Source organism: Lepisosteus oculatus, chromosome 2 (assembly GCF_040954835.1).
Source record: "Lepisosteus oculatus isolate fLepOcu1 chromosome 2, fLepOcu1.hap2, whole genome shotgun sequence".
Taxonomy (NCBI): domain Eukaryota; kingdom Metazoa; phylum Chordata; class Actinopteri; order Semionotiformes; family Lepisosteidae; genus Lepisosteus; species Lepisosteus oculatus.
In genome coordinates, this window is record NC_090697.1 from 8835463 (window position 1) to 8907551 (window position 72089).

General features: G+C 39.3%; 3 protein-coding genes and 1 long non-coding RNA gene across 5 annotated transcripts in view; 1 reads left to right on the forward strand and 3 right to left on the reverse strand.

Moving 5' to 3' along the window:
- Positions 1-4569: 4569 nt before the first annotated feature.
- mei4 (meiosis-specific, MEI4 homolog (S. cerevisiae)) lies at positions 4570-36754 on the reverse strand. The gene is made up of 5 exons (XM_069186150.1): positions 36594-36754; positions 33513-33755; positions 29875-30416; positions 14903-15034; positions 4570-4814 (listed from the first exon to the last, which is right to left on the reverse strand). The coding sequence occupies exons 1-5, from the start codon at positions 36649-36651 to the stop codon at positions 4623-4625; spliced, it is 1167 nt and encodes a 388-aa protein (XP_069042251.1). The 5' UTR covers positions 36652-36754; the 3' UTR covers positions 4570-4622.
- A 4882-nt stretch (positions 36755-41636) lies between these two features.
- On the reverse strand, positions 41637-42616 carry LOC138225512 (cleavage and polyadenylation specificity factor subunit 6-like). The gene is made up of 2 exons (XM_069185820.1): positions 42272-42616; positions 41637-42140 (listed from the first exon to the last, which is right to left on the reverse strand). Exons 1-2 carry the CDS (start codon positions 42614-42616, stop codon positions 41637-41639), a joined length of 849 nt encoding a protein of 282 aa, XP_069041921.1.
- Positions 42617-60870: 18254 nt separating this feature from the next.
- LOC107078074 (uncharacterized) lies at positions 60871-69822 on the reverse strand. 2 transcript variants are annotated; one of them, XR_001479066.2, is made up of 4 exons: positions 69758-69822; positions 69329-69414; positions 64451-64593; positions 60871-64349 (listed from the first exon to the last, which is right to left on the reverse strand). It is a non-coding gene; the product is annotated as an uncharacterized lncRNA (long non-coding RNA). The 2 variants fall into 2 exon arrangements; XR_001479065.2 differs by having other exon boundaries at positions 69324-69414.
- Positions 69823-70733: 911 nt separating this feature from the next.
- htr1b (5-hydroxytryptamine (serotonin) receptor 1B) overlaps positions 70734-72089 on the forward strand; it is a 6449-nt gene continuing 5093 nt past the window's right edge. The window contains exon 1 of the mRNA XM_015353131.2: positions 70734-72089. This exon is cut by the window's right edge and continues 5093 nt beyond it. Within this exon, the coding sequence (XP_015208617.2) occupies positions 71353-72089 (737 nt within the window). The 5' untranslated portion in view covers positions 70734-71352.

Here is a 72089-nt window from a genome sequence, read left to right on the forward strand (position 1 = left end):
GTACCACAATGGGCTTCTTAATTAATTGCAGGACACTGACAGAACTTCCTCTGATTAATCTTAGTTTTATGAATGTACTGGGTAAGGGCATTGAAGGAGTGTATACTTAATCACAACACCCAGCACCCATAAATTTTCATTATGCATGCTAAGCTATCCTCAGTGATACCTGATTTCCATTTTACCTGAACATATTGTTTTAAATATTGAAAGCACGAGCTGAGATCTGTGAAATCCAGAGTCCTCTTTCCCCATCTTTAAAAAACTGCCTTATGTTATACAGAATAGTGTTTTTTGTCTAAACACATCAAGTTATATTGTACAGTATGTCCTTGCTGAGTTTTATTTTTGTCTTGGACGTAGTAGTCAGTAAGAGTGAACATTTAAATATCGTTCCAGTCAAAAAAAAATGTTAAATGTCTTAAAAACAAAGGAACTGGTTATTGATTTTAGGAAAAATACCACACCCCCTCAACTTACTATAATTGATGGTCAGCCTGTTGAAATTGTTGATGACTATAAGTACTTGGGACTGGTCATTGATAAAAACTTAAAATGGCACAAATGTTGTGACACTATAAAAAAGGCCAACAGAGACTCTTCTTTCTTAGAAAACTCAGCTTCTTTAAGGTAGATACCACCATTCTTACACTTTTCTACAAATCATTAATTGAAAGAGTCTTAACATACTGCTTCACTTGTTGGTTTGGCAACATAAGTACCGGTAATTGTAATAGCCTGGGTAAATTAGTAAATATAAGTGGCAAAATAATCGGGAATAATCAAATCAACTTTAGCATCCTTTACAAACAGAGGGTGACTAAGAAAGCCAAAAGCACCAGGGAGTGTGATTCTCACCTCCTCCATCCAAGAATTCACACTTCTTGAACTTGAACTTGAACTTGAACTTTATTGCCATATGTAACCGGTACTGGGAAAATGGAATTCTTACTTACAGAAAGTCTCTCGATTGTAAAACAAGTGTAAAAAACAAAACAAAGTGCAAACAGTGCATCAAGACAATATACAAACAAACAGTAGACAATGTGCAAGTAAACATGTAGACAGTTTGAATGTAAACAATACAGACGTGTAAACAATGACTGGACATGTGCAAGAGATAAGAAATCATAAAGAGGTAGATGGCGATGGTGTAGGTGTGGTCCGAGGGGGATGGCTAAATGTGTTCGCCAGTCTCACTGCTTGTGGATAGAAGCTATTGAAGAATCTAGTGGTAAGTGTCCGTATGCTCTTATATCTCTTGCCTGAGGGCAGTGGGGTGAAGAGCTCCTGTGCCCCCAGGTGTAAAACCAACAGACTCGGGAAATCTTTAATTCCCACTGCAATCACACTCTAAAACAAAGCAATGTAACTACCTTGTCTCGCTTCTTTTCTCCTGTAACACTACTGTATTCTCTTCCCTTTTGATGATGTTTATTTGTCATTGTGTTGTGTTTGACTATGCCGAAAAAAAACTTCCTCTAGGGGACTTAAAAAAATAAAGCTTGAATTGAATTGAATTGAAAAGGAACAGACATTACATTAAAACTTAGAACAGTCTGGGTGTGACTGAAAGCACACAGAAGTCTTCCACACTGTTATGTGTTGGGTATGAGCACGTCAGCTGGTTATTTTCACTTGTCTGTCATGGCATCAGTGTTATATGAATTCTTGGAGAAAGGGGGTAAAAGATGTTGACAATTTCTTTACAGTTCAGGTTCACTAATCTATGGGTGAGCCCACAAACGAGTGACAAACTAGATGGTTGACAACTTTTGGAACCCTGACCCTAACCAGCCAAGCTCACGCGAGCAACCAAGTACTTAAAAAAGCAGACAACGAAAAAGAAAAAAAAAGAGAATCAGCAGAGAAACAGAAAAGGAGTCTTTTTCACGATTTGAGCTCACGTCTGAGTGTACCCCTGTTTCTTCAGTGTGAAGAGCTTAATGGGAAAGACTTGCTACAGTGTTGGTGGCTCTAGAATTCACTGTACAGTAAAATATTACTGTGTTAAAAATTTTGTGTTTGTATCATCATAAATTACTCTTCAGCTATTGCCTGATTCCCAACTACCACATCTTCATGAAAAATTAAAGGAGGCTCGTGACCTCACTCAGTATTCCCTGACACGTGGCAGTGCTTTATTAAGGCTGTTAACTTTGACAATTTTGCCCATTCTCAAACTAGTGTCAGAACTGTATGATATTTGACTATCGTCTGACATCTACTACGACCAGAGCATTTCAACATGAATACAATATACTGTGCATAGGGCACTAGTAGAATACAATCAGAACCACTGAAACATCAAATAATTGTCCTGTTTCAAAAGAACAAGTAAAGGCTTATTCCAGGCTGAAAACAGAAGAAAATGTATGTATGTAATAATAAAGGGTGTGATTCGGCCTGGTATCAACTTCTGCATAGCTCCTTGGTCTAGGCTCTGCCCTTTTGGGTCTGCTCTCGACTTATGGGCTTTGAACTTGCTCAGTTTTACGTCTCATCTGAAGAACGGCACCTTTTTACAGGATAGTGTTCCCGTCACAGACCGCAGGATGAGCGCCCCTTGCTGGCCCCCCCTAACACCTCTTCCAGCAGCAACCTTAGTTTTTGCCAGGAGGTCTCCCATCCAGGTACTGGCCAGGCTCACACCTCCTGAACTTCAGTCAGTAGCCAGTTGTGTGTTACAGGGTGATATTGCCATTTGCAACAGTTATAAATGAATGATAACAGACTCAATTTTTTTACCACACTCAATAGCAGCCCATACCATTGTCACTCATGACACCACGATCACCATGTTTCACTACAAACATTTTGATCTGCCTTTCTCCAAGCCCATAAACATATGGCTTTTACACAAAGGTTAAAAGGACAAGATTCTGCCCGAAGCATCCCACACACACATGCTTGACAGCTCTGAGATCCAGCCATAAAACAGGCCATGCATGACACTGACCACAGATGGAGGCAGAAAGGCGTAACCTTTGCCACTTTGGGAAGAGTATTACTGCACTGGAAGACCAAATATAATGCTGGTACTGTAACAACAGCTACAAAATTACCACTAATTGCAATAAGCTAGCTTTTCAATTGGCTTTAATAAAGCCTTGCACCGATAGCACTGATAGCAGTCCTTGTGCAGAAGCAACGCCTTAATCAATTCTTCTTAGGCTGCTCCATGCTATTGACTGGGTCTGGTTGACCACATGTTCTTTATGTCTATTGGCAGCACTCTCAAGGCTTGTGATGATGGATCGATATTCACTAAACACTCACGAAACGTCAGACTTCATTACCGACAATACTTCCAGGGCACGTACAGGTAGGCTCTTACTGCACTGCTGTTTTTTGGTTGCTTATGCAAGGGGGCTAATACTTCTGTGTTGTACTGGGCATCTGTTTACTTTCATGAAGGACATACACGGTCTGCACAGAAGGCAAGGTTCATTCATATTCCGGATGTGTCCAACAGCAATGACAACTGGCCACTTTGGCATTTGTGTTTTTATGCTGAACTTTACCTTGGGTACTAATAATATATTACTTCTTGAATGCCATCATTTGAGAACTCAAGGGCATCCTCTCCTTGCTCTTTCACTTGCATGACTGCTTTCCACACTTTCAATTCACTCACCCTAAATTTACAAGTGATTATTGCTCTATATTTCTTCAGCTTATTCCTTATAATGGGATACAGATTAATGCTTTCAATGATAACTTCCTTCTTTTCAACAACTATAATAACCTTCCCATTAATTAATGTAATATTTGTTCCCTGAAGATGGGGAGTTACTTCTCCACGCAGTTTGTTCCCCTTAGTAATTCTTCTCAAAGATTAAAAACTCTTATACGGATTTTTAAAACATCACACTATAAAGAAGAAAGAAAACTCCTTTTTCTCCATGGCTGAGGAAACAAGTGTCTAAAAATTAATTACATCCAACAGCACACAGCAGGCAATATCATACAGACATGGAGTTACGTCATCGGACATCCTGTTAGATTTTTTATCAGATTCTGACAAAATCTAAGAAGTAGTGATAATAAACAATTCCTACCCACACCTCCCTAACTAGTACAAAGGTCACACAGCGCACTGGAAGTAATTGTGGAAACGGAAGAAAAAGTTTGTATATAATTCCAGTTATGAATTATAAATAGCTTATGAACAAATTAATGCAAAGAAAACAAAAACAATGTTTACAAACAAGAGAGGGCCACTTGTTTGACTTTTAGAAATAAATTATTCTATACTGCGATAAATTATAATTATCACAGTATTATACTGCCATATTTCAGGGTTAATGGTTATCAGGCAACCCTTCAGAAAGTCTCCAGCTGCCTCAAGCTCTGAATACACATGAGTAACACCGACACAGGAGTTTTAACTTTGGGGAGAATGTAACGCCTGCAGAAAGGGAAATATCATGCCAGGAGCGTAGTAATTAAAGTCTACTCCTATCGACAGACTGCAGCACATCCTCACATTTCACCCAGAGGTGTTTATTGTGAACCTCATGCTCCAGGAAGAAGACCCCAACTCTTCAGAAGTGATGTCACGTTTCCTCGGTGGAAAAGCTTGGGGTCAGAGCGCAGGGTCAGCCATTTATACAGCGCCCCTACAGCAGCTGGGGTTGAGGGCCTTGCTTAGGGGCCCCACGGAGTAGGATTCCTCTGCCAGCTGCGGGATTCGAACCGGCAACCTTCCAGCCACAGGCGCAGATCCTGAGCCACAGGGCCACCGCTCCCCCCTCGACAATCCAGCCGAGATCTTGGGACAAACCCAGCTGCAAGCCCAGGCGTGGACATTTCTTCAAGAACAAGAAGACAGTGCACAGGGTGGTCAAAACCTTTGCTGAGAAGAGGCGACAAATCAAACAGGATGATACCATTTTGTTCTAATGTGCCCTTGTATAAAAGTGAAATTTCTCGTCCTCCAGTTTTGATGGATAACCTCATTTGGAGCAGGAGAAGGCGCTGTGAAGCCCATAATGTTGTAAAAGGAGATCACATCCCTTATTAAGTGCGTTTCTCTAATTACATTCACTGCTCAATTTTTTGGACTCCTTTTTCACTTACTTCATGGTCACAACTGAAAAAGTATCCATGTGCAATAGCTCACTGACTAACCTGATTTTTGTACCATATTTTATGTTTTATTCTTTTTTTACGCTGCTGGGCTGTGCTGTAGAGAGTGCACAGCATGTTGATAACTTTTTACACATTTACTGCCACAGGCAGCCTTTTATTTATTAATTCAACTGAAGGTGTCATTTCACCCTCATCTGTGCTGCACTGCAAGGTGATGAAAAACCGTCTTTGTTCTCAGACATCATCAGCAAGCTAGGAGTCACATCCACAATTTAATTAGTATATTCTGAGATTTTCTTATCGACATTACAGGCTACTCATACCTTCAAAACATTCAGACAGTAAATCTGATTTAAAATTCAGGATCATCCTTGAATTCAACCTATGTTTTCGTTTAATTGGGAGGTCCTACCTGAGAGGGGCACCGACTAAAGATTTCTCTGACTGGAAAATGTAGAAAAACCCTAATTAAGTACATATATTGCACAGAATAATCAAGAATAATGATTAATCACACAGAATGATTATAGGCTGGAATGCAAGCACAACTGGCTCCAAAATGAGAGTCAATCTAGTGTGGTCAAAGACAAAATAAAACTCATAATTGTAAACGACAGAGCATTAAGCTGTCTGGTGATGTTGATACTGTGCTTTCATCGTGCGCCTAATCAAAACAAAACTAAAAGATTCCATTGTAGAACATGTTAACATTAATGAATCGATATGATTTTTACAAATTGTGCTTTCAATAGTCCATTCTGCACTGCAACTAGTATAATATCCTTACAATTTCTGTTAAGGTAGTTGAGACAGCAACAGCCAAAAGAAGCAAAAAATAAAAATGGAAGAACGAGCTACAAGCTCGGAGCTCGTATTAGCAGGGAAGTTAGCTTGTCTCCCATATACGCATAGAATATAGAATATATTCTATACATACAGAATATATGTATTCTTCATTTTAGCGAACGCTTGTAAATAAAGTGCCCACTTAACAAGGCATGTGTATATTCACCCCTTACTTGTATGTTCTATATTCTATTTAATATCAAATCCTCATTCCAAACACTCGTGTTTGCCCAATTACCCATAGCCTGCAAATTGAGAATTAATCTTTAATAAGTAACTTTATGTAACTCATTGAGTAACTGCCAAAGTAAAGGAAAAAACAACAAAGTCTCTTAATTAGGGGTTGGGCCACCGCAAGCTTCAGTGTCCCTGGGCATCGATTCTGCAAGCGTCTGGAACTCTATTGGAGAGATGAGATTCCATTCTTCCACATGAAATTCCAGCATTTGGTGTCCTGTCCCTGGTGGTAGAAAACACTATCTCATGCACCGATCCAGAATTTCCCATAAGTGCTCAGCTGGGCTGAGTTCTGGTGGCTGGCGTGGCCATGGAAGCTGGTATCCATTGTTTTCATGCTCGCCAGCGGTCATTCGGTGACCACTTGTGCCCTGTGGATGGGGGCATGGTCTTCCTGACGGATTCCACTCCCATCACGATAGAAATGTTTCACCACAGGATGGATCTACCTTGCCCTCAAAGGGATCGAGCGGACCTAAACCAGCCCAGAAAAACGTTCTCCTCGCCGAAATAGAGCCACAAAACAAAAGGCAATCGAGTCTGTAGGCTTCTGTTGTGATGTGCCACACATGTACTTGTCTGCTTGAAAACACGGTGAAGGTGACTCATCCGATCATACGACTGACTTGTTTCCCCACTGCTCAACAGACCACTGTCTTAGTTCTTTGCACCACTTTACTGATTTAGGTATAATAAGAGCTTTATGCTCTACAACCCAACCGCAGTGTCCCTCTCTGTGAAGCTGCCTGCTCATGCCTTAGTTTGACACGAGCAGTCAACTGATTCAGGGTTGCTCGTCGTTTTTGCCTTGCCTGTCGAGCCCACGACATCAGGGTCGAGGAGGACGCGCTGTTGTTCACAGCGCTGTCTTTCCCTCAGACGTCCAGGCCGACATCACCTCGGCCACTGGTCCTGGTGACACATCAGCACGTCGAGCCATCTTCATCACTGGAGCTCCTACCAAATGTGTCCCAGCAATCACCCCTCTCTCAAAGTCACTGATCTCCTCTTCTTGTCATCGTACCCAAAATAACGGGCAAGCGGGCCTTCCCAGCATATTTATATATGACCCCCAGCATGATGGGATGCTAATTGCTTAATTAATGAAGGTATCACACTTGTGTGGAAGCACCTGCTTTCAATATTCTTTGTATAGCTCATTTATTGCATCCCTTGAGTTTCCTTTATTTTGGCTGTTACCCATACTGTACTGCATAGCCCTTAGTGTTATTGCTTATTAAAAGAGCTCTGACATGTGGGTTAGGCAAGACCGACCTTTTCTAAACCCATGGTGATATATTGCCAAGATATTCTTTCCATATAACTGTCCATTACCTTGCACGTAAATCAGACTTATTGTCCATTATTTTTCATATTCCATTTTTTCACCCTTTTGATAGATGGGTATGTCAATTCTCAAGTCCCTGGCTGCTACCCGTTTTAAGCAACTCATTAAAAAAATAGGTCTTCAGGTTGACATGGACGAAAGAACCAGAAGACACAGGGAATACAGAATAATGGAAAACTCTCTCCCAATCTACAGAGCATTTTTCACAACATTTTACAGAAGACTACCTCAGGAAGATCTTTAAGGCAGGAAGCCCTCTATGTGGAGTATGAATGTTCTCTCCATGTTCATGTAGGTTTTCTCTGGGTGCTCCAGTTTCCTTCCAAAGTACAGAGACACACTATCAAAGTCACATGGAATTCCTAATACTTGTCTTCCACATGAACATAAGTGAAAGTACATCAAGGACCCTGCTTATTGATCACTAAAGGATGGAATATTCAGATATTCAAAATGCATCAATACATATTAAAAACGGTATGCATATCGTCAAATAAGACCACTTTTATCTACCCATCTGTCCATAAGAGTAGCTACTGTATCTCATTGTCATGTGGAACATGTAGAACTGGGGTGTTTATTTTGACATACAGCACTGTGTGCTTTGATTGATATAATCTTGTCTATGCACTCCTAATATATGCAGTAATCTTTTAGTTGTAATTAACTATAAAATGAAGCATTAACAACGTTTACACAGGGAGAACTGTCCTTTGAGATTCTGCAAGCTACACATATTAGGCTACTTTAAGTGAACCACAAGTAATTTGATCTCATAAATAGGTTTCTGTCTCTCAAACCCACTTAGCTACACTAATTACAGTGATATTTTTCGGCTAGAAAAGCACAAATAATAAAGAAAAGTGGCAAGATCTACTAAATAATTAACAGATGTCAATTCTTTCAGCACTGAAAGGTTAAACAATGCTGAAGCTTCCTGAACTTCACAGAAGAGGACTTACAAATATGCATTATACCTAAAAGCACCAGCAGATATTGCAATCATCTTATCCTAAAATAAAGATTTTAGGAATTAAGAAATAAAGAACTTCATTAAATAAAAAAAATAATTTTATTCTTTGATGTGCAACTGCAAAACCTATATGTTCTGTTCTTGAAGCTCGCCAGTAAGGCAGGGTGAAAAAAAATCAATTTTTCAAGCAAGACATTTTGGCTTGCAGGAGAAATGGACTTAAGAGCAGCAGACAAAGTTTAAAGCTCATTCTGGTCCCCGTCAATCTTTCTCATAACAAAGTTCAATTTTATTAAAGTGCTGAAATCTATTATTCATTTCTCTCCCACATCCCTAAGATAGTTCTGGCTTTATCATAGGCAATAATTCCAAAAAAGCATCAGTGCAGTCAGATAATTGTTAGTGGAGATTTCAGGTTGGCTCGATACTGAAATTGGAACTGCTGAAATACAAAAACAGAATTTAACCCTAGGAATAATACGTCTATTAAAAAAGTAACTTTGTAATCGACCTAATTTTATACCTTGTCTGGTTAAAAATTAATCATGGCTGTATAGTAATGAAGGTACTCTACCAATTAAACTGCTTACTCTAAACAAAATGATAGAAGAAAAACAGAATTGTTTGGTCTGTGAGGCAGTAATTTGGGCTAAATTGGAGACATTCTGAACACTCCTCTGACATGACTGAACAAGTCTGTTGTAAGCCTGGGCAATCTTACCCCAAGCTGTGAACTCTTAGATTTCTTCAGAGCACATTCAAGCTGAAGCGTACAATTTAGAAGAATTGATTTGACAAAACTCTGCAGCTGCACTTTGATATTCACTCGTTCCACAGGAATGGTGGTGTCAACTGTGTGCGTTCATCATGCAACACAGAGCTACACTGGAGTATTAATCTCTCATGTTGTGGAAGTCTTGGACTGACGCAGCAAATAAACTCAGATTATTTCTTATGGATTATTCCCAAGGTGTTTCAGGTTATTTCCCAGGTGCTCACACATAAAACGGTACTTCAAAACTATTGCTATATTTAAAATTCTAATGAAAATCAAAATGCAGCATAATTTTTTTTGAATTCATCTGGCCACTATAGGCATTCGGATATTTATGTATGAAGCCAAGAACACAGATGTTTCCAAGAATCTAAAACAGGAATGGAAAATGGGACCTTCAAAAGTCAGTATTCCAGAACCCAGTGCTACACCTGCAATCCAAGAATGACACTATTAACCATGAATAATAAGGAAACAGTGATCAGAACAGGAATTCTGCAATGAGTGTGTAGTAAACTTTCTTAAGCCCCGATACTATTCGTTTGTTGATAGAATTTCTTTGACTGGTAAAACGTCAAGTAGAAGCTACAAGAACAAAAGTGTTTTTAATTCACTTGATAATGGTATGTTAATGAAAGTTTCCCTTGACACTATATGCCTTATAGCCTTATCAGCATGTCTCACAAGGTTTGTTTTGCAAAATACACTCGCTTGATGGTTTTCTACACACATTTTTTTATGTCCCCTCATCAAGTAAATTCTTGTTCTGAAACATCTTGGTATACATATTTTTTGATAATATGAACTACAAGCGCCGCTGAGCAAGAACAATCAACAAACAAATGTATATGCCGGCTGTGCTATTGGTCTAAATAATATTACTTTGTTTGATTGAACAGGAAACGTTTTTTACATGTTTACACAGTTTAACGGGTTCTGTTAGCACCCTAACAACATTCTGACCTGACCATAATATGAAAATGGGGCAGTGCAGTGGCTCTGTGGCTCAGGACCTGTGCCTGTGACTGGAAGGTTGCCAATTCGAATCCCACAGCCAGCAGAGGAATCCTACTCCGTTGGGCCCCTGAGCAAGGCCCTTCACCCCAACTGCTCCAGGGGCGACCTACTGTATAAATGGCTGACCCTGCGCTCTGACTCCAAGCTTCTCTCGGTCTGTGTGTCTCATGGAGAGTAAGTTGGGGTATGTGACAAGACAAATTCCTAATACGAGAAATTGTATAGGGCCAATAAAGTGATCTTATTTTAAAAGAAAACAAGGTTTCAAAGAAACATGTAATTTTCCTTCGGGTGTTCAGGTTTCCTCCAAGAGACCCAAGACATACTGGCTTCTGTAAACCGACCCTGCTGTGAGTGTGTGTATTTGTGAGTGTGTGGTATGATTCTCCCTTTGGGTGCGAGAGGTCCTGGGTTCAGATCCCGGAAGAGCCCCCAAATGTGTTATGTCCCCAATATGGCTCAGCCTAGGGGTGAAGGGGGACTAACATATGGGCCAGGGTTTAACGGACAGAAACACACACAACTATGTGTAGGACGGAGGAAAACGCTAGGAAGTAAAAACACACAGGGGTAAGCGAATAAAAAAAACAAAACCTAACTACACTATTCTACAACCCAATTACCCACTAAACCCGTCTCCCGAGAAAGGGGTGGCAAAGCCAAAGGAAAGGCTTCCGCAAGCTGTCTTTCTGCTCTATACTACACTCTAGCGGAAAACAAAAAAAACACGGGTGCCTCAGCAATCCCGACCCTACAGCACAGCCCAGAAAACAAATCCGACGCCTCGCACGTTTCCCCGTTTCTTCTTCTGACACCCTCCCCGGACGGCCCGTACCGGCATTTAAAACCGGGCCCCTCTCTTCAACCAACCCAGAGAGAGAGAGAGAGAGAGAGAGAGAGAGAGAGAGAGAGAGAGAGAGAGAGAGAGAGAGAGAGAGAGAGAGAGAGAGAGAGAGAGAGAGAGAGAGAGAGAGAGAGAGAGAGAGAGATCCAATTTAGGGACACAGCCACCTCAATAAACGCACCCCCGCCCGGGAGGGGAGCCAAAAAAAAAACCCAGAACGTAACAGTGTCTGTGCGTGCCCTGTGGTGGACAGACGTCCCACCCAGGGTGTACCCTGCCTTGAGCTTGCTGCTTGCCGCGATAGGCTCCAACTCCGCGGCAACCCTGAATTGAATAAATTAATTCGGAAACGAATGGATAAACATGACTGGCCACACACAGCCTAACACCCAGAGATCCCTTTTCCTACCCGTGGTACACAATCCAGAGCTGCATATTCTAAGCGTGTTAGTTCAACACTTTGATTTACTCGTCAATGGAGTTTTGTGCAACGATGACAACCATGACAGATGGGAAAAAATAACTGCTGTCAAAGATTAAGCGGCTCTGGCCTGCAGCAGCTGCTGCTTTCCGTATATAAAGTTAATTTTACAGTCAAAGAGTAAGAGTACAAATGTGGACATTGCAAAGTTATATTAACTAATAGAGAATGTGCTATTGATTTGTTTCCCACTGCTGTGTCTGCTAAATGCACTGGTGGCTTAAATCAATATATTTCTCACACACCATATTTAGAGCTTGCATTCAGGACAACCTGTTTCCTTGCAGATTTTTCATGGGGATTTGTGAGCTGAGAATCAAACCTTCTGCCTTTTCTATTAAGGCTCTTGCTTTTGTTCTCATTCGCTGTAATTTGTATTCTGATTCCGCACTTGCTTGGGAAGTCTGCATTTACCGGCTTTATCCATTAGAAAGTAAATTGATGTGGATCTCCAAGGCCTTTGCCTTTCCTACATTGTGAACAAGCACCACTTCACTTAGGGTTGAAAAAATAATATCAAGCGTTTGCAAAAAGAAAACATCAAAAATATACAATAAAGACCTTAATTTATATACTCTTATATAAAATGTATTTATTCACCTTTGTCTCCAAATTAAATTATGCATTAAAATTAAGGACTGGCAATTTTCCAGACTATTTTATTCTTCCTTCACTGAGAGGACAAAACAGCCTCTTCTAACATCACCTACAAACAATCATCCAATTGCCTTCATCATCTTGCTTATCTGTCAATCAAATTACTACAACATATACGCATGAGCCTGTAGCTTGACAGCAATGTACACAGCTACAGTAGACTCAATCATGTGTCCATTTTCTTCGATAGCATTAGCAACAGACAACACGGCCCTAAGTTAAAATGATCTTGAGGTTCATTTTATACACTATGTGTCACCAGAAGAGTGTTTTCTTTTGGTTTGAAGAGAAGAAAAACAATGAAAATAAAAAAATAGTGCAGTAACAGGTTCATGCTGAATTGGCCTTAATAAAAACAGAGTAACAACAACAACAAAAAAAACAATTTGCACAGAGCACCAAATGTCAGAGTTCAGTGAAAGAAAGAATCCAGGGCCTCGTATTTTGCTGTTAAAAAGCAAGAACTTCTGGCACTCTTTTAAAGATTATTACTTTAATTTAACCAAATGAACAACCCCTTCCCAGCTCTTCAGGTGCTGGAGATTTACAGAGAGCCAGGAGACCTGCTGTGCTGCTGCCCACCCAGACTGGAACTGAGCACCATGGGTCTGAATTAATGACTTCTCTACATGGTGCCACTTACTCACGGAGATTCAACTGTACTAGTGCCACATTCGGAAACGAAAACTTGGCATTTCTTCAAAAAATGTATTTCGTTATTGCTGCCTTTATCATGTTGGGCACCAGCGCATTAACACTGAGTGATCAGTAAAACTTTGAAAGCTTTTCCTTGTTTACTTCGGAGCTCTTCCACGTTACAACCCGAATAGATTCTCAGTTCTGGATATTTTGAAAACTTCTATCTTTGAGTATTATTTTATATATTTCCATGTTGACCTGCAGTTCTCAATTATATGTTTTTTTTTCTATCCAGCATTTTCCCATTGAGATTTCTTGTTCAGTATTTCAGCATTAACATTTATTATCAAATAATTTCAACTGACTTTCTGTATTTGTATAAAAAGTGTGCATCAGTTTTCCCTGATCCACCTTTAGCTTATAAGACGGTCATCATAAACCACCTTCCTACTACGTAAGTTTCAACAGTGTCACATCACTGCTTTCTGAATCAAATCTCCTCTCTGCCACATGTCACTTGTTATAAATTCTAAGCAGATAACATAAAACAATATACGACAGATTGTGTTGAGATAAGCAGGCACCTGAAGATGTTTTTTATATTATATTCATAGGCTGTAAAATGTACGCTTGTGAAAAGAGATTACAAAATATAAGTCATGCCTTTCTATCGCCTATCAATAATAATGAAAGATATCCCATGGATTTTTGCTTACTTTTTTTTGCTGATAAAATCATGCATACCACACAAAAAGAGAACTCTGTATGTGCGTGGTGTTCAAAGCATAAACAGCACCATGTCAACAGTCAACAGGAAGCTGTTAATGTTCCTTCTGAATGTACTTCACTGTTAATATACCAGGCATTAAAGAAACTGAGAATATCACTTTTAACGGCAACAAATTCACAGAGCGATTATCAGGAAAAGGAACCTTTTTCTTGGCAGGTTCAGTGATTTTTTATAGAACAGATATGAGCTAGGTATACTCATTCTGCTTGTTAGCATTTGTCATCAACATGGCAGATCAACAGGGGGACTATTGTCAAAGCCACAAGCTCATAGTGAGTGTCTGGCCACTGTTAGAAGCAATCTCTGTACTTCTGAGATGCATACCCTGTGCCAGGTCTTGTGGGTTTCTTTCCCATCACTCTCACATATCCTGGTTGTAGACATGAGATGGGTGTATCGCTCCCCACGCCAGTGCCACCAGCACTGTCAATGCAAAACCTTGATTCATCCCTACAGAGGACTTGACTCCGTAGTTGGAGAGTCCACCTGAGGTGACTCAGTGCAGCCTTCAACACAGCAATGGTACAAAGACACTGTTCTCCTGTGGTAACATGAATATATCACACCCTGTCGTGAATGCGTATTTAATCAAAATGATGCCAAAACCACTTAATTAATAACCAAAGTCTGTAAGTTTTATTTTTCTAATCAAAAATACAAACATAGAGTGATACGTTTCTTCTGATGCTCAGTCTTTTTTTCTGTGTACTAACGTATCACTGTACTATTTTTGCACTGTTACCTAAATTACTTTTGCACTGTTTTTGTCCTGTTGTATTCTTTCTGTTTGCGTATTTGCACAGTTTTGATTACACTGTTATGTTATTACACTGTTATTGTCATTGTGTTACTGTCTATTATCTTCTGTTCTATTTATATACTACACCTGAGTGACTAACGAGAAACACTTTTCACTATACTATATTATGCACCTGTGTAAGTATAATAAATAAAGTTGAAGTGAACTGAATTTTTTTCTGAGAAAAACAATTGTGCTTATTTCTACAAGTGAATTGAAACACTGAGCCTTTGCATTTTGTACAATGACAAATCTAGATAAGAAACTTCAAGATCACAGAAGGCTAATGATACTGATTAAGGTAGAAACTGAAGGTTCTCCTATTCATTTATATCTACAAGACATATCACGGTTTCCAAGCACTTGTGTTTTCAAGCCATCAATAAAAAAAAGCAGCAATACCTGACATGCCTGCTGTACTTCATCTGCAAAGTGGCTGATTTGTGAAAGAAGGTGACAGACGAATGAAGACTTTAACAAGCTGCTTCTTCCCAGAAGGATCAGGAAGTCTGCTATGGACTCCTGCGTCTGAAACTGAAAGATCACAAGAGATTTAATAAGCTTTCAGCATGTCAAAAACGTGACTAGGCACCAGAACACATAACGTTCTGGATTGTCTGACCTGAGCAATGAGCATGCCATGCACCTGTGGCCATGTTTATTTTTGCTTCAGTCATAGATAATTTATCAAAAAGGTTATAGCATCAACGTGATTTTATTAAGGTATTAAAAGTAAATGGAATGGATTCATTTTGTGCAATTTACGCAAAAAAGGCAATTACATAACTAGCTAAAACGTCAGTGTGATCCTATGAAATAATGCAAGTGAAGTACACAGCGTGCATGGAACACAGCTTGGTTTACAGGCAGTACAGACATTGCATATTGCACTGTTTCTCTCACTGCTGCTATGAGAGAATGTGACACAGTGCACCCATGTTACTGGAAGCTATAGACCGGCCAAAAAGAGTAGTATATCATGTTAAAACACCAAGACTGGTTTTCAGACTCATTCAAAATTGCATACTGCAATGCAGTCCAGTCATGACAAGATAAATCCAAATCTGTTAAAATATTTGAGACAAGCACTCTTTTTGAATGAGATCGGAGATCATCTGGTTTAATTCTCTGCAAGCGACTAATGCAAAATAATTGTTATTAATTAGTATAAACAAAATCAAGGTGGTACCTCTTCCATCTGAAAACCCAAAGCTGCTGGAAAGAGGAAGAGGTTGCTTTATCTGAGGCTTCTCCGCATTTATCACAGTATACCCAGTGCATGATCGTCATAGTGTAATCAGTAGTTGTGACAAATGTCACAGAAATGCAGCTATAGAAAATATTTGAACACTGGAATGCAATACAAAATTTTGTTTGGTATTTATTAAGGAAGATTTCATGGATAAAACAAACTAGAAATGGCTATACGAGGCAAGAAGACGCCTTTTTCTTAATATATTATCTCTGGAAGAAAAGTCCAGCTTCTCTGCCAATGAGCTGCATGAGATGCTGTGCCCTTGAAAAAAACAACTTCACTTAAAATAAAAATTAATAAAATAAAAGGTGTCTCAACTGCAAAACCATTTTAGCAAGGTAGTCCTAGAGATCCTTCTTCGCCCTTTTCCCAGTGGCTTTAAAAGCGTCTTTAATATGCTACACACAGCATTACAGAAAGCAACTCTTCTAAATATTTCCTCTCAGTGCAGTTTTTATCACAGAGCTGGGGAATTTATTGACTTGTTTTACCAACGTAATATCCCCAATGGTTTTTGGAAAGGCCTTTCAAGTTATCTGACAAGCTTTGACAAGCAAAGACCCAGATATCACCTGACAGCTTGGTACACCTGCAGAGGCAAAAACATGTGAAACACCGAACTATATTACTGTATTATTAAGTTAAGCTCCACCCTGGACATGCAATTAAATCAATAGACAGATTACCTGACATAAATCAGCAAATCCAGAAAAAAACAGAATATATGCAGGCCATGCAGAAAGAAAATACCCACATTTTTCTTTCATTTCATTTTACATTTTAGCAAGACAGTAAAGAATTATTCCAAAATGATTATTTTAAAAAACATATAAAGATGCGTGAAACCTAAAACAAAAGGCACTCTTACGATGCTACAATATTGTCTCGAGCAAAGTAATAAAGACAGTGGGCACTTATCAAGATCACAATGTACTACACAGTAACATCATACTTAATAAAACGCATGTATTTCTCAGGACGGCTGTTACGTGCCAAGGTTCTTAACTACTCTTTTCTGGTATAATTTCCAAAGGTCTCATTGAATTTCATGTGATTGTATTTGATTATTTTTACATTATTGTATCATCACTCCACACACATCCATAACACAAAATTCAGTCCTAATAAAGAAACGTTTACACCTTAATTCAAGAAGGGTCAAGAATAGTTAGATTCTATATGTGAGCTAGTGAAATAGCGTGAAATTTTGATTCCTCTGTTCAAGGAAGTCAGGCATGACAGAACAGGTTGTGAGTCAGCACTATAGCAATAAGGACCATATACAGTAATTAGAAATTGCATGCATACATTTCCCTTTGACCCTTACCAATCATGGCCTCCTAATAATCCCCATCTCTGAACTGGCCTCATCACTCTGCTCTCCTCCCCACTGAGAGCTGGTGTGTGGGGAGAGTACTGGTGTACTATGGCTGCCGTCAAATCATTTGATGCTGATGATAACAATGCATGCATAACATGGTCTGTCCATGAAAGAGATTTCCAGTTACAAAATATCTTTAATTTTCTTTTTTCTAAGCTGTACATAATATTTAGAATCACATTCACATTTATTATAATATAATATATTAAAAACTTCTCTTGGTTCTGATACTCTCGTGTTGGGTTTTTGTACCTCCCAGTACATCATGTCCTATTAATATTCTTGGTAATATTCATCTATAAAGCAATGTCTTCAGCCTACAGCTTATGAACTGCAGTTCAAGATTATGCTGTTTGTAAGGTAATCTTTTGAAAATGGTTACATATATTATAAAAAGTACAGATGTTTACTGAAAGATTACTTGAATATTACAAATCCAATTTTAGACCAATTCATTTGCTACTGCTTGATCAATATTGTTTTTAAATCCTCAGCTACTACAGATAATCACTCGGTAGGACTCTTAAACCAAATACCACTTATTAATTGGACAAAATAAAGATATTTATTATCTGAAAAAAACATACAACATAGAAACGTAAGAACACATGGGGATCTCTTTTGGGATTTTTGCTAAATGGTGATTTTTAAGGGGGTACACTAATTATCAAGGGGTACACCAATTTACATAGCAATTAAGGTTATGGTGTTAACATTGCCACATTCTTTTGAAGTCTTTTACGAGACTTTAGACTTTTAGACTTGGAGCCCTGCAATTTCTCTTTATTCAGTGTTTTAATGCTACAGTGCTTCCCGTGCCCGGGTAAATTGATTACTTTGTGCCGTTTTCACACTGAACAACACAGTCCCAATTTGTGAGTTGTGAGAATTCCTAGTCTGCTACTATTTTCTGTCCACCACCAAAGCTAACTTTAACAATGTCTAACTGTAGACATAATCCATCTACCTTCTTTTAAAGATACTCTACTGGGTTTTATAATAAAAATATAACTGGGAAAAGAAACTACAGCTACTTCCGCTGACAGTCTAAAGAGACAATTTGATGTTTTGTTTAAAATGAAATATTTGCTACCATGTTTTGCTCAAATTTCACATTTCATGGCTTATTATAGCACACCAGTTATATTCTCCTCATTGTAAAAGAAACATACAAAGTGCTTTAAAGGGCACCTCTCACACAGAAAGAAATTATATACTTGACGTAATATATGCTTTGTTCAAACCATTATTGCAAGCTTGCTGTGAGAGAGGTAGAGCCAAGGTTCCCCATAAATGTGCCCATCAGGCTCTACTGTGCAAATATGAATGGTGTTAATTATAATGCAACAGCATGTGTCTTTTAGGTACTGGAAGTTAATAATGTGGAATAAGTGCATATTACACCCACTGTAAAAACACAGGGAGCCTTAGCAAATCTGGTTATCAGCAAACCCAGGGAGGAATATGACAAGCTACAGCAATTTCAGAAAATACAGTATCTGTCAAGGTAGTAGCACTCTATAGTTATACGTGTTTGCCACACAATCTAAAACCCAACAGACTACAGACATTAAAACGGATGATATGGTTTGTCATGACCTTTTTGCTGGTGACAGTTATGTTGTCTTGTTGCGTTGAACTCTGCTGGACAAAAAAAAACACATTTCCCCTAGTGTTTAATAATAAAGTTCAGAATTGAAACTTTTGTTGCAAGATCTCCAATAATAGGCTCTGTTTTATTAAATAAAACCTAATTCATCGTGAAATAGCATAGCAATAGTCAGGTTAAGAATCATGATATACTTAAATATTTTACAATATTATCAGGCTGCAGCACAAATACTGAACCAAGATGATCAGCTACAGTATACCTACTGTTAAACCTGAGTTATGTATATGCAGTGAAGGTTTTCATTCTGAAATAAACACTGCTGGCCACTGTTTGTCAGCCAGAGACATCTGACTAATTATGAAAAACTAGTATTGATTTTCTTCTAATTTATATTTAACTCACATTTTCTAAAAAACAGAACAGGAAAACATGTCTGGTTTGACAGATACAAAGCTCTTAAAAGGCATGACATGTTTAGATTAATCAAGGATGATAAGAATAAGGGTTTTTTTATCCACACTTCTCACAAGCCCATCTTTTAAGATAAGATCACTTTATTAGCCAAACATATTTCTGGTTTTAGGAATTCGCCTTTTCACATACCCCAGCTTGCTCTCCATGAGACACACAGACAGGGAGAGAAGCTGGGGGTCAGAGCGCAGGGGTCCAACGGAGTAGGTTTCCCCTGCTGGCTGTAGGATTCGAACCGGCAACCTTCCAGCCACAGGTGCAGATCCTGAGCCACAGAGCTACCGCCCTGCCCAGAGAATGAGAAGACTCATTCATCTGTTGACGGCACTAAAAGGTCTTACAGGACAGACAGCACCAGTCCAAGGCTACAGCTTCTGTAAAATCGGCCCTGGTGTCAGTGTGTATGCGTCCTGCCACGGACTGGTGTCCTGTCCAGAGTGTACCCCGCCTTGAGCCCCTTGCTTGCCAGGATAGGCTCTGGCTCTCCTGCGGCCCTGAATTGGATGAAGTAGTTAGAAGATGGAAGGGTGTTTCGTGCACACTATTTTACATCCAAACGTCAATGGCAGTTCTAACGACTTCAGTTTTTCAAACACGGGTCAATATAATGGAATGTAAGCTGCACAAGCAGACAGTCCTGATGCACTAGAAAAAAAGCTGTTAGGAAAAATAATTCTAAGCGAGTAAGTACTGTAACTGCAATTTTGAAAACCTCCTGTACAAAATAAAGCTCATATCATAAATGCTCAAAAATGTTTTATGTTTGCAAAATGTAAGTTTATAAAATGTCCTGCTTTTTAAATGTAAAGAAAAGACACATGACATCTAGTGAAAACAACACCAATGATGTTTGCTCTTTGCTTTTCAAATCTATCCGAGAAAGAATTACTAATTACCAATTTATTGGGATTTTATCCCAATTAGTTTATAATTGCTTGCACTTATATAGCGCTTTTCTGGACACTCCACTCAAAGCGCTTTACAGGTAATGGGGACTCCCCTCCACCACCACCAGTGTGCAGCCCCACCTGGATGATGCGACGGCAGCCATAGTGCGCCAGAACGCTCACCACACACCAGCTATCAGTGGAGAGAAGAGCAGAGTAATAAAGCCGATTCATAGAGGGGGATTATTAGGAGGCCATGGTAAGGGCCAGTGGAAAATGTGGCCAGGACACCGGGGTTACACCCCTACTCTTTTCGAGAAACGCCCTGGGATTTTCAATAACCACAGAGATTTAGGACCTCGGTTTTACGTCTCATCCGAAGGACGGCGCCTGTTTACAGTATAGTGTCCCCGTCACTATACTGGGGCATTAGGACCCACATGGACCGCAGGGTGAGCGCCCCCTGCTGGCCCCACTAACACCTCTACCAGCAGCAGCATTAGGTTTTCCCAGGAGGTCTCTTATCCAGGTACTGACCAGGCTCACACCCGCTGAGCTTCAGTGGGCTGCCAGTTGTGAGTTGCAGGGTGATATGGCTGCTGGCTAGTTTACAACTTACTGTATAATTCACACAGCTGAGTATTTCACCAGAGCCATCCGGGTGAAGTATTAGCTCAGAAGTACAACAGCAGTGTCTCACCTGTGATTCGAGCCCACATGCTTCCAGTTATAATTCCTGCCCCCTAACCACAATGTGACATACAGTGTACGAGCAAGTCCTGTCATCATCAGATGCTTCTGAGGCTATAACTTGTTGTATCCCTTTAGCGATTAATAAAAAATGCAATGTGTATTATTTCGTTTTGAAAACGGAATAACTCCACTGCTTTAATCTTACATTATAAAACACATATTCATTCTAATACGTCAAGCACATTTAAAGCTAAGCATAAATCTCCTGTAAGTATACATTACACAGATCAAAATGGACTTTTAACTACAATTATCAAAGCTTTTTAAAGTAAGCGTTCTTTATTCATTCACTGAAGAGAAGAGCAAAAGCACACAAAATACCGTCTGCCTTTTAAGAAGAATCTCAAAACTTGATACCCAGTCGCCTCAGCCTAACCAAACACTGCGGTGTGTTGAACGCTGTACCGTGATACTGAATTCTGAAGGACAAACTTGTGAAAAGGTTTCCAATCATCTTCCTTCGATTCATCCTTTCTCAGATGGACGTGTCTGCTATGTCTTTTGATTCCAAAACATTGCAGGGCACAAGTACTCACTCAAAGTCAATTTAAAGACCAATTAAGGTAGCCAGCAAGTTTTTCGAAGGTGGCAGGAAGCCAGAGCACTTCCACACAGAAGGTACCCCAGTCTAGACTCGAACCCAGGACCAAAGGCATGCCAATCATCTTGTACCTGAAATATATTGTTCAAATTCAATTATTATTTAGCAATTTGTCTACATGAACGCATTTATTAATAATGGAACCTTTCTGAAATCACATTATTATACCTTTAGCTTAAATGCAGAATAGTCAGGTTCTATAATAATTCCAGTCTAAATGTGTCACAGCTACACAGAGTCATCACTGTACAGCATCCCTAAAACACTGATACACATTCATGTTCAGCTGTTTGTTCAGCCAGCAAACTGCCCTTGACTGAAATGTTTGCAATAGCAGAGCTCACCAAACTTCCATTTGCTAAAATGTAATGTTACTAAAAATGTAGCTTTTTTGTCTTACTTTTAATGGAGTAGATCAGCAAACAGGCTAATATTTCCATTCACAAAAAAACAGGGTTCCCTGGTCCTCATCTGATAGTGTTTTTCTCAAAATAAAGATTTGCAAAAACAACACCACAAACAAGCTATAAAATAGGCTAAAGCAGAGATTACAGAAGTCAACACGCTACGAATCGTCTTAAAAAGACTACTGAATGGCAGATTTCGGCCTAGTTGTGGGGCGGAGCCTCTTCCCCAGAAGCTTGTATCTTAACGGCCTGCAGCTGTAGACCATTAGTGTGTGCCCCGAGCAGCCAGGTATACAGCAGTAGACAGGCAGCTGTGTAACATAGGAAGCTGATCAGTGAAGCAGGCTGCAGATTTTCTCCTCCAGAAGGGGAGTGAGTGAGACCTAGAAATCCAGAGGGGTCTGTCCGCAAGACTTTAGTATCAGCCTGTTCTGGAGGCGTGCTGAAAGACTCAATCCGCAGTTCGATCATGCCAGTGAGAAGCAGATGTTCTGCAAACACTGCAGTGGTTTTCGAACAAGAGATCTGACAAGTCAACTCCACAGACTTCTTGAATGCTCAATAAAGTGCTTTCTTTGCCCATATATTTTTCAGACTTATTTAACTATATGAGCCACCACTTTCCCGACTTTCAGTTTCTTGCCCTTGGAATGATTTACAAAACCAAACACCTCCAACACATTGCCGTCCATTTATGACCAATTCTAGATTTATCCTGTCCCCTTCCAAGTCTCTCTGTCTTCCTTCATATTCTGCTTTCCTGTAATTGTACACCCTTGGGAAGGCCAGACTGCTCATGCCCTGAGAGGAATTTAGGCAGGATACAGTATCTGGGTTAACACCCCTACTCCTCCGAACAGTGTCATAGAATCACTAATGAGCAATTAGTTAGGATTCTGCTTCACAGTTTCATCTTAAGAATGGTAGACATGCCACAGCAAACTGCCCATAGTTGGCATACTGTGGAGGAAAGGGTGCCACCTACTGGCCCACACATACCACTGACAGCAGCAGCATGGTTCACTGTGGAGGTCTCTCACCTCTGTACTTTACAGACCATGCCATACATAGCTAGTATTGTAAAATGTCTTGAGATTGGACTAGAAAGAAGAAACACTCGCACAGTGATCACAAAATCTTCAGCAAGGGCTACCAGGGGAAAGGAATGTCAAAGTAGAAGGTGAAGCATTATTGCGGATGGTGAAGAGGAGACCAAAGATTAGCGAGAAAGGGCAGAGGAGAACTTCTCTCTTCTCAAACAAGACTTCAGCCAGAGCGGTATTTTCCTTGATTTAGTACATGACACCAAACCTCTTTTGACCTTTACAAACAAGCATTCAACATGTTACGGCAAATTCAGATTTACATACAGTAGATACCAAATAATGAGTTTGAGGAGAAAGCGTTTCACAGTACAGCATGAGACAGGTCCAAATTATTGGGCAGTAATAAATATAATTAGAATATGATCCAGGAGGTAAAATCAAGACTTTTCCTTTCACACAATTCCATCATTTAATTTGACCCTTAATTTTTTTTACTGCATGTCATGACAGTTCAAAATGATTCTAAGGGAAGTAATATCTGACCAAACTAATGAATTCAATCATTCTCATTTACACGGTTTGCCACTATCACTTGGCAACAAATTACTCAACAACTTTTCTTCATCTCTCCACAGGTGCTTCAGTCGTTTTTCTACAGGATGTGAACATTTATTTTCCTTAGAGAAACAAAACAAATTTTACTTTATGTCCCTGAAGATGTGCTTCAAATAGCATGGATCAAAATGCCATTACTGCGAAAAAGATTGTGGACACAATTATCTCCTCAACTCCATTATGCAAAAGACATCTGACAACTTTACTTGTGTTCACATTGACCATAAACACTGTCATGAGTTTATACACCACTGCAGGATGAGTGGAATACATCAACTGAATTTCAGAAAGGAAAGCTGATTATTTATGGCCCGGGTTCTAACAGCATGACAATCCTAATCTTTAAATGTTGTCATATTTCTACAAACAAAATTAAATTTCCTGTGTTTTGATGAACGAGGAAACATAGCACGCATCATCATCATCATCAATACAGGCCTACATTTTCACTGAAGTTGGGTGAAATTGAATATATGTCAAATGATATTGAATTAAACTTAATATATATATTTTGTTCTCAACAAAAGTTGTCTCTGGCATTCCTGAAAAAAAAACAAAAAACAGGATGACGATGAAGAATGCAAGAAAGAGAAACAAGTTTAGAAATAAACTAAAAAAGTCAGATGGACAGGATATCATTTTTCAGTTCATAGCGAGACAGTGTGGGTATGAACTGCAGTGAAAGGCAGCTATTCATCGACTAGCTCCAGCTCCGATTTCAGTGTTAGAACTGGCCTTGTGAGCCTCCTCCGTCAAAGGTACTAATTCACTGACCCCAGAACCTACATCACACACCGCGTCTCCAGCCTGATCTTCACTAAGGAAGGAAACCATGGTCCACATTCTGGCTGGTAATCATGGCCACTCCACTAAAAGCCAAATATGAGAAAATATGGTAAGCGACTTTGGGACGCGATTAATTCCCTCTACAAAGCTCTCTCTAAAAGTACAGACTTACTTCTCCATCTCCTGGCTGGGGCCGCTGCACGCCAGAGACAGGGAGTGCCTAGGGATGGACATGCAGGTACAACGGAGACCCGCCAATCAAACCTAGCAAGTGTATCAGCGGGAGGCCAGAGGAAACTGGAGCACTGGGTTAAAACTCACACGGACATGGGGAGAACGGATCAACTCCAGAGAGACAAATCCCCCAGACGAGAACTGAACCCCAGACCTCGGGTGTGTAATTTAACAGCTCTTAGCTCCACACCAGCATGCTGAATCACCCAAATGTGTTTTTTCCTCTGCAGTCGGGTGTCAACACGTCGTTTAATAAACTACAAGTCAATGGCACTGCAGATGCATTATATAAAGTGCGTCTATTCATCTTCATTTGATAAAGGGACAGAATGCCCTTCCCAACTCAACTGTGACTGCATTTATTTAACACTTTTGACATGTAAATGATTGCACACAATTTAAAAGCTAATAAATGGAGATGCCAAGACAGTAACTGACAAAGGAATATTCTGCATTCAGGAATAAAGCATGCAGCACCAGGGCATCTACAGTATGTACTTATACGAAGACCAGCAAGACCACACAAGCTGAAGTTTGGAAACGAAGCAAATTCTCTGGCTGAACAGGAGGGTCGTGTTACATAATAACATTAATACAGGGAAACGCCATGACTGACAGCAGGAACAAGCACAGTTATAGAAGTTATGAGGAACTCATAACTGAAAGTAATGAAACAATTCTGAAATTATTGAAATCATTCAAGTAAATTTACTTTTAAAGTCTGACACCTTCAACACAGTTTACAGGAGATAAGTCTTAAATGCCTTGAACGCCATACAGGGTGTTCCACTTTAGTTGCTGAAAATTTGGAAAAGAACGTTTCCTAGTCCTTTAACCGTTTTGAAGACACTCAAACTGTCTTTACACATATTATGAATAACCTCTCGCCGTTTGAAGGCTGTCATTTTTCAACGGAGCAAGGGATAAACTGTGACATGGTTAGCATAATTGAAATGCACTGAGGTGGAAAATGCCGTTGACTTTGCAGCGCTGGAGAAGACAAAACAAAGGCGGCAAAAGTTAAACGAGGGAGCCTCATCCTTTGCACAAGCACATGCAAGGTAACATGAAGATATCTGACACAATATAAGCAGTCCAATTAAAAAGCAACACCTGAACAAATACTGAACAAGGAGCTTCAAGGACTTGGGGCAGTTTTGACAAATTTGAGTCACTCAGCTCTGAATAACACCCAGTCATTAATGACCGGCAATCATCACCCTATAAAATACACTGTTATTAATCCCAAGAACAGTACAGACATGAAAATCCATTTAAATCTTATAATAATACACCTTAATAAGACAGACACTGACATACTGCACTCGTAGAAAAAGCCCAGCCTCTGAAATCGGTGTACGGATTTCCTACACTAAAATATCCCTGCCAGGAATGAGACAGTCCCCATTGTTTTTGCAAACATTTTAAAGGTGTTAATGTAAGATATTCATGCTGTCTTCCCCCCACCCCCATATAGGCTACCGGCCCCCTTTTTGTCTCCCTGCTTATCAGACTAGCACTCAGGGGGCAGGAGAGAACGGCCCACTGTGTTAGACGTATGAAGTACCCTTTTGCTTTCAGCAGTTTATAACACAAAATTTATCACCACATTATTCCAGAGTGAATAACACAGCACAACAATTGTGAACGGAAAAAAAAACTGACAAAAAGAAAATGCCAGTCTTTGTCTAAATAACATTACAATAAATACAGCTTTGGAATTGCAGAGAATTATGTTCTTTTCTAATACAAGAAGAAAACATTGGCATTTTATATTTATATTTATCTTGCAGCCTTACTATTTACTGTAGCGGTATAAGTAACTGGCGATGCTTCGATAATTGTTAGCTTGCTGCAGAGACACTACTTCCAAAGAAACAAAAAATGTTAGCAAGGATGACAGTCCTTTGTGCCGTACATGTGGAGAAAAGAAGCCTTTTAGCACACGAGCTGTCACCAAGATAAGCATTTATCTAAGAGGATTCAGTCCCCATTTGCCTTGCTTTTTTATTTATTTCCTTTTTAAAGAGCACAATACAGTGGTTTCGATGAACCCCACCTGCTGTCAATGAGCTGTATATACACCACTTGGTAAGAAGCAATCCACAAAAATGGCACTGCAATTGATGTCTCCTCGGTCATGTTATAAACACGCTTTGAAATCATGACAAAAGAGCACATCACGGGTAGCACGTCCGCAGAACCTTGTCAGCTGAAAAGGTGCAGAACAGAAAAATCATCTTATGGCAAAGCTGATGCAGGTTTGTCTGTCTCCAGCAGATAACCGCACATAGAGTAACTCTAGTTTCCAACACACTGCAGCAGATGTTACTACTCACACTGCACACCACAAAACCACCACAGCTAGTGCACAAAAAATGGAAATACCTGGGTAAATGAGGGATTATTCACATAGGTGTGCTTTGTTTCTTTTCTTCTCTTTTCAGCTTGGCAAAAAACCTTTACTTGTCCCTTTATTAAAAACTATTCTAGCAGACTTCAGGTTAGGTATAAAAATGTTGTTCAGGCCTGGTTGCCTGTAATTCTGACTGAAACGAAGAGACCTCAGTGACTTTGTGATAGCTGAAGTGCGTTCTGCTGATTCTACCTGAGTATCAGTGTCTAAGGTCATGTCAGCATAGAACTCCGAAAGAAAGACACTATCAGTACAGGACAACAGTGGGCAGAACCACAAACTTCAGGATCATGATATCTGCGTATTAATTCAATACGCAGATATCATGATCCTGAAGTTTTTGCAGGGCAAAACAGGAGACCAGCTCCTCAGACCAATTGACTGGTTCATTTCTCCTGGTTGTGGATGCACCTATCCCTTCAAAAGCCAGGTCAAAGCTAATCACAGCTTCATGGTTCCGAATGATCATCTTCACCCCATACTGCAGCAGCTCTTTCCTGTCGCGAGGGGCGTCTTCCAGAATGACAATGTCCTCATCCTCTGAGCCCAGAGGTCTGATGAGCCTGAAACTGATGCTCTCCACACATCCTAATCTTCTTCTCAGTCTCCAGGTTATCGGAATCTAATCGAGCCTGTGACAGCAGCTTACATCAGCCAGATGAGAGCTGATACACTGGGAAGGTGCATACTGGCCTTAATGGCCACACGAGGTGAAACAACACTCAATCAAATGGCTTTGTAATGGTGTCGCCATCTTTTGTCTACTACCTGTAAGCATCTGGCACAAAGAACACACTGCAGAGAGATCACAGAAGCAGTTTTAAGTAGAATTCCAAAGGGATCTGTATAAGGGCCACAGCTCATCCGGATTTCTTTCAATGCTCCGGATTCTGCACCAGTGGGTAAAGTAGTTACTAAATAATTAGGATAAGTAAACACTGTAGAATCCGTTAAAGAAATTCAATTTCAAGACTGGGATTAAATGTAATATACAAAAGTGTAGACTTTTATAGTAGTTCAAGTTGGGAGCTGCGTCTGCATGCACAGGTTGCGAAGGAACAAGTTAAAGGTTTATTCCATGCTGAAAAATGTGTTCCTTTGAAGAGTTTTATATGCAGGTAGCAAAAATAAGCTACAAATATAAAATCAACAATGATCTTGACCAAGGAACTCACTCAACATCATTGCTGCTTAATTTACTTCCTTTAGGAAGGGAAGTTAATAAATTATAGTTATTTTGGGCCACATTTGGGAACAACTCGACACTCTCTCGAATCACTCCAAAGAAGAGGATTCCTGGGATGAAAGGAATGTCCAACTCTGACAAGTTAAAAGAACTGACAAGAACAAAGAAAACTGCGAGAGGTCCTGATTTAAGTATTCAACGTCCTCAAAGACTCTGACTAAGAAAAAACCCTATGAACTTCCTCAGAATCAGCGATGATACATGAACCAGAGTACACAAACTAAAAGTAAAGGGACAGTGCCTTCACATCTATGAAGAGGAGCCACTTCCTTACAAAACAGGTTATGGGAGTCTGGAACAAGCCACCTATCACACCCAGCGCCGATACCTTAGCGTCTTTCAAAAAACAGCAGGATGAGATCCTCAAGTCAGTGAGCCACAAGCGCCCTGTGACTTGCTCGTGCGCAGTCAGCCAAGTAAAAAAAAAGAATGCCAAAATGCCAATCCATCAGAAAAGGAACAAAATAAGTGCAGGTTTAATAAGGGAAACCAAACAACAACAAATAGGCAAACAGAAAAAAAAACTACAGGTTATTACAAAACTTGAATCTAGTTTATAAGGCTCTGTAGCCTAACACAAGACGGTGGAGCAGACAGACACAAGACAACATAAGATTCACAACAGGTAACGCACTATAGAAAAAAAACCTTTTTCAGTTCATAATTTTACAGTAAGAAAATGTATGCTTTATTAAGACTGAGAGGTAAGGTTGCTATCTAGTTACGAAACCTAGATTTCAGGTTTTTGTTTCCCAAGACAAGCAAAACAGTAATTCAGTGGCAAGATGCCAGGATTAACAGTCATGTCGACAAAGTACTACAAGGATACTACTAAAATTAAATTAAACTACTAAAATAGACATTTCATTGCCAGCAACTACTGCTGCACGCTGTATTGTTGTGCATTTGATAAATAAACTTTTATTTGATTTAATTTGAAATAAAACAGCAACTTCTCAAATAACCATGTTTTTCAGTAACATTTCTGAGTCTCTGAAATTGAATTCTAAGATTTTCTTTTTCCTGAAAGATTTTCTGAGAAAAACATAAGAATAAGAGACAGCTACATATCTTTTATACACAGCTGTGTGAAAACGAGAGTGAGGAAAAGCATCGTATTTTCTAAGTTTAACATCAAACTCTGAAGGCCCTGTTATATGTGGAAATGTTGGAGATTCTCAGAACCGTTTAGTCAAATGTCACATAACTCTTATCGTTCCCAGACATTATGAAGACCTAACACACTGTGTAAGCCCAGCTTTGTCATTTCCTCCAAGTCTTCACTACGTCCGATAATAATCTCAAGGCTTTTACAGCACTTTTAATACAGCATTATCACACAGCTTTGATGCTTCTCCTTATCAGACACATTTCTGATAGCAATTCCTTAAATACCCTCCACCAGAGTACACACTTTAATTAGTGGCACTTAATCAAGACTTGCCATTAAAACTTGCTAAGTGATTAATAGACGGTATTAAAAGATTTTACATTTGCACGGTATAAAATGATATTGATATTAACCAGATTGAAATACTCATCTTATATGAAAAAAAATACTTTTTTGGGAAGGGGCAAAGAAAATTAAAAACGACAGTGCAAGTGACACCCTAGATGTCGTTTCAAAAGCAACTAAAAAGAACCAGCTTTCTAATCACACTTACCCTATTGAGCTGGTTATTTTCCAGTATTAAACTCGTAAACTCCTTCAGGAACTCTTCCATTTTCTTCACAAACTGGGTGCAGGCCTGCTCACACGACGTCCCCTGTTCCACTGCACCTGCAACAGCCTGGCCAGCCTCAAGGAGAAGCGAGCTGGGAAGGACAGCCTCACAGTCTCGGTACAAGAACGACACGCAGTCCAGCAACTGGCAGACAGAATCTCTTATTATGCTATAGTTCTGGTCAGAAGCAAGGGGGTCGGGTGTTGCGTTTCCCAACTCCTTGATTCTTCTGAGACCCAGTACATTTCGTAAAAACTTGGTGTGGAAATGAACGGCTTTGACCTTCTTGCTTTCGAAGTTCCAAGCCTCGAACGCGACCTCGCGCCTCGAAGAGGCCTGCTGCACGGCCAGGTCCCCGAGTTCCTGACTCGGGGGCAGGCTCCCCATGTTTCCGGTGTCGCATCCGGAATCTTCTTCCGGATTCGGCTCGTGGCTCGTGGAACACAGGACGTCTTGAGACAGTATTTCCACGGAGCTCTCTCCTGAAACAAAAAGGTGGAAGCCTTCAGCAAGAGGGCCTGGCTCGTCTTTCACACAAGAGCCCCAACCTCGGGTCCCGGAGGGCCTGGTGTTGTCGTTCCGACTTCAGCAGTCCATTAAACATCCGCCCGTTTTCTAATCCGCTGATCCCGTTGCAGGGATGCAAGGGGGAGTCAGTGCCTATCCTGGCAAGCAAAATACACCCCTTCGGGCCGCCTGTCCATCACAGGGCTGTCAGACACACACGCTGAATTTGTAAAGAAGTCAATTAACCAACCAGCTTGTATTCGGACTTTGGGAGGAAACCAGAGCCTCTGGAGGAAACCGACGCAAACATGGAGAGACCATGCAAACTCCACACAGGTAGCAGCCAAGGAATGGAGTGCAAGGCATCAATTCTAACCACTGCTGCTCTTAAACAATTCACCTGTATCATCTTGTTAGATACGGGATTTCTTGAAAGGTCATTTACAATTGACTACTCAAAGCATTCACTTTATTTAAAGTACAGCTACATACTGTATAAAGCTTTATAACTATCAGATTACTCCCTTATTTACATCATCATACTCCCTTTTCAACATTATCTGTACCTTTTGTCTTCTTTTACCCCATTCTCAGTTTGGACGCACCCCATTTCCCCACACGCCTATCATCTTTAAACTGAAAGTGAACCTTTTTTACAGGGGAAGGTGATGAAGGAAAAAAAGTGAGTGCCAAAGGGATCGGTACTAAACCCACTGCTGTTCCTAAGTCCAAATCAGTAATCGAGGGAAGTCTGCAGATGATACCAAAGCGTGAGGATAAGCAAACATTGTAGAGCCCGCAAAAGAAATAAACAAAGATTTTAATAAAATTCTCAAGAATGGGCAAAGACTTGGCCGATGATCTAACCCTGAACATAGACAAGTACAGGGTGTTGCTTGCAGGGACTGTAGTAAAGACAAACTATGCACACAACATGGGAAATGTAGAGCCTGATGAGGTTACTTATGAAAATGACTTTTATGTTGAGATGTTTTTCAATATGGGGAAACAGTTAACAAGACAATTTTAGGATATACAGTATAGTTACTAATTTAGAGATGCCCTTTGGAAAACACATTAAGAATATTGTGGACATGTTACAAACAAAATATGTCTGCTTTGGAATCAGTCCCAAGCGAAGTAACCAGATATATTCCAGGGTTTAAAGGAATAAGGAAAGTCCAACACTGACAGGTTGAAAATGCTGAACTGTGGACATTTAAAACACAGAACAGAAGGCATATCTTTACCAAAAGAGATGTAGGAGTATGAAACAAGCTATAGTGTGTTGAAAAGGTAAGAAAACACCCTTAAGATTTTATGGTTTAACATATTTAAACATACTTGGCCTTCACCTCGTCCTCACCAAGTCATAACAGCAGATAAAACTTAATTTAACCTATACCACAAAAAATAGACAGTCATTATTTATTTATTTTTAAAAAATCTGCCATCATAAGATATCCGAGATCTTTGTGCACTGGCTGACTCAAAGGTGGAGCTGTTTGGCCATAATGCAAAACAACATGTTTGGCGAAAACCAAACACTGTTTAGACCAGAAGAACCAGCCATCAAGCACAGTGGTGGGCGTGATTTGAGCCTCGTTTGCGGACTCAGGATCTGGACGTGTTGCTGTCCTTGATTTTATCGCTGATTCCACAGTGTACCAGACTGTTCAAGAGGAAAATGCAGAGTACAGACCTAAAGGCGCCGTCCTTCAGATGAGACGTGAAACCAAGGTCCTGACTCTCTGTGGTCCTTAAAAATCCCAGGGTGTTTCTCAAAAAGAGTAGGGGTGTAACCCTGGTGTCCTGGCCAAATTTCCCATTGGCCCTTACCAATCATGGCCTCCTAATAATCCCTATCTATGAACTGGCTTCATCACTCTGTTCTCCTCCACACTGAGAGCTGATGTGTAGTGAGTGTACTGGTGTACTATGGCTGCCATCGCATCATCCAGGTGGATGTGTAGGCAATTATTAATTAAAGTGAATTAATTAATTAATTAATTAATTAATTAATTAATTAATTAATTAATTAATTAAACCCCACAGAGGTGCTGTAGCAGGACTTAAAGAAAGCATTGCATACACGAAAGCCCTAAAACAACACAAAAGTGAAGCAGTTCTCTAAGGAAGAGTGGGCCAGAATTCCTTCAAGGCGATACGAGAGACTGATCAACTCTTTCAGGAAACATTTAATTCAAACATCTAGCTGCCAAAGGGGGTGTCACAAGTCAGTGAATCAAGGTTTTTCACACATAGATATTGAATGCTGCCTGATGTTTTGTAAAATAAAAGATGGAAAAGTAGACTTTGTGTGTGTTATTGGTGAAACCAGGTCAATTTTATCTACTATTAGTACTTGATGTGGACTATGCAAAGGTCAAATGTGTCTAAATATGTTACATCATAAAATCTTAAGGGGGTGTACTTTTTCACCACACTGTACTCAGCCATGTTGCTGAAGGTGATGCCCTGGCTTCTTTCAAGAAACCGGCTCCTATATACCAAAGAGGCTAGAGGGGTCCAATGGCTTCCATTTATTTAATCAATTTCTTAATCAATTTAATTGGTTTGACTTAATCAGATCAATTTAACAATGACTCGTGGCTGTTTGGGTACTGGTGCTTAAATAATACCTAGTGAAGCTGCACAAACTTCAAGACCCATTTAAAGAAAGGCATCACATACAGTCTGTGAAAGCAAAGATTCACCTGTGTTCAAAGGTCATTACTGTCCTTTCTATTATGCAGACACAGCTCAGTGATTTGCCACTTGCATGTTTAATTCTTGTAGCTATGAATACCCTGCTACAGTAAGCTTAGAGTAATATATGTATTAATACATGCTTAAGCATAAGCATTGCATCGCACTCGTGCATATGACAAATAAACTAAACTGAACTTAAGTCTGTTTTGGCTTCATTGCTATTACATGTACTGTATGCCCTTTCAAATGTACCTGTATATAAAATAGTGATACTTAAAGCAATTTAAACTAAGCAGCCAGTAATCTCACAAAACATTCTCTACATTTAGCACTAACAAGTAAAGGGAAAAGTACTGTACCTCTTTCACCCCTGCTTTCTGGTCTAGAGAGCATTTTGGTGAGAAAGAGTTCCTGTTGTAGTTGTAATACTTTCTCCTGAAGTTCCTCTGCTTTCGCCTTCCAGCTCTCATCTCTGCTCTGAAGCCTGGTGACCAGATATTCTGTGTACTGCCTCCCACTTTGCTCTGGCGGTTTATTAAGGATGATAGCGAGGGCCAGACCTAGCTCTGCTGTCCTGCGGTACCAGGTTTGCATGCTTGCTCCTGAAAATAAGGATGAGTGGGAGGAAGACCGAGCATCTTGAGAATTCCAATCCAGAACAGACACATTCGCTGTGCGTTTTCTCAAAATAATTCAAGGGTGTGAGTACCACCCTAATATTCAAGAATCTTCATATCTGTCATATCAGAATCCATTTTCTAAGCCCTCATTTGAGACTACTTCAGTTTAAAAAAAAACTAACTGAATGCCTGTTTGCACCACAATTCAAGTCACTCTTTTTTAAATATGATAAAACCTCAGATTATTGTAATTTTTCTTCCAAAATGAAGACTGAAACTTTAACATGACTGATCTTGTCAGTCTAAACAAGGCATTTCTCCTTATTATTGTGTTTGCTGGCAGGTGTAAAATTCTCCGCACAGCAGACTGCCTTGTCTAGCATTAGACATGTCTGAGGAAAGCTGGTTCCAGCTAACCAACCACATTCACTGCAATGTTACATAAGATCTTATTTCACCTCTTTAAATCAAGATCTTACTTTAATTTCTCTTACACAACATCTTAGTGTATCAGCACCTGGTTTTAAGTGGGTGAACCTGTAATCAATAAGTTCCTTTTATACCCACTTTCTAAAAGGTCTGGATGAAAAATTCAGTTAAGACGGCATTTTAATTAATTTTTCAATGAGATAATGGTTAACTTTTCTTATGCTAAACAAGTATTTAGAATCTTCTATGGATTATGCATGGCTGTAGCTTTATAGGACTATTTTAAATGTCCTGAAGTTGGGTTTGTTGAGTCTGATGTTTCCCAGGACTCGATATTGGGCCCCATGATATTCAACATTTATGATTACCCACTCTGTCAGATATTAAAATCACTTGGTCTGAATGATCATTTCTAAGCTGATGACACCCAAATCTATGTCCATACTAAATCTGACATTGAGTTAGCTGTTTCTGCACTCCCTAATTACATCATCCTTCACTTAAACTATGACAAGACTGAGGACAAGGTGCTGTACTTGACACCTCCCATCACCTGTGTAAAGCCAGTGCAGGAACTCTAGATGGCACTGTACTTGAACTTCAATCCGAATTGAAGAATTTAGGAGTGATATTTTATCCTGGCTTGACTTTTGACCCTGAAGTGCAAAATATAGTAAAAGCATAATTCTGCCATTTCAGAAATATTGCCCTTTGTCGACTTCAACTGTACCAGAAAACCCTGCAATCTTTCGCTGCATCTGATTACGGTCATCATTATGTCTCCCAAGCTCGTTAACAGTACGTGCTACAGGCTCCAAAGCTCTGGGATAGGAGTCACCCACCCTAAGTGTATTCAAACCCAAACTCAAAACCTTTCTTTTCAGGAAGGCTTTAATTAAAATGCTGTCTGTGTCTGCTTCATTTTCTAATCATCATTTATCTTCTATTGGACTTCTAACCACTTGTGTTTCTTATTTAATTTGATATTTTTATCATGTTTTAGATGATAAAACAACCATTTGCATTGTATGGGCTTTAATAACAACAACAACAACAACTGACCTGTAATATTGCTCTATACATATTATTATAATACAGTATATATCCCACCACGTAAAATGCATTGCCTACATGTGCACATTTTGTACGTGTGAAAGGGGATAACATGGCTATGAATGAAGACTGGACCTGGGACATTTCGCTAGGTCTGGATTAAATAAATCCTCACGTACGGAGAAGGTACGACACAAACGAAACGCATGCGCAAACTCCTTGCGGTCGTTTATCGAAAAGACAATATCATTAATATCAATATGATTAATATCATTTTGAGTTTAATATTGTACAAGGTCTAGATGGAGGGCTAGGGTGTATTCAAAATGTTTAGGATCTAACTGAAAAAAACTAAAACAAAAGCGGGATTTAAGAGAACTGCCCACGAAATCGATCAAACAAAAAGTAGGTTAAACGCTGCTAAGTATTAGTGCTGCAAAACGCACTTTCTACAAGAAATGATATACCAAAATCCAAGAAGAAATTGATACCCGATTTTCAGTGGGAAGCGAACACTTAGATGGGACACTCCGTTCACCGTGTAAACGGGGCATTTGTGACTTTTCCAGTATGTAAACGGAAGTGATCAGATGATACCAGTGGATATTATTCATAACATTCTCACTACATGATTTAATTTAGATGGGAAAAGTAAAGGTTAATCCCACGCTGAGGAGTAAAGAGAAATAATACATTGAAGAAGGAGAAATGTCGCCTGCGAAGTCTTCTTCAGGTGGCTGGGAAGTCATCGGTTTGTCATAAAAATAGTAGAAACGCCACAGTACATTTTCAGAGGAAGTCTTTAAATGTTACTTTTTTAACCAACGACTTAATCCATCCGTTAAAAGCATGAAGCCAACATTTAACGTACAACCAACTAGCAGGGTAGCTCCACGCTCCCACACTCCTTCGTGTAAAGTGCCTCTTGCTGTCAGACTTAAATACACTGGCGCGTAGTTTCCACTTGTGACCTATAGCGTTTCATCATTGTTCAAAATCCTCCTTTCCTGCCGCCTTTCCTCGTATTCCTGCTCAATCTCCAAGTCGTATTTGTTATCGTTTTATTTATTTTTTTAATGTGGAATTAACCTCTATTTGCCCCGTGGACCAAGAGGAACGATATTTCGTATTTATATGAACTTGAACCTGAATACCGCGTCTCCCCTCATCCAAACTTTTTTAAAAGATAGTAAATGTAGTGTACAGAAATCAGTCTACAGACTTAAATCGAAAATACAATTAATTTACGTGACGTTAGCAAACAAAAACAGCCGCGTTTAATTAAAGTGATCCGTCAGGTTAGATCAAAATAAACTGGCCAGACGGACACATCATTACCTTCCTCGATGTCTCTGTCCATATCATCATTAGCCTTCAATTTTCCAGTTAAATTCATTAAAGACAATATAAATGACTGCTGTTACCGAATTCAAATCCTGATCGTATCAAAAATGTAAAAATCGTTAACTGTGATGACTAATCTACGACTATTTAACCCTTCGAGGTCTCATCAAACCACACCTGCCGGAACCGGAACCGGAACCGGAAGCGGAAGCAGTTGTTTGTATCTGCCCGAGGCCGGTGGATTCTCGCGTTTCATGTCTTGCGCTTGAACTGGGTGGTGTCGGTTGTCTTAAAAGATATAAAGTAGCATTTAGGAAGAAATAGAAACATATTTTTAAAAGAACAAAGTAAATATCACGTGCCGTTAGGTGATAACAGTGTGAGGCTGCTGGCTTGTACAGGAGAGAAAAAGATCGCAAAATCTTTTGTTTGCGTTTTCTGGTTTTCAGTATGCACGTTCTGTGTCTTTAATGGAGATGGTTTGTTTGGTAGTGTGATGTGGATACGGCAGTATACATTTCCATGATACATTTCTAAAACTTATATGCACGAGTAATTTTGCTGCCATTTCAGTTTTGGGCAAGTTTAAAATGTGGTCTGTGTGAGGCCACGGTTTACCTGTTGGTGTTACTGTACTTACGCTGGCTGTCACTTTCAGGATTCATATCAAGACCTACCACAACAAAAGACTAAGGCTTGGGGGAGGGGAGACGTTTGCGAAATTGAAATAATGGTGTTGCAGTGGCTCGGCACATAATCCCAACCTCCACAATGGGTCAATCAAAATGAAAGGCTTAACAAGACACTGTTAACCATGATTCTGACCCAAGGGGAGAAACTGTACTGGAAAAGTGCCCTGTCAAAGGTCATTCACAGACATAGTGTAACTCTTTGTGAAATGAGGATACTGGATTCTTGCCTTATGTCCTACTTGTTGTTCTTCATCACTCTCCTGTGCATCCTAATGTATGAGGGGAGACTGGAAACTTCCCAAGGATTCTGTGACAGACTACCAAAAGCAAAATGCATGAAGCAGATCGATTTACATAGAAAGCTGTAAATAAAATAATCCCGGGTGAAATCTGCTGTGACAGGAGAGTTCAAGGGCATGACTTCTACCTGGAAAATAAATCCTCCTTTGTGTTCTGAATGAAAGAAATACTACAATGAGAATAATGGTTCAATAAGAGTTTGAACTTTGAGTTACAGGGACGTTCAGTGAACAATGTCTAGTGTTCTCTAAGGAAAAAAACACAACTGCCTCTCAATGTGGGAATGTGGAAGGACAGTCACTTTGAGTGTGGAGATCTGAATCTTGGAGAAATGCCATAAGCATGCCGATTGTTTGAAGAGGGGGGGAAAAAAATTAAAGTTCATTGAAGCCACTTCAACTGTACCCTAACAGGAAGGGCGCATGTAAGATATGCTGTATAGTACATCTAGAGGTAATAGACATTCATCCTACCACTCAAATCTTTTTCTGTTGTCTCAAGTTTTGAGGATCAAAGGAAGTGTGGACTGTTACTGTCCTCAAATTACATTCTCAGACATTTAAATGACTTCAGAGTGGAGAGCGACGTTAGCAGGCAGGCTGAAAATAATAATCGGTGCCAAATCCTTAGGTGAGATTTTACAATTGCAAAAGCAACATCTACAGTACATGGTTTCAGCTTAATACGCCCTTTGGCAGATTAAGGAAAGCACCATGTGAAGAATCCAGTCCTATAAGTGTAGACTTTCGACCAAGCTCACTTAAATCGGGTGAAATATGCGAACTCAACTGATCAGTGTTTTGGAAGGATACATGTTGGGGGCATGTCATTTTCAGGCAGATAGTATGGCAGTGTGGATGCTCAGGAGACTGCCCTGTACCTTAATACTGTAGACACCCTGGTTCTCCAGAACCAGGACTGGGGACTCCTACTTGAACACTGTTTACTAATCGAGCTTCCATTTTGGTTTTCTGCCAGCAGGGGATGACAATGTTGCCTTCAACCCAGGTTCATAAGAAACAGTGAGGAGAAGCCATCTTCCAGTGAAGTGTAGCAACTGCAAAGAGCAAAAACAACTTGCACTGGCATTTTATCAGATATGATCATTACATTAATTCTTTTCATTATGTCTGACATCTCTCCTTAGATGTGCTGTGAAAGTTACAAAGCAGTGATATGTGTGGCCACTGTTTGGAGCATTACAAACTTTACATCTGCCATGTATCACTTTGCAGAGGTTGTCTTGTGGGATCCTCCCTAGAGCCTGGACAAGCAGTCTTCGGTGAATCTCCTGAGTCTGCATGGCAAAGGTTGCCCTAGCTCATCCCACTGCTAATGTGCTCAGGCTTAGTGTGTAGGGCATCTGCAGCACGGCGGTCACCTTCTTGTCTCTCAAGAAAGCCACTGTGACACAAGCAGCACGAGGGATGTTGTCCTGTTGGAATATTTTCCTGTGGTGGTGAGAGCAAAGGAGGGGCATCGATGGAGTTCCATGGACGTGATCATTGTGGCACTGGGCACCCACGTTGCCATTTTCAATGCGAGTTAAGTTCTGTGGTAATAAAACACACTTGCTAGAACGATCCCACTCGGACCACCCCTCGATCTTGGTGAGGTGTTGAGACTCGTGGTCTCCCAGCTTGTGACCTGTCGTGTTGCACTTGAGGTATATCAGCCCCATTCTGTGTTTTTCTTTCTCGGTTTTCACCAGGCTTGACATTCAGCTGTGCTGCACTCAGAACAGCTCCCTTCCAATGATGTGATTTTGAAGAGTCCCTCTATTAATCAGAATTGTTCCAAAAACTATTTCATCACTAATCAAAACCTGTATACCTCATATTTCAGAAATATGCATGCTAAAATACAATAAGTTTCTTTTGACATCTGGGTAATTGCATTTTGTTGGCATTTTTGCGATAAGATAAATTGGTAGTTCTGTCTACGTATGTTCCCATCACTTTTGAGTCACGTCACTCTTCCCAGTCCCTGCTGATGACAGGCAGAGCTATGACATTAAGCCGCCACCACCTTGACTTCAGCACTGACGGTCTGAACCATGCACAATGTGGGGTTGGTGTCAGATGTAAAGCTTAGTATTTACTCAACACGTTCCAATTTTGTCTTGAAAGTCTATAACTCTTTCAAAGCTTCAGTAGGTCTCGCAGTGGCATTCCAAACCAGTTTCCTCCTTGCCCAGCTGCGTTGTTTGGAGGGACAGTCAGGAACTATCCGGATGATACAATACACATTCCACTTTTTAATCATTGACTCCACGGTGCTCCAAGTGATATTTCGAGTTTTTGAATTGTTTGATAATGATGAGGTACACTGCAATGGACTGGTGTTTCATCCGGGAAGAATGATGCATTTCACCCGTTGCTTGCTAGGATTGGCTCCAGCTCTTTCACTGCCCTAAATTAGATATAGTGGTCAGAAATGGATGGGTGGATATGATAATATATGACCTGAGTTCTCAGAAATTTCTTTTGCATATAAGCAGCTATATTTTACGCACAGAGAGACTTGCACAAATATATAAACAGTCAAACATTACATTTAAAATAAACATAACATTACATAAAAGATATCGACCCATGCATACTCATTACACGCAATGTGTTGCAAGAATCCCCCACAATCACCCCGAACCCCTGTAGTTGTATGATACTCCTTCATTTTGCACACAACCACTACTCATTGTACTTGACTCATAACTCAATACTCCTTTATTGTGAACTCATTTATTGAGAAGTTTGAATGTGGGATCAAGCATTTCCCAATTTTAAGTCTGCATAGAGGGACTTCTAAAATGTCTGTTTGAAGGCAGAAGTTGGTATTCTTCATGCAGAGCATGTGAGGGATCAGAGGAGATACTAACAGCTGCCTCAGAATTATTTCAATGTAAGCAGTTTGAAAGCTCTTATACTGTACCTTTCTTATACTGTGCCTGTATACAGTACTATCCCCAAGATTTAAAATTTGAAGAGACAAGTTCATTTGTTATGAAATCATTAAAAGCACTGTTATTGCACAGTGTGCCTCATTGAGTTAATTTTGTGCACCTTAATTAATTTAGGTTTGACCCAGCAAAGTGTTTAAATACTTTTCCATTTATTGCTTTTCCATATCTCTTCCATATTAAATATGCAATTCTTTTTTTGTTGCTTGATGTATGAAGTAGTTTGTTTCTATAAGAATGTGTATTTACATTTTCAAAGTATAATGACTGCAAGCTTTAAAGTAACAAAATGTAAAAACTGCAAGTCTCTGAAAGGATACAATATACAGTAGAATACCAAGGAATTATCTTAAATCTTATCTCAGATGGGTTTTTTTTTTCAGAATTCAGGCTTACTCTCAGAATTCTAATCATAGAATTAGTCATTTAATTTTTAATTTCATTGTTGACATCTAATAAATGTCTAAGACCTCTTAAGCTGTATCATAGAGATTTTTTATTTGATTACATTGCTGTTCAAAAGAATATTGCATGGAGACTTAAGTTCACATACAGTAAGATGATGAGCCATAAGACCTTTAGTTCTCATGTTTTCTTCCTTTTCACGTTCCAAAGGGATCAGTACATTTTCTTTAATCACTTTTCAGACGCATTCATGAAACCAAAAGCACCACAGCCTATTGTTGTCAGAGAGTGAATTAGTATGGAAGGGAGTTGGTTAATTAATGCACTTCCACTGAAGCCGAAGGTAGCACAGATGGAAACAAGATGGTTGCCTGGCAAAATCTGAGCCTCTGATGTCACAGCCCTCTCTTGACAGAGATTCGAGGGAAAACAAAGATTGGTGAACCGACTGGTGAAGGGTAAGCAGAGGAAAGACAGCCAAATGCAAAGTGATTACAGGAGAATGTACTGTACAAAAAGTGTATGACATCCAGGAGCACCCAAATGTAGACAGCTAGAGCGGCACAGTAATCTGGGGGAAACGGGTGGGTCCGAGGCCCTGTAGGAATCTGGGGAAACGGGTGGGTCTGAATCCCCTGTAGGAATCTGGGGAAACGGGTGGGTCTGAATCCCCTGTAGGGATCAGGGGAAACGGGTGGGTCTGAATCCCCTGTAGGGATCAGGGGAAATGGGTGGGTCTGAATCCCCTGTAGGAATCTGGGGAAACGGGTGCGTCTGAGGCCCTGTAGGGATCTGGGGAAACGGGTGGGTCTGAATCCCCTGTAGGAATCTGGGGAAACGGGTGCGTCTGAGGCCCTGTAGGGATCTGGGGAAACGGGTGGGTCCGAATCCCCTGTAGGGATCTGGGGAAACGGGTGGGTCCGAATCCCCTGCAGGGATCTGGGGAAACAGGTGGGTCCGAGGCCCTGTAGGGATCAGGGGAAACGGGTGGGTCCGAATCCCCTGTAGGAATCTAGGGAAACGGGTGGGTCTGAATCCCCTGTAGGGATCAGGGGAAACGGGTGGGTCTGAGGCCCTGTAGGGATCTGGGGAAACGGGTGGGTCCGAATCCCCTGTAGGAATCTGGGGAAAGGGGTGGGTCTGAGGCCCTGTAGGGATCTGGGGAAACGGGTGGGTCCGAATCCCCTGTAGGAATCAGAAGAAACGTGTGGGTCTGAATCCCCTGCAGGGATCTGGGGAAACGGGTGGGTCTGAATCCCCTGCAGGGATCTGGGGAAACGGGTGGGTCTGAATCCCCTGCAGGGATCTGGGGAAACAGGTGGGTCCGAGGCTCTGCAGGGATCTGGGGAAACGGGTGGGTCCAAATCCCCTGCAGGGATCTGGGGAAACGGGTGGGTCCAAATCCCCTGTAGGAATCTGGGGAAACGGGTGGGTCCGAGGCCCTGCAGGGATCTGGGGAAACGGGTGGGTCCGAGGCCCTCTAGGGATCTGGGGAAACGGGTGGGTCCGAGGCCCTGCAGGGATCTGGGGAAACGGGTGGGTCCGAGGCCCTGCAGGGATCTGGGGAAACGGGTGGGTCCGAATCCCCTGTAGGAACCTGGGGAAAAGGGTGGGTGCGAGGTCCTGTAGGGATCGGGGGAAACGGGTGGATCTGTTACCATACCTTTTCTCTTAACATTTTCTGAACTTCCCGTTTCCCCAGTTCACATTTTTGGAAGCAATTTTTCCCCCCTGAGCTGCAATTATAAAATATGAACTATGGGGATCTCATATTGCCTTCCTGATACTTTCAGCAGTGGTTTTATTTTAACTTCTTCTTTGAAGACTGTTTCTCCTAGAAACTACTGTAAGTTTTTTTTTATTATTATTTATACATATATACTGTAGCTGCTATGGGGTGAGATTCTATTGATTCACCATTTTTTAATCCCGCTTGTTTGGAGAGAGCCTTTGTGGTGAACACCCATTGGATTTCTGCTATTTATTATTCCTTGTTTGTATTTTCTTACTCTTTGCTTCATATCTGAGTATTTGTCTTGTGGTGGTGATATTTGATATGGTTGCATGGGTGACCAGTTTAAGACGCTCTCACGTCTCTATTTGCGGTTAGCTCTTGGAAGAGGTTACGGTCTCCCTCAAGTGGTTTGAACGTCCTGCACTGCAGTTGGAAAGGAGTAAATTAGGAACTTGAATGTGAGAGGAACCACCTGACCCGAAGCACATGAACTAATGACGTATTCAATTGTATTAATTGTAAAATCTTTTTTACTTCTATCCTTGCATTATTTGGGATGATTTTTTTTTTTACTGCATGTCTATGGTAAAAAAAAAAATGAAACGCAAATAAGACTGAGGGCTAAAGATTTAGTAGCTGCTGTGTCAGCAGTCATGATTGTTTAATGAGGAGCATTTTCCTTCATTTCCTTTCATTTTCAGTACATATATTTACACAGATAAGTTTGGAATAGGGAACCCTTAATCTCCTTACCAATGTCTTTTCAACTGTCATTTGCATTTAACAAAAGAACCCTTTTGCTTAATTGGGGGCACCTAATTCACTGGGGAATTTGACCAGAATTAAAGGTGTTTACTAAGAGTTAGAATCCTATTATGTTTATTCAATGTCTAAATCTCTGTATGTTCATACCAAAATAAAAAAAAATATATATATAATTGTAATTTTTTGTGCAATTAATTTTTTTTTTGCAAAGCATTTTAAATATGAATTCGATTTTACTTGAGATGAAATGTCGTTACATTTTCGGACAGTGCTACGGCTATAGTACGCGATAGCGTAATGGTTTTCATAGTCATATACTGTAGATAAAAAAAACTCCATAGCTTGAAACAATTTACTTTCTTCTTCCTGGTTGATCATTAGATTTGAACCTTTTTCTACTACTGAATAGCCTGTATTCCAACCATCAGCATTGCTGACATGCCAAAGAAGATGCCATAAGAATTGAACAAGTGATGTTGTTTTTTTTGACAACCAGCCACTGTATGACTTTTATTTTAACCCTTCTTTGTTATTCTTAGTTTCATCCAAAGACTCACCCATTGAATCAATTAAACTTGGCTGTAAGATGATAAAAACAACCGCTCCCCTCCCCAGGAGAAGCGGAGTGAAAATGGATGGATAAAAACAAAATGAATGCAGATAGTTCTGGGCATGTGTGTCTCCCATCAAAAACCAAAACTACCTTCACTTTCCAGATGAGGATGAAACACCATGAGCAGTATATCTGACATGATAACTCAGCTTTGTTGCGCCGGTGAAGCAAACTTGTAAAACGTTTGCAGATGGAAAGTGCAAAGCTTTGAATACAGCACATTATGAATGTTATCTTTTCACCTTCAAGTGTGCATTCACAAAGTCTAGCTCGTGGACGTCTTCAGAATCAACAGTGAAACACGAACTAGAGAGCTCTTCTTTACTCAAAAAGTTGAAGGTGTGTGGAGAATGATATACAGGCATGTTATTGAAGCCTACACCCAAGATACAGCTGGACGGCGTCTTCAGATCAATTAGGAACCAGCAGAAAAATTAGATGGTTAGGACAAATAGCCCCCTCTCATTTTAACTTTTTTATGTTCTTTATAAAGCCCTGCCTGGGGTTTCAAAGCAGTTCGCTTTGTTAAATCATCATCATGCATCAGAGGAGAGATTTTAATTAAGTCCTCCGAGATGTAAAGGTATCAGGTAAAAACTTTCAGTTCTTTAATTTATGTTTAAAGGCTCTTATTTGACTGTAGGGAAATTTAGAAATTTTGCGGAAATTTAAAGGTTAGGTTATTTCAGACTTTCCTCTAGAAAAGGAACCATGCTGAATATTAAGTCACCTGCATTTACTCAGGAGGTATATTGAAACATAAAGACTATTGCACTATGTACTGTACATGAAGCACATGTACTGTATAAAATATAGTTTCCTAATGTAATTAGCTTTTTTTCTTGCATAGCTTTTGTTTTATTCTTTATAAGGGCTAATTATAATAAGCATACAATGATTTCCCTATGAAATTATAGGGCCATATAGCTATGAAAGCTCCATAGTATAACACTCTAATATTTATAATATACTTTAGACTAATACTATATTTTAATAAAATCACAAATATTGAAATGGATCAGTGTCTCTCTTATCTCTGTGCAGTAGTACAAAACATTGTAATGTTATTTTGTTACATATTGATCAGTGTGGATTTGTGTATAGGACTGAGAATCTCTTAGGGTTGTGGGTTCAAGTCTTATGTACTGTTACATGAATAATGACATTGGTGTTAAGATTTCTTTAACTTTAGTTTTGCACTCAGTCCTACTTGTACAAACCAAATATAAAGAAGGTACAGTGCCATCTTTGGATCACAAATAACTTAATTGTTGAGAGTCTGTTTTTTTATTATGTAAGAATTTTTTATTATTATCAAAGAATGAACAAATAGAACTAGAACTATGAATCAAATAATATGTAAAATATTATGTATTTGAGGCACTTGCGTGCAGATAACTCTTATGTGGCACTGCCTAGTTTAAAAAATATATTCAACACATAGAACATTTCACTACAGGAATTTTTTTTGTTTTGATTTGTTGGCTCCTTAAAGATTAATATTCTTTATCCATATAGCATTGTTGTTCTAGAAAAGAGAAAAACAGCATGTCTTTCACAATATTTTTGTGTCTAGGATAAAGGTGAAGATGATCCCACCAGAGAGAGGTTTAATTTCACAGAATTTTGAGGATAATCCAAAGATAGTGACTGAAACATGTTGTAATTTGTTAGCTTTGGAGAACTGATTTTTACATCTAACTTAACATAAATTGAAAGACTTAGGTGTTTGCATCTTCAAGACAACATGGGAAAGAATTTTAAAGGCAAACAAAATATTTAGGATATACTGTATATATAAAGTAAGAGAATGACATAGAAATGTAGAAATCAAGGGAGGTTATGTTAAAATTGTACAATGCACCAGTAAGTATATTAACATGCTACAATACTGAGGTGGGACCTGCACATTCCTGGAGTGGAAGAGAACTCAACTGCAGGGCAGAAAGTGACCGAGTTAGGCTCCCCAGCTGCCCGCCAGTATCCGGGACTTCCCAGTCCACCCAGCCCATGGGGCGCCAAGTTCCAGAGCTATGCATTCCTGAGAACAGGGGTGACGAAGCACACACGCTCGGAGGTAGAGTGGCTGGCCGCCAGCCGATGGGCGTGCCAACAAGTCCAATCGCACAAAAAGACGTACCACCCCACCTAACCAGGGAACAACGGATTCTTGGGCTGCAGCGAGGGACTTAATCCAGGGGTCGCAGATTGCAATCGGTCCAGGTTCAGAGCCGAGTAAATGTTGAGAGACGAGAAGCTTCAAAGCAAGCAGAGGTCAGAGTACCAACAAGCGTAACGCAGAAGCAAGGCAGGGAAACACAGAAACCAAACTCGGGGGGGCTCCTAATAATAATAATTCCTTACACTTACATCGCACTTTTCTGGACACTCCACTCAAAGCGCTTTTCAGGTAATGGGGACTCTCCTCTATTGCCACCAGTGTGCAGCCCCACCTGGATGATACGACAGCAGCCATAGTACACCAGTATGTTCCTCACACACCAGCTCTCAGTGGGGAGGACAGAGTGAAGAAGCCAATTCATAGATGGGGATTATTAGGAGGCCATGATTGGTAAAGGCCAGGGGCAAATTTGGCCAGGACACCGGGGTTACACCCCTACTCTTTTCGAGAAATGCTCTGGGATTTGTAATGACCACAGGACATCGGTTTTACTTCTCATCTGAAGGCTCTTAGTCAATCACGATGACGGTGCTCTGAGCTCTGTCAGATCCAAGTACTTATTGTTCCAGAACACCAGGCACTGGCATGGCCGTAAACCGGTTCAGAGTGTTCCAAATCCCCAAGGAGGCAGGAAGACGATGACAACCACCTGACGTGACACAGCTAACTCCCCCTGTGGAACAGCAGCTGGGGTGAACGTTATAGTAAGACCTCATTTAGATTCATATGTACAATTACAGACATTACACCTCCTTCTGTGGAATCAGCCTAGAGAAGAGCAATGAGAAACATCCTGAGGGATTAAAAGGATATCCTACAGTGATAGTCCGAAAGAACTGATCCTTTTTGTTCAGTTTTGAACTGAGAAGGTATCTGTTTCCAGTAGTCAAAAAAAAATCTCAACCGCATTTGCCAGACTCAATCCTTGTCGTGTATTAGGGTCAGCCATTAAACACAATTCAGAAGATGAAAGTTTAAATGATATGGAAATGCATTTAAAAATTGGGTTGTAGGAATTATGGAACCAGCTATATGGTCATAATGCAGAAGATACTGTAATACTCTGGATTCTTTCAAGAAATGTCTGGGTGAGATCCTTGGATGAATTAACTACCAACTCCCAAATGGGTGGGATGGTCAAAGTGCCTCTTCACATTTTTATCCATGCTTTTGTTCTTTATTTAGAAGAAAATTATGTTTTATTTGGTCATTTTAAATGTTTATTTGCTGTTGCATTAGAATTATATTTTTCAGGAACAGGCCACCAATATTCTCTCCTCTCCTGTACCTTTGTGTTCCTTTCCCTCAAACTCTTTAAACTTTCAAACTTGTACTTTGGGCAGCAGCGTATACTAGTATACTATGCTTGGACTGTTTTTCCTGAGCTCTTTAGAGTGGGCTGTCCCCACTAACGGTGTACCTACTGAAGTGATGATGATTAATGCTGGGATCATTATTGCCAATATCCTCTTTCTGTGCTGCTACAGGATATTTCAATCCCACCCTCTCTTCTACATTTCTTCAGGGCTAACAACACCTGTTTGGTTCAGTGGAAAGGCTGCCCACCTCTGCTCAGTGCTGTGCTCCAAGAAATCCCTTCAAGATTTCCCCAAGTTTTCTTTTTTTCTTCCATGTGTTCAAATTGTGTTCCAATGCATTTGCAGATCTTGTATGTGTTCACACTCCATGAGAATGAGAATGCTCTCATGCCATCTTTATTTTAAGTTGTTTGTTCAGTTTGCTACACATTTGGCTTCCATCATAACCCGCCAAGAGCTTCTTCAGCTTTCTCTTTTTCTCTTACTGTCCTCCATTCATTCTTCAGACATTGTTCTGCACACCTTTCCTGACCTCCAGTCAGGTTTTTTAATTATATAAATAGCATCATTATTGCTGTGAAGCTCAAGTGCACCATTTTGCAATACACAAAAGACCAAGCAACAATGCCTTTCATTAAAAAGCGGTTGAATGCGGTGATTTTTCCCCTTTACCTTTAAGATATTTCTGTTAAAGAAAGCGTTCAATAAGATTGTCAATCATTAAATACTTCATGTCAGATAAAAAAAAATGGCTCTCCATTGAGAGTAAGGATTTGACAGTGTGTCAAGTCTGATTCTCTTCAGTGCAGAAAACGTCTACATCCCTCAAGATTTCAGGAACTGCGCAACGCCGTAGTGATGATGGTGGCTTGCATTTGGAAGGTGGGCCTTTCTTAACCGGTTTATCCATAAACAACAGTTAAACCCTTCAACTGTTAATGATGCCTGAGCCATGGGTATTCTCTAGACATTTTTTATGCTTGTATTGTCTGTGAAAAAGTATTTGTTCACCATATTTGATGGCGTTTAGCTGACATAAATTGCTTTGCAAAAATATTTTCTTCAAAGCCTGATGTCATGCCCGGGTGGCCAGGGAACCCCTGGGAACCCGTAACATTCCCACTAGTGACCCCATTTTTTACCCCATTTTTCCAAGGGCTATCAAAATACATCAGGCTTTATCAGAGCGACCTTCATCCAATTAACTGGTAATCATCCGATTTAGTTCTCCTCATTTAAACCCTATTACGCCACTGGAGCTGTGCTCTGACATTGAGATATTCTGAAGGAGTGCTAATTGCAGTGCTGACCTGATAGACTCTTCTAGCCTGAAACCTGAAGACTGGCTTGGATACGAGCTGGAGGGCTGCCTTCTGCCTGAAGTTTTGTTGGTGACACGATGGAGGCAACCTTTCCCTGACATCACTTTTCTCCAAACAAATGTCCCTAGAAACTGAGCATTCCATTGTCTTCCGGTTTGAATTACCCCCTCAACTGAATGGATAAATTCCTCCACTAATAATTTTTAAACATTTTGTAGGGCTTCGAAGGAAGTATATTTTTGAGTGTATTTCCCAGGTACTGTAGTTTGAAGTTCCCAGCTTTTGGAGAGAGGTTAAGGTTAAAAAAGTACATGGAGCAGTGATTAGTGCACTGAAAGCCAGCGATTACACCAACATCAACATCAGGAAGTAAGTATTCTGGCTCTCTAGTTTAGTAGATAGGCGGGAAAAGGGTAAAGATCTCAGCAAGTGGTGCCATACAAATGTCTTCATCTTTTGTTTTCCCCATAGATCCAGTCACTCAGGTATAACCTGGAAAAAAATTGAAAGGCATGGTGTTTGATTTCAAATTTGCCTTCTCTGTAATAGAAAAAAATCAACCGTTTTCATCAGCTTAAATAGTTTGACAAAAATCACTCCCACTTCTGGGGTTAGAACATTGTTTGATTTTCTGTATTCCTGAATTCTGTTTGTGCTTGTGTTATTTGTCTTCACAGCTTACCTACTGTATAGGCTTTCAGCATGACATGCATTGTTAAGGCCATCTCAGTGAAAATGGAACGACAGAACTGATTGAAAACATTTGTGTTCTGACTATAAAATAGTCTTATCGGTGAGAATGTAGTGATGTGCGTGGTGCTCTAAACACATTCGTTTCAGAACTCCTATAGCATCGATCTACAGTATATATAGTTTCATTTGTTTCTGTTAAACCCTAATTGTTTTCATAACACTAAATGGGAAGCAAGAGTAAAAAGGCAATAAAGAGGTATTTTTACACACTAAGAAAAAATTCAATATATTTGGAATAAACTTCAGTGAGGTCAGAAAGCAATAACAGAACAGCAGTCCATTGTCACCTGCAAGGTTATCTTTTATTTCACACAAAGCCAGCATGAATGATAAGATTTTTTCTCCTTAGAGTTCAATGATAATATGCAGACAATGTTTAATGTCACAGAGGCGTTATTATGAATCTTCATGCATGTTAAAAGATTGAATTTTTGTAGTGTATGTGGTTTTACATTCCACATTTATTTTAGTGATGAAAATGAAATAAATTTTGCACTAAATATGGCAAATAATATAGTAAAATTCTTTCAATACTTAAAAACAGTTAAAGTCTATGATTTTAAAAAATGATTCAAATCTGGTCAATTTGTATCTGTAATTATTTTTCAATCATTTGAGATGAGAGGCAGTGGTTGATTACTAGCAATTAGAGGGTTTGAATGACCTTAACATATGTGCATAATCTTTTGATTTTATTTAAAAACTAAGGACTATAACTTCAAATACTGAATGCTTCATATTTACATAATTGTTCATGAACGCTAACATAGTAAAAAAAAAATCAATTGCTCTAACTATTTTTAAGAACATTTGAACAATTTGACTTAAATTGTTTTTGCAAACAAAGTTTATTCCATCCATCCATTTTCTAAGTCAGTGAACCTATCAGAATGTTTTCAGACTGTGGGGGGGAAACCAGAGCACCTGGAGGAAACCTGCATGAGCACAGGGAGAACATTCAAACTCCACACAGACAGCACCCCGGGTCCAGAATTGAACTCTGGGCTCCAGCTCTGCAAGGCAGCAATGCTATCCCCAGCATCACTGGGCCACTGACAGCATTTATTAAAAATGTTTCTTAATCGATGATTACAATAAGCAGCATTTAATAAAAAAAAATATAATGACATTTCTATTTTAATTTATAATATAACAAAGTGGTCATCTTTTTATACCCCTATAAATGTAAAATTCTTAAAATCTAGATGATAGATATAATAATTGACATCATATCAGCTAGAATAGTAGGACTGGTTGGTGGAAGGAAATGTGTACAGGCAGGCAAACAGAACAGGATGTTTCTGTAATCCAGAGGTTTCCTTAGCAACAAGTGGTTTTCACAGGGCCTCAGTTTTATCAAGAAACCTTTTGGATATACATGGCCAGTAAGTACAATGAGCAGAAATAACCAGGCTGTTGAAGTCGGTGGCTGTTTATGACTAATTCAGCCCAAGGATGTGTTGTGTTTTTCTTTATGTTCCAGTCATAGACATTACTGTGTATCTTGGACTGCATCATAAAAGGTTTTTCTGCTAACCGGCATTCTTTCAACAGCAGTTTTTTTTAATGTAGTAGTAATAATCCTTGCATTTGTATCACACTGTTCTTCCCAAAGCACCTGACACATAGGAACTCAGGAGCTTGCTTCAACCACCACTGAAGTGGCTCACTCACCAGAGGAATGTACAAAATCATTATATGACTGCAGCTCTAACACACAGCACTTCCGGTAGAAAACTGGACTAAGGGATGGTTTAAAGTATGCCAGATTGTGCAAATACAAAATGTAATGTCACCAGGGTAAACACCCCTACTCTTATTACTACTCCCTTGGGATATTTAATGACCAAGCACTGCAGTCAGGGCCTTGTTTCAGCATGTTTTCTGAAGGATGGCAGCTTCTATAGCACATGTCACTTGTCAGCAGACTGGGCATTTAAAAAATAAAAAGGCTGGTCCGGAAGAAACCCCACCACAAACTATTTTATCTGCATGAAGGCTGTTCCTCTAGTCAGTGTGAATGAACCATGAATGAAAAGGGGGAATCTAGAATTATAGTGCGACAGAGCCTACTCTGACCAGGTCAGGTCACAATCGTCAGGAGAAGTGTCCAGGAGGCTTTGTTATAGGTCTTTTCAAGTTCTTACAACAAAAAGACAACATCCAAGACAAACCCCCTTCTGCAACGATCATGTACACCCATTGCATCCATGTGCAGGAAAGGGTTAAGAGCATATTGGAGCTCTTAGCTATTGTTGAGCAGATAAATTACCCGAGGAGTAACAGAAGTTGACAGATAAGATTTGCGGAGCTGAAATTAAGCCAGACCTGAAAATAATGTCCAAGGGCTAGTGGGGAGTGGATATCTGGAGTTGTAAATAAGCTGTCTTTGTTCTGTGATATCTTTGCTTAATGCTTCATTGCACAAATATGTTAACTACTCCCTTGGAGTGGTATCACTCCTCAGGAAACGCTTCCTCCCCTGTGCATGTTTTCGTTAACTTTTTGACTACTGTATATAAATGAGAAAGTCCCAGCTTGTACTTTGAATTCACTATGGCTTTTGTGGCTGAGCAATTCCTGTACGCACACGTAATACACTCACTGTGCCTTTCTCACAAACGAACCTGACTGAGGGTGTGGATTTCCTGCACGTGTAAGATGTGAAATTCTAAACCCTTTACCAATTGCCCAATAATGAACTCCTTCACCTCTGGTGTGGCTATTCACAACTAATCGGCCTCAAGCGGCAGGTCAGCTGCCACTGCAAACCATTCTTAAGACAGCCTGGTACAGATGACAATCAATGCTAAATCACTTTTAGAAGAAAAGCAATTTGGAGCTGTATGGGGCATGTTCACTGTTCAAGTGATGACTGGTTGTACTGTAGGTGGATAAAGTGCCGACAACATCCAGGGAGCTAGCATCAAATAATAAAGTTGAATCAAGTAAACTTATTCAGTAGTTTCAAGGGCCACTTAGTAGTACATTATATAAAATACTTTGAAGGTAATGTATTTCTTTAAATAAAAACGATTTGGTATAAATAAACTTGTGATATTCTGGTGTTTAAATTTAAGAGTTAATTGAATTATTGGAATATTAAGGAGTAAATATATTAGTGTTGCACAGATTCAATGTGTAGAATAGGGTGTGAAGAAGAGGAGCTTGACATGAGGTTTAATCTCAGTTGAAAACAAACATGCTTCAGTAATCCAGAAAAGGTGAAGATTCTCTAATTCTCTTGGGAGGCTAAAGACTACAAGAGAAATGGCATTTTTCTTCTTGTTTTCATTTAATTATTTTGTGTTTGCTGACCTCCGGAAAGTAAGCTTTGCTGTCCTGATTGATCTTCTTCAGGACAGGCTGTTTGGAAACTTGGCAAAGGTAGGAGGAATGACCAGAATGCATATTTCTCTGTGTATCAAACGATCAACAAAGATATGAGCTCAGTTAGAAAGAACAAACCCACTGAAGGAGAGAACTACACATTCACCTTTAGAAAGAAAGTATGGTCAGAGGTAGAGAGGCCAGCTGGGTAAGTTTTGCCAAGCCATGTTGCTAGAAGGTCACTGAAGAGACCCATTAGAAAGATACTGTTTTATTGATATTGTATGGTAATGGAAAGCCACAAATACAGTGAAAGCAGGTTTAATTTTTTTCTTTCTATCTAATCTACTTTTACTTCTGGTAGTCTCACAGGTAGATATACTGTATAGTGACTTCAATGTGCAGGATACTTGAACTACTAGACAACTATGCCACCTAATAAGTTTAAAGGTACTAAGTCCATTTTCCCCAGCAACAGGTTCTTTATATCTCCCAGAGCAATCAGTGCACCCATAGTCCAGAGCACTACAGTTATCCTACATCATTATAGTTTTACTCCTCTGTCAACTACAACCTAACATTTGTTCCTAAAAGTACATACAAGGAACACACATATTCACAGAAAACAAAAGACTACTTTAACACACACCTGGGCCTTGTTTCAGACATAAAGTCATACCACCATCTCGCATCCTGGTTTCTCTCCATGGCTATCTTGCTGCTGTCAAAAACATAAAAAAAAATCAACGGACAAACCTGGGAAAGTAGTGTCCTTCCACAATCACACCCCTAGGGGCATCACAACATGTACAGTAATTCATGTCAGAATGATTCATGCCTCATCTAATCATTGACAAATCTGTCCCTTAATGCATACAGTACAGTATGTATGGAATTGCATTTTTTAATATAATTGCATCTGTACATAAATACAATTATAAATATTTAATTTTATGTCTGTATTACTGTAGCTGTGCAAGAGGCTTATGGTTCTGATTGATGTATTTTTTATATTATACAAAATTATGCATCTTCATCACATAAGGGTAGACAGACACAATTCTTCTGTTACCACTGGCACTTGCATGATAGTGTACAGTACATAATTCTTTTCTTTTTGCAAATGAAGCAAATAAAGCACCTTAAAAAAAAGATGACACAAACATGGTCTGTTTTGAAATAAGCATGACTAATTGAATCATCATCATGGACGAATAGATGATCCACCCATCTCCTTGAATCAAGGCAAAATTCATTTTATAATATTATTTAAATGTTTCATTTTTTTATTCATTTATCAGATCTTTTACAACATTTCTTCAAGTTTGGATATTTACATGGTCATTCATCTTTAATGGATTCCTAAGCCACCATCCTTTTTTGCAATGTGCTGATCAAAATTAAGCACTATATTCAAAGTGAGATCCTGCTAATGCTTTTTGTAATTTTAACATATTTTCCCTTGGTTGAAATTGTTTGCTTTCAACTACATATCTCAATGTCATTTATGCCTTTTTATTGGTTATTCATCCTGCCGGCTATCAATTTAACAATTTGACCAACTATACAGAGAGAATTTAATGATCTTTTTTAGATATTTGGAAACAATCACTGGAATATTTAATTACTTGTGTTACCTTGAACTGTATTTTGAGGACATAGAACTAAGAAGGTTTAAGATAAAGGATGGTCAGTCAAGGAGAAAATCATACATTTCAGAGAACCACAACACCAGTGTCAGCTGAAAGAACAAAAGTCAGCTGAAATCTGATCATTTCTTTTAAAAACAAAAATTAATCCCCCATAAACGAGAGCAAGGGGAAGGTTATTAATGTCCTCTTTGTCCCTTCTTTCATGACATCTACTGTACATCAACAGCTAAGAGGATTTCCCTCATTCATCTTGACTGCCTTTTGTGACATGCAATTTAAGTTTGATACCATCAGAGGAATATTTTCTGTCATGCTTATAAACTTATTTATGCTGAGAAAATACATTTTTCATGGTCCGACTTTATTGTTTTTTCCTCATTGTCTCTGAGTGCTGAGTTCAAAGAGAGCCAGAAGCATACCTGGTGAGTAATATTTGGTTTTTAATGAAATAAAGGAGCAGTATTAGTAACATTAATGTGAATGTACAGTATGTGCTGCCATTGTACATGTTTACTGTATATATAATGAAATAAAGTAAACCTCAGCAGGGGGTTTTGAGTAATAATGGAATACTTTTATGTTTCTGAAAGGAAGGTGCATTTTATTTATAAACAAAATTTTTTAGGGCATATAACAGACAATTTAGGTCTGAATTTGGACCACAACAATTGTTTACTATCTGCCTTATACCTTCCTTTCATCCTGTCACAAACTGCATTCTAGAATTCCCTCTGTGGCAAAGTGCACACAGACGACCAATTTTTGAATGGAACAACCCTGACCATGTTTATCTGCGTGGCTGAAAGAACTCCTCGGTTTCTTCCCCTCGAAATCCCTTAGACTGAGCTGAAAAATCCGTGGGGTCAGTGATACAAATGGCGAGACTTTCTGGCAGTGAAAGTGGAGGTAGTGAAGAAAGCACTCAACAGGAGAGTTCATTAAAAGTAGGCAGACTTCACCGAACTGTGCACATCTTTTAACACGTCACTGGCACAAGCACAGCCCCGCTCACCTAACTGTATAGATCTCCCAAGATTATTTGCGCAACTTCCTGTTAGTTTGAGTGATACACTCCAAAGAGTCCGAAACCGAACAGCTCTGTTGTGTGCCACTTCCTGCTAATGCAGGCATTTTCTTTTGTACAATGAGCTACTGTAAGTACTGTAGGAGGTGAGAAATAAACCACACCAAGATGTACATTATAGAACAAAATACATTCATGTTAAATGGAGACTTTTTGGAGCATGTCTTGAAATACTGCAGTAGACAAGAAAGGTATTGTATATCAGGTAACATCCTGCTGATCTGCCCAAAATAGAGTCTTTGTGAAATTTTCTTCTTGAAAAAAATAAGGTTTTGTAAAGGTCTTTTGCTAGCAGTTTTTCTTTCTTTCGATAATTATCTTAATTAATGTCAAACTATAGTACAAAATGTTGTAATTGCACTGGAGACTATAAATCACCATTTTAAACCTAGCAGTAAATTATTTTCAAGCCGCTTTTAGTACTATAAGGCCAGAAACCCCATTAGTTTCCAAGACACATTCTCTCATGGGTTCTGCTTCTTTAATTAAGCTGTATCTGTGTAACCTGGAAACCTAGGGGCGTCTCCTCTCTTGTCCATATCAAATAAAAGCCACAGATGGTTTTGAACATCCAAACCCTGGAGGGTAAAGTTCACAACAGCTTGTTTTCCTAAAGCCAGTCCATTTGATGGAAAGCAACCCATAATGACTTTCTTTTCCTGGTGCGTAAAGGTCATTTTCACCGCTCCTTTAGAATTCCAGCTGCAGTACTGTACATCATAATTAGTATCCCATATTCATTAGAAACCATTTGGCAGTGATTAAGACACAGTGGTGTTGAGGTTCCAGGCCACAGTTCTACTGCATGCCTCCCATCATCATGAGGGTGTTTGCCCAGTGCTCTAGCATCCTCCCTCCTCCCAGAAACTGAATCGACGGGCTCCTCTGAATTATTGCCTCTGCATTAATCCCCATAAAGAAGCTGGGCTCTCTAGCTCATTGTCCAGCCATGCAGTGGCTTTACTGCAACTCTACCATACACCTTCTACTCACAGGCTAATTGACTATACAGAAGGAAAACGGCACTTACTTGCAATAAACACATTTACACAGCTACTATCATATTTGGATTTTTTTTTTAAAAGTCAGTTGTAAAAAATTAAAGTAATATATCTATAGGGACCATTTAAAGTGCTGAATAAAAAATAATGCTTAATAATGACAAGCACAGGAGTGTATCGCGTGGCAACACAGAAACGGAGCCCAGAAGATCTTAGACTTGTTTAAACTACATCAGTCATTTCTAGACCTGACTGATAATCCCTCTATCGATCTTCTTTTTAACCACAGTGTGGATATTCTTCTTTGCCACAACCCCCCCCGTCACCCCAAAATCTACATGGAACAGAAGGTTTCAAAATAAGAACATATGGAAAAATTGTGGACCAGCAGTGTGATTTACTGAGAGGCACCATTCTGACTTTAAAGACTCCCTGGACATCACTTCTCCTCTAGCCTGCTGTCCGTTTGTAATTGCCGAAGAGTGAAAGTCACAGCATGTTGGGCCAGACTAGTGCCTCTCAGCAGTGACTGCTTTAAGGGAATGTTTAATTGAAGAGTTTACCCATACGATGTTCCATGTGATGGCAGAATATATTCTTCAATGATCAGTATTTTGGCAGATGAATGTGTTCTATTTGTTGTTGTATTATTTGTGATCACTGTTTTAAAAATTTTATCAAGTTTCTTAAAAATCAAAAAATAAACTATGACAGAAAAAAAGAACACACCAAAAGGACAATAAATGAGGGTGAGTCTTACAGAAATAGGAAAGAGAGTTAAACAAAGTCTGAAAGGAAAAATAAAACATGACATCCTTCCACATCCTGTCTTTCTTTCCTTGTTCGTCTTCTGCACAATATTGTTGGAAGCCTTTTGGTGAAGTCATCATTTCAAATCTGAACCTGTTCTCAGCTGACAGATCAAGTCAAATATAGGATCATTGTTGTTGCTATTGTGATGACACTGTCAGTTTTTCGACTTCAAAATTGTAGCCTAGTCACACTTTTCATAAAAATTGAGCTTTTGCAAATGCAGTCCAAGGTTGTCCCAGTCTCCATGTACATTTGTAAAATACAATAGATTTTGTGAATGCAGTTATACCTTTTATATACCTATAAAGGGTCAGATCCTCATACCCAGGAAATCAAAACCTGGAGACTGCAATTTATTAGAAATATGTTTGTCACAGAAGTGGCATTCAGATGCAAAATGACAAATTCAGTTTGGACCCAGAAAGTCCAATGGTTCCAATAGTTTTAAGGGGTGTGGAACATCAGCAAGAAACACATTAAATCCTTCAGCGCAGAGAGAGATGACTGGGACAGAGTGACATGCAATTATTTTGTCTATTAGCTGATGGCTGTAGTTATACCAAAAGCACAAACAGTAATGGTGATATTGAAAAGCTCTTACAAGTGCCTTAGTCCAGTGCAACGGAATATTGGCAGGATATAACTAACCCCAGTCGACACACAAGCAGTTGTACTATTGTATGAGGTACAGCTCCTATTAATACATGAAAGGCCAAACCCAAAGTGGTCCAGAACTGCCTACAGATCCATTCCACAAAATCAAATTCCTTCTCTAGATCTAAAGAAAGCACCGCTCAAAAATCAAGATGGTGAGGAGTCTCAACCAGATCATGGAGGATGAGCTATAAATGATCAGAACCAAACTGGTCCCTCAGGAAGCCTGTCTAGTCATGGTGTACAGTGTTAGAGAATACATGTACTGTACAGTAGGTTTCCATCCACAGAGAATGAGCTGTTTCAATGGCCTGTAGATCTGCGATGAATAATTTGCACTTTGTTTTGAATAAAAGTATTAAATAGCTAATTTAATTCCATATCACCAGTAACAGCTCAAGTGGAACATCCTGTAAGTCAGGGGATTTCTGCTTAGATGCTCTTAACCCCTACAAAGTTACAGAAGCATCCAAAAGCATAGTTTATTCAGGATGTAACAGAAGCAATTTCATTGGGTTTGATCTACACCAGATTCAGAACTTCAGAGCTGTGAATAAAAGTGTTATGTTAACTGGTGGAAACTCATTGAGAGTGTGCATACCTGGCCTACCTAAATCTCCCCTTGATTCACTTAGTGAAACAATCTCTCACTTCGTTATCTCACCTGTTGTGCAGTGGGGCTGTTGGAGCACCACGCTAGAGTGTGCTGTAAGTCTCCACCTGTGTGTAAATCTTTGTTACCGGCTGGAGAAATGACAGCTTCCTTTATTGTTTTGAAGCAAAACCAAACATTTTCAAACAAAGCAAGACTTCGTTCAGGTCCCTCAGACTATGTTCACAGCTTTGTTTCTTACATTTGTCAGAGGTTCAGTCAGAGGTTTGGTCAGCCTCTCTCCCAGTCTGGAATCTCCCAGAACCCGCTGCCCTCAACCCGCTACTAAAGGAGCACATGTTGAAATAGGGAGGAGGGCAGCTGTATCTGCATCCTGTATCAAAATCATAGAGACAGCTAAGTCTCCTTGGAGGTGTGAAACTGCCGGTCACAATTGTGTTCAAATCCTTTGGGATGAAAAGCACCATGTAGGTACAAGGAATTAGTATTACGGCCAGTTGGTGAGACAGGGGACTCCCTCTCCCAGTAGGACAGGTCCCAATCCTACTGGGAGAGGGAGGAGGGAACTCAGTTGATCTGGCAGCCCAGTATGTGATCTCCTGTCACAGCCTGAGGAACAGTGAGTCCGTCTCCCAATAATGCTCCAGCCGCCTACAGTATATGTCAATATTATATAATATGTCTTTGTTGTAAATGTCTGTAACATGTCTGTAGATTTTATTTTACTTCTATTTTTTGTTTTGTTCTATGTTAATTTTTTTATTTTTATTTGCTTTGGCAACACTGATTGTACCTATCGGTCATGCTAATAAAGCACCTTGAATTGAATTGAATTGAATACTATATGTCTGAGGGCCCCTGTGGCTGAAGCGAGGTGTTGATAGACTATGCGCTATGGAGGAGGCCAGTAGGAAACATACACAGTGAGCTCAAACATTGCCATTATATTATATTATATTATTGTCAGAACTGCCTCCATGGCACCAATCAAATGGCAATGTGCTCAATAGTCTCAGTAGTCTGTAGCTGTGGCACGACCCTGATAAATGTGGGGATTTGTTCTTGCAGTACTAGCAACGGCACATCGTTTTAATGGCTGGGACACATGGTGCTGTGGGGAGGGTGAGAGATGGTGGTAACTCCGGAGAGCAAGTCCTTATCAGGGGGTGGCCCTTCTCCAGAGCAGAAAGAGGAAGGGGCCACTAATGGAGACGGGGTTAGGGAAAGGGGGAAACTAAAAATAATGATGCTGGGCCTTAATGATTATTAGGAATAAATGATGGGGGTGATGAGAACATACTGTATTCTCGCTCAAGCTGACATTTCAACATACAGTATCTAAGCAATATTGCAATACTAGTATGACCCCTGACCTTTGCAGAATATAGTAGAAAACTACAGGCCGCATAACTAAGAAGTGTTAAATTTGTTTCCCAGTTCTGCCTCTAAAAATATTCTGTGCAGCTCATCTTTCTCCTCACTAATTAAAGCCAATATAATAACATGAAAAAGGTTTTAGACATGAAGATGCAATTAGGCCCATGTTGCTTGTTTGGCTGCTTTAGCTTATTGATTCAGGAATCTCGTCAAGCTGTTCTCTGGAGGATCCCATGGAGTGAAACTGTTCCATTTTTGCTATTCAACAACAACATATCCATTTTCTTGAACATCGTGTTTGAATTTATTTCAGATATTCGAATGAAAAATGTGACTGGATACATTTCATTTTCATCATCCACAGTAAATGTCTGCCTCAAGCTGCAGTGATAAGTAACCAAGCAGAAACCTGGAAGGTGTTTTTTTTCTTGAGATGAACAACAAATGTAGAAATTTTAAGAACTTTAGCACAATAAACCTTTAACAACAGTAAAAGAGATGAGAAGAGGCCATTCATTCCATCTAACGCATTTGGTAGTTAGTAGCTAATTGAACTAAAAATCTCATTCAGGCATTTCTTGAAACCATATTGACTTCAACCACATGGCTGTGTAGCTCGTCCACACACCTACAACCCTTAGGGTATAGAAGTGTCTTCCGTTCCTACTATAGTTTTAAACACACTTCTGTGTAGTTTCCACTTGTGTTCTCTCTTCATTCTGAACTCTAAAGAAACGAAGTCTCTTTTAATATGAAAAAAATATTTTAATATTAAACAGCTCTATTTGTATTTTCTGAGGCACACATGACTGATGTTCTGCACCAATGTACTGAAATGTCATTTCTGCTTAGAGAAAAATCATAATTTACGTGAACAGATCACCCCGGACCACATTAATCATGCAGATGCTACATTTTTTCAAGGCCACAATACAGTAATTAACATCTAAACTGTTTCACAAAAATGCGCTGGAAACTGATGAAAGTTCTGCTAGTGTTCATGGGATACATTTTTTTGATAACTGTAGCAAAAACAGTTTCAGAATTAAATTCATCTGGTGTGACAGAAGTCTGATGTAAAATTCAAAAATAAAAATCACAATGGTTTTGGAACAATTGTGTAAGACTCACAGCAAATTAAAAATAAAATCCTTCAGAAGGAAATATATTCTCTTATCAGGAGTTTTTCCCATCAAAATATAGAAGGTTCTGGCATACTATATATAGTTCATAAAATATTACAATTTGGGACTGTTTTCATAAAATAAAACAGTGCACCATAAACCATGACCTAAGCTAAGACTGCTGTTAAAAGATATGTATTTTTTCATATTTAACCAATGCAGTGTTCACTACTGTATTCAACAAAAAAATATTCTAATTAATTTTTGAATTAATTCTATCATAGAAGAGTAATAAATGTGAAATAAAATGCTTAGATGTGGGATAAGGCTGAGGCTGATGAATATAGCAGACCCCGTAGTCCTGTGATGAAATGATAAAACAATGTTTGTCTTTGTGTGAGGGATTTCATACCAGTAGATGAATTATTACAGGAGGGATAGTTCCATAAAAATAGCTTTTCCAATTTGCAAGGTAAGCATCTAAGCATCTCCCCACCTGGGAGTATGGCCACAGGGAAAATTTAAAAGTATTAGTAAAAGAAAAAATCACAACAAATTAAATACTCAAATCCTAAAATTCAACTTAGAAAGGTGATTTTTTTTCATTTACTGATCAGTTCTCAGTACTGAAATTAGCAAAGACGGAATATTATTAACATAGTTATTTTACTAATAATTATCATAAAAAACTTTGTTCTGTTTGTGTTTTGTGTGCTGCCCTTACAAGTAATTGTGTAACACCATCCCTGCAATACAGCATTTTAAATATTAATAAATCATCTTATTTTGCATTCATCTCTAAGAGATTAACACAAGTAATTTAAATTAATGCTGTATTTCAAGGTTTAGTTGTAGAAGACATAAAATCTAACTTCCATGTAATAAAACTAGCCATAACATCACCCATAAAATGTAATCTTTCACCTTACTCATATCTCATACCAGGGCCACAAAGAAGGGAAAAATAATTATTTCTAAAACACATAATTACTTTTTTTAAAATGCTGTCCCTTTAAAGCCTTAAGGTGTATAATCCAGATTTGGTTAGACTCCCAGCCTTTATATTTCTCATTCTACCTGATCTCTTAATCAATTATTTAATTAATTGGTCTTAATTGCAAATACAAAATGCCCAAGTCTTTAATCATTGAGTGGGTTTAGCTTCCTTCTAAAACCTGGTTGGTGGTTTGTTGCCCTTCAAGGATTTGAAGGGAAGATCACTGGGCTCCGGTATAAATTCTGATTGCTGAAAATCAAACGCAAGGTTAACTGAAGTAGTTTGAGGCATGACTGTAGCTGACGATGGCATACTGTACCTGAGCTACGGTTCAGCTTACATGACTGGAATGATTGAAATCACCCTGCTTACTGTTGTCTTATTTTTGCTGTAAAGGCACTCTGGCTTTTGAGTTACTTTTCATTTGTTTTATTTTAACAAGGTGTAAAGGTGTGCATTCTCTTATTACAGTGCTATTGTGAAAATGAACCCATGACAACTACAGTATGTACTACTGATTAGTTGAAAAGAGTCGCAGAACATCTTATGAAGAAGGAAATACACCGTGGGCTAGGTTTTAATGATGTTTACAATTTTAGCATTACTTGGCATTATTAAAACCAATATAACACATTTGTCTAATGCTGATCTCAGGTAATTACCTTCACTCCATATCTTAATTGTTTTATTGGCGCAGTGTTAGCAACATCAGTAAACATCTCAGAGGTAGCTACGAATTTAAATACAAGCAGTGATGCTAAAACTGATGCCTTGCGTTCACATATTTGCATTAAATCTTAATAATGGTGTATAAGCTTCTTTGACCGAAAGAAATATGACAGGGATATGAACACGTCCTTTAAAATTATTGGAAAGCTAAGTATGCTGCATTATTCATACTGTATGACAGGTAACCTGTAAGAAATGTGGTTTGGAGTATGAATGAACTCATAATGTATCAATGTAAAAACATTAAACTATTTCAGTCTATAAATTTAACTAAAACAATGCAGGAATTGATAGTAGTCAGGGTGCAAGACATACAGTAGTGTCAAATGTTGAAAAAGCACCACCTCATTGTGAAGTAGGTATTGTATGGACAACTCATAAGAACAAAAGAAATGTTACAAACATTTGGTAGTTAGTGGCTTATTGATCCAGAGAGCCTATCAACCACGTTTTGAAAGAAAGCGGGGTATTGGCTTCAGCAATATGGCAGGGTAACTTGGTCCATACCCCTGCTACTCTTTGGGTACAGAATATCTCCAGTATCTCTTGGAATATCATCTTCTTATACAACATGAATGCTCAACTCCAATCTTTTATGTGTGGATTTCTAATCTTGGATTTAGGTACACAGGTAATTTGCGAATAGCAGCAGATTAATATGTAAACGAATAGGTGACTTAACTTCTTGATTCAATAATTTGTTCCACTGAAAGGAATAGAGGTTGAATGAAAACTAGAAGATCCTTAGGTCCTGTTCTCTTTACAGAACCTTCTGGTGCCTGGATTTAATTCAGCCAGGAAATCAATTAATTGGGCCAATTAAGTAGGTGAACGCTTAACTAGAGAAAACCCAGAAGAGACTAGAGGTCTCAGGGGACATAACTGCAGTCTTGTGATAAATGGTCACCCTTTCAATATTGTTCGTGCATATTGCTGACACCTTACAAAACAGACTTAACATTAAAAAATATAATACTGCAATGCTGAATATAGAATTGTAATTAACTATGGGCTGTAGCCCTAACCCTAATGCTGTTAAATATATTAATCAAGCAATCAATCAATCCATTTTCTAACCACTTTATGCCATACAGGGACAGAGGGGAGTAGTGAAGCAAGAATTCGGGATACAGCACAGCAAATAACTCCAGCACAGGAAGTATGATTTATGTTTTTGAAGTTTGTTATGTTATGACTATGGGTGTGCAATTTATCAGTGAAAAATGTGCTTAATTAAAATACTACGGAGAAGAGCCTCTGGACTTGGTCACCACAGCTTTGCTACTTCTGATGAACGTGTCGAGGAATCCTTGGAGCCACCCCCGCTGGACCTTAGGATGACAAAAAGCATCTAGTCATCTTACATTGGTTGGCATGCAAACTTCCAGACAATAGAATATAATCCACATCACACATACAATACAATACATACGGCTTTCGAGCTCTAAATCACTTTGAGCTGCACTGTTTTTCATAAACATGCTTCTTTTAAATGATTTTCATTTCCTCTGTATGTTCTCAAGACTCATCTTCTTGGTCCTTCTCCCTGCTGCCACCTCTGGAAGAACCCAGAACCTGAAATCAAGAAAATAAAACTTCTAATTTGTGGACACACTTGCTCTTCTTGACTGAATACAATGATTCCTGTGTGAGTTCATGAGATAAAAATATATTCTACTTTTCTTCTTTTAATTAATCAAGTAAAAAGCAAAAAGGTAACACTGAGATCAGGAAGCTCTATTTTTTCTTTCTCGGATCGATTACTGTAGATCACGTAGATCTATGATCATGTCTTTCTTGACCTGAAAGTCACTTATAAATCATTGAAGCAGGAATCCAGTATCTGTCCTTGATTTATTCCATTAAGCAACTATAATGGTAGATCACATTGCAAAGGGTGGTTAATACCTCACATTGTTTTTTACCCATAGAAAGTGCTAAAATACTTTTTTTTTTCATTTTATTGGAAAGGGCAAAAAAGAATAGGCATGTAGACCTGTGTGCGTGTGAAGAATCAGGCAGTGAAATACTAGGCTAGGTTTCACTGGGCTTGGTCCTCCTCATTTTGCCACTGTGAGCACTAGGAGCATTAGTGAGCGGCCACATACACAATAGAAAGTAGGCTCAGATCATACACACAGTATTCCACTCTGTCATACATTCTTTCAGTACCGTTTGTCAAAACAGGGTGGTTTGATGGATAAGAGGAGTAGAATAGATAGTCTTGCTGGGTGCAATGCATTAACTCTCTGACAGCTTGATATCAGGTAGAGTGGAAGAGCAGATTAGCTAATCCCAAAAGAAAAAGAAAGAAGCAGTAGATAACTCATAAGTTTGGTGATAAACAAGATTTGTAGGTCTACTTGTGTTGCATTTTCTGTCCATTACAGAAGAAATGTGCCCTTGCTAGTGAAAGGGTGTATAAGAACAGGTTGTGTACCTCTGAGTGAAGTCAGTCTGAGAAATGCCTACAATTGTACATTATACAGTAAAAAAAAATAGTTCTTATCAGAGGCACTGCGACTCGTCAACCCAGAGCTCATCCTGGTTCCTTTTGAGTTAAGCAGAGTAGAGAGTGCTACAAATCACCACAGTTTGCCACCTCTGCTTGCACAGCACACTGTCATCCTTTTCATGTCATTGCTGAGTCTATTATGGTTCCAAAATCCATGTGCATTTGTACTCAGGTCTAACAAATAAACTGGCTCCAATGATGTTTCCTCATCTCGGGACACTGGTCAACCACATCAACCACAAGCGAGCACGGTTCTGTTTTTAAAGCACTGCTATTGGAATTGTTTCTTTGGAACCAGTTAAAAATAAGTGCACATGTGTCCTGTATATGTCATGACTGGAAGGAAACCTTTCTTAATAAATCAATTCTACTGCGCTCTAAGCAATCCTGTGAACAACAGCAGTAGTGATACTGATTGACTGGGTGTGTCAGTGAAAGTCCCGCTGCTGGACTTTAGAGCTACTAGAGGCAGATATATTATCATTTTATCTGTAAGATATGCAAAAGACATTTCCTCAACAATATGGGCAGGAACATCAGCAGTGTGCTAGTGTGGAGAAGGGATTAATTTGAAATCAGTGGGAATTTGGCTTTTAATGATTCTGACCTTTAATATGAACTATTCACAATGCTAAATGTGGGTCCTGAGAAAAAGACATGAACAATAGTACTATATATAACACAGAATAAAACTGCCTTGAGTCTGTCTTGGTTGGGTCGGGGTTATGGTTTGGTATGAGATTCACTCATTTGGTACGATACAGTTTTTAGGATTATTCCTAATAGCATTTATCTGAGACAACTCAGATCTCAATTTTTACACAGTAAAAAGGGAAATACTGTAACTATAAATGAGTATTTCATTCACTTCTTCACCAAGAAAAAAGTCACCAACCTGTCTCATGCTGAGGAAGGACAAAGTTCCATATTTAATAATATTATCATAAAAGAGGAAGAAGTATCACGGGTAATAAAAGCATTTACGACATATTGTCAGGGGCCGATGGTATTTTATCAATTATATTTGAGGAAATAGGGATGCTCCTCATTTATGTCGACACGACTTTTCCAGCAGTCATTTAAGACATCAGTAGCACCCATTGTTAATATGGACCAAATAATAGAACCAAATAAGTATAGACCACTAAGCCTTATTTTTTACAGACAAGGTTATGTAAACAATTCTTAGAACTAAATTAGACATTTTCTTGTATCCCAATAAGATCCCCAAAACTGCAAAGGGACTGTCAACATGGATTTAGAAACAGAAGATCTTGATAATAACTTGTCCCTTTGAATAAACAACAGCAGTAATCAGTTCAAATGGAATATGTTATTATACTTTAAACTCTCAGAGGACTTCTGTTAATTTTCCACATACAAAATTATTCCGCCAATTAAGACCTGTAGGCATTCAATTAAATTCATTTATGTTTATAACTAGTTAACTGGATAGTAAACAGAAAGTACAGATTACTGTACCACAGAGCTACTGCATTTTCTGATTTATATAAAAAGGCCGTAATCTACAGTAGTAAAGGTTGCAGATACAAAACAGTAGGATTAGCAAACAAGATGCAATAGCACTTTAAAAAGATTTGGACAAAATTCAAGACTGGACAAACATATCACCAACTGCATTTAATGCAAACAGCTACAGAGTGTTACGTGCAAAATTAGAGAATAATGAATATGAAGAAGATATCTGTGTAAAAGACTTAGGTGTTAATGTTGATATACCATATCATATTCGTCTTCATACTAAGATGGAAAAGTGGAAAAGCAATATAAAGGTAAACAGAAAGTTAGTGTAAAAGCATAAAATTGATTTACAAAAGTGATTTTAGAATAAAATATCACAGTGCACCAGTAAGACTTAATTGAAAATACTGCATTCAACATTAGTCACCACAATATCTCAAATATTTTTATCTCTGGAATCCTTCCCAAGAACAGCAACCAGATCTTTACTGAACTAAGTCTTGAAGAGAGAAGACTCTACCAGGATCTGATGCAAGTTCTATATTCAAAATCCTCAAAGGCAGTGACAAAGTCAGCCCTGTGAACTTCTTCAGCATCAACAGTAAAGTACTGTATAAACAAGAGGGCACCAATGGGGTGTAAGGAAATGAGCATATACAGTAAAATGCAGAACAGGACTAAGATCAACAAGTTACTGAAACTTCATGGAGTTAGACGGGAAAAACAACTGCACTCATTTACAAATCATTTCATGTTCCTATGCTTTTAATTTTAAAACCGCTGGTGTCCAAATAATCACCACCAACTTCCGAAAAGCAACACAAACATACAGTACAGTACTGCTGTGGCCACAACTCCCAAACTCCCAACACTCTTGGAAAGAGGTGGGATGGTGGATTTGACAAACCTCTCCCCCTGGCAGCACCACAACAAGGCGGCTAGAATGCAGGATGGCATTCAATAAAAAAACAGTTCCGACTGATGGGAAACGAGGAGCATATTACATTTCTTCAGTAGACAAAAGAGGAGGCTTAAAACTTACAAGGTGCTTCTTTCGATCCCTTTGATCACATCATTGTGTCGAGTGGCCTGTAATATCTCATGTTGCCGCATTAAAACCTTTGGTAAAGACTTCATAGATGAATACTCTTAGTTTAACAAACTGTATGCAACTGTTGTTGGTACTTTTCAGCTTTATTTAAAACAGGTAAACTATGTCACCTCCATTACCACACACAGCAATGGCTATATCATTAATAGCTATATGGAAAATAAAGGCGTTAGGTGTTAGCAGTTCAGCAGACAAATTGCCTTTCGCTAGATTGCAGAGAAATAATAACAACAATAATAATGAATATAAAACAATTTCAATTGGGCATTTTTGTGAGCACGATAGGATTGGCTTCTATCCAAATGACAAGGTACATAAAAGCTCATAATTTTTCCAGCTAAGTCTATGGTGAAAAATGAGTGAAGCTGCTGTTGTTTCCATTTTATTTATTCAGTCTTAGCCACAAGAATCCCATTAGTTAACCTATGTTTTATCACCATAAACCAGAAAAGACACAATCTACTCTATCAGTATTGGAGAGACCCCGCAACTCTTTACTGGGCTCTGCTGTCAGATAGTAAACTTTCGAAGTGAGGTTTCAGGGTACACATCTCACAGAAACTTTTAAGATGCCAAGAAAATTCTTTCAAAATACGATGCCAATACTTGATAACACAGGACTTTCAATACTTACAGCAGAAGTGCGATACTCTTGCAAGTTCTACGGTTTTCGTATGGAAATCTAATAGTTAATATAGTGCCCATCCATAACCTTTCAGCCATTCAGCCTTATTTTTTTGTAGTATGATGTTTTTATGCTATGATTGATTGCTTAATAATTGCCTACACTTATATAATACTTTTCTGGACACTCCACTCAAAGAGCTCTACAGAACATGGGGATCCCCTCCACCACCACCAGTGTGCAGCCCCAACTGGATGATGTGACGGTAGCCACAGTGTGCCAGTACTGTACTGGGGCAGTAGGACCCACACAGACCGTAGGGTGAGCAGCCCCCTGCTGGCCCCACTAACACCTCTTCCAGCAGCAGCCTTAGCTTTCCCAGGAGGTCTCCCATCCAGGTACTGACCAGGCTGGTATCTCCTGAGTTTCAGTGGGTTTCCAGTTGTGAGTTTCAGGGTGATATGGCTACTGGCACAGACTTGTTTAAAGTCCACATCTTTGTCTGATCAATTCTCTGACATGACATCGCCGTGTGACGTGATGACAAGAGGCATCTTCAACATTTAACAAACCTTACATCCATGCCTGTGCAGGAAAATCCTTGGGGAATCTGTCACTGCACGCTGCTCCGTGTTTTGAAAATTCCAGAGTTCTGTCCTGACACTGGTAAGAAACACAATCATTACCAATTTCTAAATACAAACTTAAAATCATGCATAAAAAGTACGTACTGTATACAGCTGTCAATAACGTATTCGAATTTGTATCAAAGTCTCCGTATGAGACTTGCAAACATTTTTGAATGCCCTTTTAGATTTAGATGTACTTTTGTCTGCATTTCAAAACCTGACATTGAGAAATGTAAAAAATGTTCAAATTAATTTCCCTCTAAATACATTGTCGAACATGTACCAGCGAGCAGCATTAACAAAGTGCTATTGTGGGATCGCAAGAATGGGAGATAAAATATCTGCACTTCAATAGAATAAGAGAATTAGTGACTTACAGTATCTGCAACAGACTGCTCAGCTCTGCCAGATAGCAGGACACAGAGCAGCAGAGAGAACACACTCCCTCCCTCACTCGCAGGACAGTGTGCTAGCCAAGTCCCTCCCTATTCCTAATACTGTATTTCCCAGGCATGTCCAGGGTCACGACTATCCCCAGTACTCTGTACAGCAAGAGTCTCAAACAGTGAGCAAGCTAATACACACATTAATAACCACAACAGCAGGAATGGTAATAAACAGGAACTCAAGAACAGCTGAAGCTCTCAACACAATCTAATGGAAATTAAGACCTCTGGAACACAGGGCTCCCAGTGCCCCGTGGTCATTGTTTTATATATACAAAGCAGAAAACAAAGAACACATGTTTAATGGAGCTTCATGGCAAATACTTTAAAACTAAAAAGATATTATTAAAGATGTTGTTGTTTGTTGTTTTTATTATATGTATTGGGAGACATTAACAACGCAACTGATATAATGGGTTACTATTCTAATTTGGCACATTAAAAATGCCTCAATATATAATATTTTTTTCAATTGAACTGATAGTTTTTCCCCATTTGAGAAAAATGCTCATTCTGATTATTTATGTATTTATGGGTGCCAACACATTTTTGTACAAAAAATTGAAACAATATACAGTACTGTAACTATAATTATATGTCAATAAGTTGCAGAACACTTCTCTGAATTTTAAATTACAGAAAGTAGTCCAACAATTTAATTCACAGTTTGTCTCATATCTTTGTGAAAAGCCGTATCGTTTGACGATGACAAGAACCATGAGAGTACGCAACACAGGGAACAAACAGTTTTTCCTTAACTAGCTGAAAGCTTTTGTAATAAGCACAATACAGCGTTTAATGGATTTTTCCGTCAGGCACTATGACCCAGAGGACACCTTTCTGATGAACGGAGAAAGGACCATTGCAATCAATGCTCCTAGCTTTCTGCCAGAAAGGGCTTTATAAAGGCAAGTGCTTAGTCGCAAAACCTTATAACTTTTCAGGTACTCAAGGAGCTATCGCTATCTAGATAAAAGAATGGACTTACAAAGCACATGCAGGGAATACTCTCGGCTGACATATTTTCACATCAATATCGTATGTGATGTACTTTTTATATAGCAATGAATTTGATTGATAAAATGGAATTCCTTTCATCAGATCTGAAATTGATCGACTTTGATAGAACTGGAAACGAATGACTAGAGGCTGAATGCAAAAATGAAGAACGACCAGAAATCTGTTTAAGAATGCTTCGTGAAAATGTGTTTCCAAGTCATGAATCGCTTTTACTTCTTCGGATTATAGGCTACAGTATAAAACCCGAGGAGTTCAAGTTACGTTTGCAAAGGATGCCAAAGAAGCATGTTTTACGATAAAAAAAATTACCCTAAAGGAGAGGGTTATTTCCATGCACGCTTCTTGATATCCAGCTCACGAATTACGGTTAAAGCACTTAAATGTTTTAGATTTACTTAGTTTCTTAAGACTTTCAAGTCGTTAGTAATAGGTAACAAACCTTATCATATTTGCCTAATAATACTGCTGTATTTCTAATCTTATGTTATCCTGCACAATACTAAGGTATGGAGCAATCTAGTCAATTAAAACTATCACCTGGCATTTACGGAGAAGCGTTGAATATTTCAACGAATGATACCAATGTGAATTACAGCTCTAAGGCTGAAGAAAAAGAAGGGAACTTAGTTTTCCAGACAACTTTAGCTGTGACCTTATCTCTCCTAACCCTCGCTACGGCTTTAGCCAATGCGTTTGTTATCGCTACTATTTATCAGTCAAGGAAGCTACACACGCCTGCGAACTTTCTGATAGCTTCGCTGGCTGTAACTGACCTTCTAGTGTCCATCCTGGTTATGCCTGTGAGCGCTCTCTATACCGTGAGCCGGACTTGGACTTTAGGACAAATAGTGTGCGACATCTGGCTCTCCTCAGACATAACGTGTTGCACCGCTTCAATCCTTCATTTATGCGTGATCGCCCTGGATCGTTACTGGGCGATCACCGACGCTGTTGAGTACGCCAAAAAGCGGACCCCCGCGAGGGCAGCGGGGATGATCGCAATTGCTTGGATCATCGCCATCTCCATCTCTGTCCCGCCTTTGTTTTGGCGTCAGGTCAAGGCAGAAGAAGTAACCAGCTGCTACGTGAATACCGACCACATCTTTTACACGATCTACTCCACCTTTGGAGCCTTCTACATCCCCACGTTGCTGCTCATCGCCCTGTACGGGAGGATCTATGTGGAAGCCCGCACAAGGATCTTAAAACAGTCGCCGAAAAAGACGGGGAAAAGACTAACTTC

Excerpts from the sequence above, each read along its gene's own strand:
- mei4 (XM_069186150.1), bottom strand. The coding sequence starts at position 36,651 with ATGAATTTAACTGGAAAATTGAAGGCTAATGATGATATGGACAGAGAC. Across the intron at positions 33,756-36,593 it reads GGACAGAGACATCGAGGAAG|GAGCAAGCATGCAAACCTGG; the intron begins GTAATGATGTGT and ends CCTTATTTTCAG. Across the intron at positions 30,417-33,512 it reads AGAAAGCAGGGGTGAAAGAG|GAGAGAGCTCCGTGGAAATA; the intron begins GTACAGTACTTT and ends TTTTTGTTTCAG.
- LOC138225512 (XM_069185820.1), bottom strand. The coding sequence starts at position 42,616 with ATGGTAACAGATCCACCCGTTTCCCCCGATCCCTACAGGACCTCGCAC. Across the intron at positions 42,141-42,271 it reads GCAGAGCCTCGGACCCACCT|GGGATTCGGACCCACCCGTT; the intron begins GTTTCCCCAGAT and ends TGATTCCTACAG.